Here is a 72,089-nt window from a genome sequence, read left to right as displayed (position 1 = left end):
CCTGTTCTTGCCAAGCCGTGCTCTGCTGTTCCTGCAATCAAGCCTCACCCTTATTCGTGACCTCAGCTGGGATTGCCTTTATCTAGCACCTGGGAACTTTCTGGGTTGCCTTTGCAACAGAGGTCTTCTGTGAGAGGTTGTTGCTGTGCTACCCTTGCTACTTTCTGTTTCTGCTAGACTCTGCTTGTTTCCTGGTTTATTCGACTGTCTGCTGCCTGCCCAAGACTCTGCTTGATTCCTGGTTTGTTCTACTGATTGCTGCCTGCCCAAGACCCTGCTTGATTCCTGGTTTCCTATTGATTGCTGCCAGCCTACAGACTCTGTGTGGATATATTCATATCACCCCTCTCCTCAAATCACTTCACTGGCTTCCGATCAAGTACCGCATACAGTTCAAGCTTCTCCTACTAACCTACAAATGCACTCGATCTGTAGTCCCTCCTTACCTCTCTACCCTCATCTCCCCTTACGTTCCTACCCGAAACCTCCGCTCTCAAGACAAATCCCTCCTTTCAGTACCCTTCTCCACCACCGCCAACTCCAGGCTCCATCCTTTCTGCCTCGCCTCACCCCATGCTTGGAATAAACTCCCTGAGCCCATACGCCAGGCCCCCTCCCTGCCCATCTTCAAATCCTTACTCAAAGCCCACCTCTTCAATGTCGCCTTCAGCATCTAACCACTATACCTCTATTCAAGAAATCTCGACTGCCCCAACTTGACATTTCGTCCTTTAGATTGTAAGCTCCTTTGAGCAGGGACTGTCTTTCTTTGTTAAACTGTACAGTGCTGCGTAACCCTAGTAGCGCTCTAGAAATGTTAAGTAGTAGTAGTAGTGGTTCCTGGTTTCCCTGCTGCTTTGCTGCCTGCCAGTAAGACTCTGCTTATTTCATGGACTATTCTCCTGCTTTCTGCTTATTGCTTCTGCTCCTGTCCAGCTGCTCCAGTCCGGCCTGTGCCTGTCTGTATGTGGTCCGCCTTGCGGCCTGTTTGGGTGGTTCTCCTGCCGCTGCCGGTTTTCGGTAGTGGCCCAAGGGCTCACGTATCCTGACCAGTGTGACATATAACCACCATCACCCCACATCCTTTCCCATTCCCACCCTCCATCATCATAGAGCGCAACTCATGAGACTAAGTCTGCAGTGATCAGAAATTTATCTATTCAACAAGCGGCTCCTGGCTGTGGGGGTCAAAGTGTTCCAGAACGGGCTCTAGCACTGGTAAAATTTTTCACCTTTAGCAAAGGCAAAGTCCGTAACCCTGCAACACAACAAAACCAAAACTCGTATTGGACATAACTTAACTCTTCCTCCTTATGATTCCCCAATGTGTCTGTCACACATGACCTTTACTTTACCATAACCTCACTCAGTATTTGTTCATACCAGTATTGGCGATCGCCTCTACGGTACTATGTAAGCCACATTGAGCCTGCAAATAGGTGGGAAAATGTGGGATACAAATGTTTGGGTGGTTTTCTTGCTGCTGCCGGTTATCAGTAGTGGCCCAAGGGCTCACGTATCCTGACCAGTGTGACATATAACCACCACCACCCCACATCCTTTCCCATTCCCACCCTCCATCATCATAGAGAGCAACTCATGAGACTAAGTCTGCAGTGATCAGAAATTTATCTATTCAACAAGCGGCTCCTGGCTCTTCCTCCTTATGATTCCCCAATGTGTCTGTCACACATGACCTTTACTTTACCATAACCTCACTCTGTATTTGTTCATACCAGTATTGGCGATCGCCTCTACGGTACTATGTAAGCCACATTGAGCCTGCAAATAGGTGGGAAAATGTGGGATACAAATGTAACAAATAACTAAAATTAATTAATTAATTCCCATCTGTCAGTAGCTGACACCATCCTTTCCAGGCGTAACAAAACAATCATGCATGAATCGTAGGGTAATTACTAGATAACCATTCCACCAAGATTATCTGCTTAGCTACTATAGTAGCTTTAGACACAAATGTTACAAATCCACCAGGAGATGGAGAGCCCAAAACAGGATGACCAAACAAGAGTGCTGGATCATAGTGCCATCCTATGCTCCACATTCTGGAAACTTGTAATAATATGAGGTGTATTTTCAAAGCACTTAGACTTACAAAGTTACGTAGTACCCTATGGAAGTTTGTAAGTCTAAGTGCTTTGAAATGAGCCCCTATGTCTTTCCAAAAACAAGTGGTCCCACGACAGGTCCAAAACATATGTCCCAACGTTACTCTGTCAGATCTATATTTGGGACAAGACCCAAAAGGAGATAATCCCATATGAAAGGCTCTGCGTGGGGATATATATAAATTTAGAGTGAATGTATACTGACGTTCCCAATGTGCTGTAAAGGGGGAAAGTCGATGAATAGCAAGGATATTCGCTTTTAATTGTGACACAGTCAATGGAACTTGCAGACAAGAGTAATCCAGTTCAGATGTAGTGTCTCTTATATGCCGGTGGTGAAAGGAAAAAGGCACCTGTTGTTGTTGTGCCTCCAAGAAAAAGGCTGCATAGAGTTCCTCCTGCGTATCCTCAGCCAAATCCTCCCATGGCAAAGTGTTGACAATGTTTCAACTGAATACAATAAAGACATCTGTAGGAGAAATAGAATATTCAGTCTGAAGATCTTGAAAGGATTTATGTTTCGACATTTTATTCATGAGATAGCTGATTCAGCCAGCAAATTACAACATATGTCAACAAAACAGCTTGGCAAGACAACAATAATCATATCATCCAACATTTTAACAATGGTTCATCCGTCCCTACTCGGGGTAGGGATGGGTGGTAGAGTTAAGTAGGGTTGAATCTGTTTGGGTTGAATAATGCGTTTGGTGGCAGGGTGGGGTATTAGTTTGGGGGGGAGGGGTGGGAAGAGTTTAAGCTTACGGATGATAAATACTATTTTGTTCATACTTAGTTTATTACATTGGGAATGTTCTTTCTACCTGTTTCACGGGTGGGAAGACTGCTTGTTCAGTTGCTCCTCAATTGTTTTGCTATCACCACATAACAGGTTTAGCTGAAGGCGAGAGGCGGTAAGAACAAGCCTTTGGTTGGGGGTTTTCAGCTGGATGGTTAACAGTTTCTCCCCGTTTGCATATTAGGTACGTTTATATAGAAGTATGACTTCATGTTATCAGAATATATTTGACCTGGTGCAAATGCTGGGTTACTACAGATTGATAAGTAAGGCATCACCGTAGAAGAAACATGATGTGGCGACAAATCCACCTCCAGACTGCTTTGGCTGAGATCATAATGGAGGAGAGTTTCAACACCTGTGGAATTCTGTCCCTGGACATATGCAAAAGGTTGCTAAAGTGAATGTTTGAAGTCAATTGGAGCTCCTGGGTTGTATTAGAATAGTCCTGTGTCGAACGAAACCAGTCATTAACGTGTCTCATGCTACTTTCTATTGTGATATGACATATACTTATTAAGCCCAGACCTCCATATTCTACGGGGACATGCAACGTCAACGTTGGAAGACGGGCTCTTTCACCCTTCCAGAGAAAGCGCCTCAGTAGTTTATTCAATTTCTTTTCATCTGACATTTTCAAATACAACAGCAATAATTGAAATACATACAACTGGGAGTTGCGTTCCAAGACGTATGAAGAGAGACTTGCTGACCTGAACATGTATACTCTGGAGGAAAGGAGGAACAGGGGTGATATGATACAGATGTTCAAATATTTGAAAGGTATTAATCCGCAAACAAATCTTTTCCGGAGATGGGAAGACGGTAGAACGAGAGGACATGAAATGAGATTGAAGGGGGGCAGACTCAGGAAAGATGTCAGGAAGTATTTCTTCACAGAGAGGGTGGTGAACGCTTGGAATGCCCTCCCGCGGGAGGTGGTGGAGATGAAAACGGTAACGGAATTCAAACATGCGTGGGATAAGCATAAAGGAATCCTGTGCAGAAGGAATGGATCCACAGAAGCTTAGCTGAAATTGGGTGGCGGGGGGAAGAGGGGTTGGTGGTTGAGAGGCTAGGATAGGGGAGGGCAGACTTATACGGGGTCTGTGCCAGAGTCGGTGATGGGAGGCGGGACTGGTGGTTGGGAGGCGGGAAATACTGCTGGACAGACTTATACAGTCTGTGCCCTGAAAAAGACAGGTACAAATCAAGGTAAGGTATACACATATGAGTTTATCGTGGGCAGACTAGATGGACCATGCAGGTCTTTTTCTGCCGTCATCTACTATGTTACTATGTACCCCGACATGAGCCGGAGGAGAGGTCGAGGCATTGATTTATATCCTAACCCGAGGGAGACTTTTATGGGACCTCATGGACACAAGTTGCCACAGTTAAGACCAGGGGCGTAGCCAGACAGCAGATTTGGGGTGGGCCTAGGCAAGAAGTGGGTGGGCACCAAATGTTCTCTCCCCCACCCCCACACCAAAAAAATATCTCAGCTGATGGGAAAATGCTTCTCTCCAGTCTCCACCTTGGTAGTCTGCAGCAGGCATGCGCTGAAAACTGAGCATGCGAAGGTGCCAGTATTGTGGAGAGCAGCATTTTCATTATCATGTGCTACTGTTGGATGAGCCTGAGCCCTAAGTGGGTGGGCCCCGGCCCACCGAGGCCCACCTGTGGCTACGCCACTGGTTAAGACAGGTTTGACTAGATTGTACATAGACTTAACAGTTGCGGTTAAAGTTTGTTTATGTTAACTAGTAAACAAGGATTCTGAGTAGCTGGAGAGACTCACACGTACAAGACATAAGTCACAGGAACAGACCTTGGTAAAGCTGGATAAACCCAGGGATTCAGCTACGGACAGCTTGGTGGCGGAACATCCAAGAATGGAGGCAGGGACTGAACAGCTCATAACTATAGGGAGCCCCTCCAAACCAGAGTCAGGTTAACTGTAAAAGCTCATACTGTGTAATACCATATGAGGGGGGGCATGGCTAGAGGGGTAGAAGGGGTAAGTATGAGTATGAGTGGAATATAATGTCTGTTGGGGAATGATTGTCAAGGGGAATCAGTGATTGAAGTGGATGGAGCTCAAAGGCAAGGTTTGTGTTATACGAAGGGGAGGGAGGGCGGGAGGCGGTAAACGTGATCCATTCCCAATTTGGGGAACGCAGTACAGGGGAGAAGGGGTAAGAAGGAAGGGGAGGGAAAGGAGAGAGAGGGGGGGACAGGAAGGAGAGGGGACAGAGGCTCGGGGGGAAGGGACAAAGGGGAACAAGACCAACCACTGCGCTGGGGCGGGGAAAAATCACTGAGTCAGAATCGGAACAAAAGTCGATGGTGGGCTTGGGGGGGCATAGGCTGGGATGCCTCCCTGAGAAGAAAACATGGCTTAAGAGAAACATCACAGAGAATTAAAAGACTGTTAGACTATGGTTAGGCTTGTCACCTGGAATGTGGGGGGTATACACTCACCAGTAAAGAGAACAAAAATCTTGCAACATTTACAGAGAAATAACATAGACATTGCACTACTGCAAGAAACACATCTTAGCCAAGAGGAACACGCAAAACTTAGGACATGGTGGGTGGAGGAATGCGTCTCAGCGGGAGCACAAGGGAAAAAAGGAGGGGTAGCAGTATTAATTCGTAAGGGGCTGACAACAGCGGTGCGTCCCCTCGCGACAGACACTAGAGGCCGCTATGTCCTAGTGGAATTGGAGATCTTGGGACAAAAGCTGTTAATAGGCAATCTCTATGCTCCCAACCAGTTTGACAAGCAATTTTACAACCAAATACTACAACACCTACTCTTATATCAAGGGGAACATGTGTTAGTGGGGGGACATTTCAACACAGTATGGGATGCCTCGGTAGACAGCTCACAGGGTAAGAGGAGTGACTCGGCGGCATCTAATAAAGGCCTGAAAAGATTAGGACAGACGCTAAATCTAATAGATGTGTGGAGGGTGTTGCACCCCACTGAAAGAGATTATACCCATCACGCGCGGGCACATGCTTCCCAAGCAAGAATAGATTACATAGTCATTTCAGAAAACATGCTAGGAAAAGTAAAGGATACGCATATAGGGCCCTACACGATCTCGGATCATGCTTGGGTATGTCTTGATTGGGATTGGGGAGAGCGGAGACACAAAGGTGGCTCTTGGCAGTTCCCGTTGGACCTAGCTGGAGACGAGACATTTAAAGCCAAAATAAAGGAACGCTGGGAGGACTACGCAGCACTGAATCAACAACACATAGAGAACCCACTTTTATTTTGGGAGGCAGCGAAGGCAGTGCTACGGGGTGAAATAATCAGCTACCATCACCATCTCAGGTCGGCCCGAAACAGGGAAATCTTACGGTTAAGTAAATTAATATGTAAGGCTTGGCAGGCCTATGGCCGGACACACGCAGAGTCTCATCATACTACCCTCCTAGAAACCCAGGTCGCACTAAACACGCTGCTGCAGCAGCGAGCTTCGAAGTCTCAAACCTACTATAAATTCCAATTACACAGATTTGGGAATAAAGCAAGGGCGCCTATTAGCAAGATTGGCCAACCCGAAAGGGAGCAAGAGACAGGTCTTGCAAGTGAGAGGGGAACGCGGGAGAAAGCGAATGCTACATACCTGTAGAAGGTGTTCTCCGAGGACAGCAGGCTGATTGTTCTCACTGATGGGTTGACGTCCTCGGCAGCCCCCTCCATCGGAAAGTTTACTAGCAAAGGCCTTTGCTAGTCCTCGCGCGCCCATGCGCACCGCGCATGCGCGGCCGTCTTCCCGCCCGAAACCGGCTCGAGCCGGCCAGTCCAGTATGTAGCAAGACAATACACTTCAAGGGAAGACTCAACTCCAAAGGGGAGGCGGGCGGGTTTGTGAGAACAATCAGCCTGCTGTCCTCGGAGAATACCTTCTACAGGTATGTAGCATTCGCTTTCTCCGAGGACAAGCAGGCTGCTTGTTCTCACTGATGGGGTATCCCTAGCCCCCAGGCTCACTCAAAACAACAACCATGGTCAATTGGGCCTCGCAACGGCGAGGACATTAATGAGATTGACCTAAAAAATTTACCAACTAACTGAGAGTGCAGCCTGGAACAGAACAAACAGGGCCCTCGGGGGGTGGAGTTGGATCCTAAAGCCCAAACAGGTTCTGAAGAACTGACTGCCCGAACCGACTGTCGCGTCGGGTGTCCTGCTGCAGGCAGTAATGAGATGTGAATGTGTGGACAGATGACCACGTCGCAGCTTTGCAAATTTCTTCAATGGAGGCTGACTTCAAGTGGGCTACCGACGCAGCCATGGCTCTAACATTATGAGCCGTGACATGACCCTCAAGAGCCAGCCCCGCCTGGGCGTAAGTGAAGGAAATGCAATCTGCTAGCCAATTGGATATGGTGCGTTTCCCTACAGCCACTCCCCTCCTATTGGGATCAAAAGAAACAAACAATTGGGCGGACTGTCTGTGGGGCTGTGTCCGCTCCAGGTAGAAGGCCAATGCTCTCTTGCAGTCCAATGTGTGCAGCTTACGTTCAGCAGGGCAGGAATGAGGACGGGGAAAGAATGTTGGCAAGACAATTGACTGGTTCAGATGGAACTCCGACACAACCTTTGGCAAGAACTTAGGGTGAGTACGGAGGACTACTCTGTTATGATGAAATTTGGTGTAAGGGGCCTGGGCTACCAGGGCCTGAAGCTCACTGACTCTACGAGCTGAAGTAACTGCCACCAAGAAAATGACCTTCCAAGTCAAGTACTTCAGATGGCAGGAATTCAGTGGTTCGAAAGGAGGTTTCATCAGCTGGGTGAGAACGACATTGAGATCCCATGACACTGTAGGAGGCTTGACAGGGGGCTTTGACAAAAGCAAACCTCTCATGAAGCGAACAACTAAAGGCTGTCCTGAGATCGGCTTACCTTCCACATGGTAATGGTATGCACTGATTGCGCTAAGGTGAACTCTTACAGAGTTGGTCTTGAGACCAGACTCAGACAAGTGCAGAAGGTATTCAAGCAGGGTCTGTGTAGGACAAGAGCGAGGATCTAGGGCCTTGCTGTCACACCAGACGGCAAACCTCCTCCAATGGAAGAAGTAACTTCTCTTAGTGGAATCTTTCCTGGAAGCAAGCAAGATGCGGGAGACACCCTCTGACAGACCCAAAGAGGCAAAGTCTACGCCTTCAACATCCAGGCCGTAAGAGCCAGCGACTGGAGGCTGGGATGCAGAAGTGCCCCTTCGTCCTGTGTGATGAGGGTCGGAAAACACTCCAATCTCTACGGTTCTTCGGAGGACAACTCCAGAAGAAGAGGGAACCAGATCTGACGCGGCCAAAAAGGAGCAATCAGAATCATGGTGCCTCGGTCTTGCTTGAGTTTCAACAAAGTCTTCCCCACCAGAGGTATGGGAGGATAAGCATACAGCAGACCCTCCCCCCAGTCCAGGAGGAAGGCATCCGATGCCAGTCTGCCGTGGGCCTGAAGCCTGGAACAGAACTGAGGGACTTTGTGGTTCACTCGAGATGCGAAGAGATCTACCAAGGGGGTGCCCCACACCTGGAAGATCTGTCGTACCACACGGGAATTGAGCGACCACTCGTGAGGTTGCATAATCCTGCTCAACCTGTCGGCCAGACTGTTGTTTACGCCTGCCAGATATGTGGCTTGGAGCCCCATGCCGTGACGGCGAGCCCAGAGCCACATGCTGACGGCTTCCTGACACAGGGGGCGAGATCCGGTGCCCCCCTGCTTGTTGACATAGTACATGGCAACCTGGTTGTCTGTCTGAATTTGGATAATTTGGTGGGACAGCCGATCTCTGAAAGCCTTCAGAGCGTTCCAGATCGCTCGTAACTCCAGAAGATTGATCTGCAGATCGCGTTCCTGGAGGGACCAGCTTCCTTGGGTGTGAAGCCCATCGACATGAGCTCCCCATCCCAGGAGGGATGCATCCGTGGTCAGCACCTTTTGTGGCTGAGGAATTTGGAAGGGACGTCCCAGAGTCAAATTGGAGCAAATCGTCCACCAAAATAGGGATTTGAGAAAACTCGTGGACAGGTGGATCACGTCCTCTAGACCCCCGGCGGCCTGATACCACTGGGAGGCTAGGGTCCATTGAGCAGATCTCATGTGAAGGCGGGCCATGGGAGTCACATGAACTGTGGAGGCCATGTGGCCCAGCAATCTCAACATCTGCCGAGCTGTGGTCTGCTGGGACGCTCGCACCCGCGAGACGAGGGACAACAAGTTGTTGGCCCTCGTCTCTGGGAGATAGGCGCGAGCCGTCCGAGAATCCAGCAGAGCTCCTATGAATTCGAGTTTCTGCACTGGGAGAAGATGGGACTTTGGATAATTTATCACAAACCCCAGTAGCTCCAGGAGGCAAATAGTCATCTGCATGGACTGCAGGGCTCCTGCCTCGGATGTGTTCTTCACCAGCCAATCGTCGAGATATGGGAACACGTGCACCCCCAGCCTGCGAAGTGCCGCTGCTACCACAGCTAGACACTTTGTGAACACCCTGGGCGCAGAGGCGAGCCCAAAGGGTAGCACACAGTACTGGAAGTGGCGTGTGCCCAGCTGAAATCGCAGATACTGTCTGTGAGCTGGCAGTATCGGGATGTGAGTGTAGGCATCCTTCAAGTCCAGAGAGCATAGCCAATCGTTTTGCTGAATCATGGGAAGGAGGGTGCCCAGGGAAAGCATCCTGAACTTTTCTTTTACGAGATATTTGTTCAGGGCCCTTAGGTCTAGGATGGGACGCATCCCCCCTGTTTTCTTTTCCACAAGGAAGTACCTGGAATAGAATCCCAGCCCTTCCTGCCCGGATGGCACGGGCTCGACCGCATTGGCGCTGAGAAGGGCGGAGAGTTCCTCTGCAAGTACCTGCTTGTGCTGGAAGCTGTAAGACTGAGCTCCCGGTGGACAATTTGGAGGTTTGGAGGCCAAATTGAGGGTGTATCCTTGCCGGACTATTTGCAGAACCCACTGATCGGAGGTTACGAGAGGCCACCTTTGGTGAAAAGCTTTCAACCTCCCTCCGACTGGCAGGTCGCCCGGCACTGACACTTGGATGTCGGCTATGCTCTGCTGGAGCCAGTCAAAAGCTCGCCCCTTGCTTTTGCTGGGGAGCCGCGGGGCCTTGCTGAGGCGCACGCTGCTGACGAGAGCGAGCGCGCTGGGGCTTAGCCTGGGCCGCAGGCTGTCGGGAAGGAGGATTGTACCTACTCTTACCAGAAGCATAGGGACCAGTCTTCCTTCCCCCGAAAAATCTTCTACCTGTAGAGGTAGATGCTGAAGGCTGCCGGCGGGAGAACTTGTCGAATGCGGTGTCCCGCTGGTGGAGAGACTCTACCACCTGCTCGACTTTTTCCCCAAAAATGTTGTCCGCACGGCAAGGCGAGTCCGCAATCCGCTGCTGGATTCTATTCTCCAGGTCGGCGGCACGCAGCCATGAGAGCCTGCGCATCACCACACCTTGAGCAGCGGCCCTGGACGCAACATCAAAAGTGTCATAAACTCCTCTGGCCAGGAATTTTCTGCACCCCTTCAGCTGCCTGACCACCTCCTGAAAAGGCTTGGCTTGCTCAGGGGGAAGAGCATCAACCAAGCCCGCCAACTGCCGCACATTGTTCCGCATGTGTATGCTCGTGTAGAGCTGGTAAGACTGGATCTTGGCCACGAGCATAGAAGAATGGTAGGCCTTCCTCCCAAAGGAGTCTAAGGTTCTAGGGTCTTTGCCCGGGGGCGCCGAAGCATGCTCCCTAGAACTCTTAACCTTCTTTAGGGCCAAATCCACAACTCCAGAGTCGTGAGGCAACTGAGTGCGCATCAGCTCTGGGTCCCCATGGATCCGGTACTGGGACTCTATCTTCTTGGGAATGTGGGGATTACTTAATGGCTTGGTCCAGTTCGCAAGCAATGTCTTTTTCAGGACATGATGCAAGGGAACAGTGGACACTTCCTTAGGTGGAGAAGGATAGTCCAGGAGCTCAAACATTTCAGCCCTGGGCTCGTCCTCCACAACCACCGGGAAGGGGATGGCCGTAGACATCTCCCGGACAAAGGAAGCGAAAGACAGACTCTCAGGAGGAGAAAGCTGTCTTTCAGGAGAGGGAGTGGGATCAGAAGGAAGACCCTCAGACTCCTCGTCAGAGAAATATCTGGGGTCTTCTTCGTCCTCCCACGAGGCCTCACCCTCGGTGTCAGACACAAGTTCACGGACCTGTGTCTGCAACCTCGCCCGGCTCGACTCCGTGGAGCCGCGTCCATGATGGGGGCGTCGAGAGGTAGACTCCCTCGCCCGCATCGGCGAAGCTCCCTCCGCCGACGTAGTCGGGGAGCCTTCCTGGGAGGTGGCCGCGGTCGGCACCGCACGCGGTACCGACGTCGGGGACCTCAACCTGGGCGATGGACCAGCCGGCGCCACGCTCGACGGTACCGGAGGCGCAAGCACCGCCGGTACCGGAGGGGTAGGGCGCAACAGCTCTCCCAGAATCTCTGGGAGAACGGCCCGGAGGCTCTCGTTCAGAGTGGCTGCAGAAAAAGGCTGAGAGGTCGATGCAGGCGTCGACGTCAGAACCTGTTCCGGGCGAGGAGGCTGTTCCGGGCTGTCCAGAGTGGAGCGCATCGACACCTCCTGAACAGAGGGTGAGCGGTCCTCTCGGTGCCGATGCCTGCTGGGTGCCGAATCCCTCGGCGACCCAGAGCTCTCGGTGCCGACACGGGGAGGAGACCGGTGTCGATGCTTCTTCGACTTCTTCCGAAGCATGTCACCGGAGCTCCCCGGCACCGACGAGGAGGACGTAGAATCCATCCGTCGCTTCCTCGGGGCCGAGACCGAAGAAGGTCGATCCCGGGGGGGCTGTACCGCAGGAGCCCTCAGGGTAGGGGGAGACCCACCCGAAGGCTCACCGCCACCAGCAGGGGAATGGACAGCCCTCACCTGCACTCCTGACGATGCACCTCCGTCCGACGACATCAGCAGACGAAGTCTCGGTACCACCGACGTCGATGCAGTCGCCCGATGCCTCGGCGCCGATGCAGAGGTCCGATGCCTCGATGCAGTCGATGGAGCGGCAGCCAAGGAAGATGGTCCGGACGCTGACGACGTCGATGCACTCGATGCCTCCGGTGCCGATGTCGACGAAGAGCCCGAGAACAAAACGTTCCACTGGGCTAATCTCGCTACCTGAGTCCGCCTTTGTAACAGGGAACACAGACTGCAGTTCTGAGGGCGGTGCTGGGCCCCTAGACACTGAAGACACGCAGAGTGCCTATCAGTGAGCGAGATTACCCGGGCGCACTGGGTGCACTTCTTGAAGCCGCTGGAAGGCTTCGATGTCATGGGCGGAAAAATCACGCCGGCGAAATCAAAGGCCGAAATGGCGAAAATTGAAGCACCAAAATTTAAAGGGAGAAAAATCTCGACCGAGGCCAAACTAGGCCTACCCCGACAACGAAAGAAAACTTACGGGGCAAAAGCTGAAAATTACGGGAAGGGCAGAAAACCCGAAAGGGTCTTCCGGAACACTTCCGGAGCGCTTCCCGAACTTTTTAAAGAAAAATAAGGACAAAACACGTCGAAAAGGACGCGCGAGGTCGACTCTCTGGGGCACGAACGGCGTAACACGACCGTACCGAGCGCGGACGAAAGAAGACTGGCCGGCTCGAGCCGGTTTCGGGCGGGAAGACGGCCGCGCATGCGCGGTGCGCATGGGCGCGCGAGGACTAGCAAAGGCCTTTGCTAGTAAACTTTCCGATGGAGGGGGCTGCCGAGGACGTCAACCCATCAGTGAGAACAAGCAGCCTGCTTGTCCTCGGAGAATGGAACAAACAGCAGAAAAGATATGTGAAGCCTTTGCCAAATTTTATGGTAAACTATACGCGGCACCAGGGGAACAGGGACTGTCGGAGTCTTTATATTTAGATAACTTGGATCTACCGTCACTTAACCAACGGGATAAAGATAAATTAAACAAACCAATTACGGAGGAAGAGGTATTACTGGGAATAAAACAAGGGCAGTTACTTAAGGCACCTGGCCCAGATGGGTTACGAATAGAATTCTATAAACTATTAGGTGAACACATTGCTCCGATGCTAACTAAATATTTCAATAAGATAGTAGACACAGAACAACCCCCGGAAGGTCTGTCCTTAGCACACATAGTGGTGCTGCCAAAACCAGGCAGGGACCCGCAACACGTGGAGTCCTATCGCCCAATCTCCTTATTGAATGTGGAAATTAAACTGCTAGCAAAAATACTGGCCAACCGCATGAAAAAGGTCTTGCCGAAACTAATCCATGAAGTCCAAACCGGATTCGTGGAAGGTAGGGTAATAGCTAAGAACTTACGGAGAATTATAGGGGCCCTGGAGAGAAGGAAGCATAAAGGTATACCATCCCTCTTAATTAGTTTTGACGCCGAAAAGGTGTTCGACAAAGTGCATTGGGCATTCTTGTTCACCACACTAAACAAGTACGGGTTTGATGGGCGGTTTATGTCAGCTATCCGGGCCCTTTATCACACACCTGAAGCGAAGATATGGGTCAACAGGCAGGAATCAGAGGAGTTTCAGATACACAGAGGAACCCGACAAGGCAGCCCGTTATCCCTGTTATTATTCATCTTATCACTGGACCCGTTGATACGGGATATCGTGGCTAGTCCGACGATACAAGGCATACATATGGGTCAAAATAGCAGCCTTTGCGGATGACCTCCTAGTGCTGATCACAGAACCCCAGACATCGTTCCTGGCACTAATGGAGACCCTGAAAGAATACGGAGACTATGCAGGATTAAGCCTGAATCTGACTAAGAGGCAGTGAGAGCCCTATGGGACCAGGGTTTTCCTTTGAGCTGGGCAGAGGGATCATTTAAATACTTGGAGATCCAATTGACCATGGAGTTAGAGAAGATACACGACCTAAACATAAGTATCCTGTTAGAGGGGACAAGGCGCCGGATGAATAGATGGGAGGGCCTTCTGTTATCTTTGAATGGAAGGATAAATTTAATACGAATGGAGATATTCCCAAAATGGCTGTACCTCCTGCAAACGCTCCCTCTCTGCCTGAAACATAAAGACTTAATGAACATCAATAGGGCCTTTAGTAGGTTCTGCTGGGCGAAAAAGAAACTCCAAATACAGGCTAATATGATGAAGGGAGGATGGAAAAGAGGGGGATTGGGAATGCCAGATTTAGCCTTATATAATAAAGCCTGCCTACTCAGACATATAGGAGACTGGGTGGGCCAATCAACTGTTTTTACACCATTGGAAATGGAACGGGAATACTTTGCCCCATATGATGTTATCACATTACTGCACCTAGGACAGGGACAACTCCCGGCCCCATTCAAAAATTGCCACCTGCTGCAACCCATGCGCAAGGCATGGAAGACGATGGTTAGGACTCTGGGGGGAACGCCAGAAACATTAGAACTCTTAACATTCAGAGGAAACCCGAGTTTCGAACCCGGACAGACTAATCAGGCCTTCCTCAGATGGGAGGCACAGGGAATCACAAAGGTGGAACATCTGTTAGGAAGGGAAGGAGACATCATAAAATTTGAGGACCCGCAAAATAAGATAGGGAATTCATGGGGGGACTATTTTGCGTATGTACAAGCTAAACACTACATTTTACGCCTTAATCAACTGGCATTACGATCGAAACTTGGAGGTCAGATACAAACTTTCTTTCAGGCCCTGGAGGCAGTAGGCATGACAGTGTCGACCATAAGCCGAGCACTAGTGAAAAACGCCCCTACCAAAAACTTAGAGTATGTTAAACACAAATGGGAACAAGAATCGGGGGGGGGGGGGGACTTTGGAGAGGTGGGATGTAGGGGCCACACTGAGACGCATTCCAACACTCACCATAGAGCTTGGAGAAGAGACGGCTGAGGGGAGATATGATAGAAGTGTATAAAATAATGAGTGGAATGGATCGGGTGGATGTGAAGCGACTGTTCACGCTATCCAAAAATACTAGGACTAGAGGGCATGAGTTGAAGCTACAGTGTGGTAAATTTAAAACGAATCGGAGAAAATTTTTCTTCACCCAACGTGTAATTAGACTCTGGAATTCGTTGCCGGAGAACGTGGTACGGGCGGTTAGCTTGACGGAGTTTAAAAAGGGGTTAGATAGATTCCTAAAGGACAAGTCCATAGACCACTATTAAATGGACTTGGAAAAATTCCGCATTTTTAGGTATAACTTGTCTGGAATGTTTTTACGTTTGGGGAGCGTGCCAGGTGCCCTTGACCTGGATTGGCCACTGTCGGTGACAGGATGCTGGGCTAGATGGACCTTTGGTCTTTCCCAGTATGGCACTACTTATGTACTTATGTACTTATGGCTTAGAGAGAGTGGATACAGAGTGGCAATGCGGGCATAATATGTCGGGAAGACAATGGGGGCACATGAATACCGCAAGGAATGCGAAATGTGTCAAATGTGATCATGAAGCCCACACATTATTTCATGCCTTCTGGGAATGTCCGGGAGTCCGTAACTTTTGGAGGCAAATTCAACGGTTTCTGACTAAAATGACACAGGCACCGGTAGGGGGGGCATGGGAACATTACGTGCTGGACACGCAATCTGCGTATAATACACAGGCGAAAGGGCCCAGGCTTTGGTGCCATAAGGTCTGTCTGATAGCACGTAAGACCATATTGCAAAAATGGATATCCCTAGACCCACCCACATATTGGCATTGGCAAAACCAAATACATGAGATGGCCACCTGGGAAGCTAGAGAAGCGAAAGGTAACCCGAAATATGGAGTCATTATCTACACAGGCTCAGCCCACGGGGAAGAAGTTTATTGCTAAATATGTTGTGACTTGAATCTGGACATTTAAGCAATAAGTATGTCCTTTCCCTAGCGCGGGTTGGCAAGGGGGGGAGGGAGAGTTTCTATGGTACTAAGGATCATACGGGAAGAGGGAGGGGGAGAGGGTTAATAATGGGAGGGGGCAATGGAAGGGCTGGGGAAGGGGGAGGGAGGGGAGAAAGGGGGAGGGAGGGAGAGAATAAGGAACGGTGAGAATGTGCATGATTGAGGATGGGGAACCAATTATTGCTCATGCTGACTAATATACTGTAACACTGACATTACAGACCTGGTGGGTATACGGACAATTACTAACAGCAATGATTGAATCGTGGTGAAGGAGCCACAAGAGCAAGGGCTGCTTCCCGGGGTAGTAATTGTCCACCAGTCATTAGTGACTCTGTACAGAGGCGGGCCACGTCCAAGATAAAGGTCAAGAGAATTGATAAATAATACGAGAAACGTGCTGGCCCTTGCAAAACAAGGTTTACCCGTCCAACTCATGACCAGATTATAGGGGGGGAGGGGAAGGGGGGAAGATAGGGGGGAAAGGGGGAGGGAGAAAAATGAAAAATATGTTGATGGCAAACCTTACTGATTTTGTACTAATGTATGACAAATGTACTACACTGTTGAATTTGAAATTATTTGGTTATGTATATTAGATTGACTCATCAATAAAAAAGTTGAAACATAAAAACTGCTCCAGGGACTTGCATACTGCTGTCAAGGAGCTGGGTATGACATTTGAGGCTGGCATACAGGCTGGTAAAAAAAGTTTGTTTTTAAAATTTATTTAGTATGGGAGGGGGTTGGTGACCACTGGGGGACTACGTGGAGGTCATCCCCCATTCCCTCTGGTGGTCATCTGGTCAGTTGGGGCACCTTTTTGAGGCTTGGTCGTGAAAATAAAAGGACCAAGTAAACCCGGCGAAATACTGATGAACGCCGCTTTTTTTTTCCCATTATCCACGAAAGCCGGCCATCTGGTAGCCACACCCATGCCCGCCCATGTCCCGCCTTCGCTATGCCGCCAACACGCCCCCTTGAACTTTCGCCGGTGTGACAGCGGTGATGCTGTCAAAAAAGCCGCTTTCGATTATACTGATTTCGCTGCTTTTGAGAGATCGCCGGCCATCTCCTGATTTATGTCGGAAGATGGCCGGCGATCACTTTCGAAAATAAGCCTGTTGACCGACTTGGTCCTTTTTTTTTTTTTTTTACGACCAAGCCACAAAAATGTGCCCTAAATGACCATATAACCACCGGAGGGAATCGGGGATGACCTGCTTCTACCCCCCAGTGGTCAATAACCCCCTCCCACCCTAAAAAAAATTTTTTTTAAATATTTTTTCCAGCTTCTATGCCAGCCTCAGATACAATACCCAGCTCCATGGCAGCAGTATGCAGGTCCCTGGAGCAGTTTTAGTGGGTACTGCAGTGCACTTCAGGCAGGCGGACCCAGGCCCATCCCCCCCGACCTGTTAAACTTGTAGTGGTAAAATGTGAGCCCTCTGAAACCCACCAGAAACCCACTGTACCCACATGTAGGTGCCCCCCTTCATCCCTAAGGGCTATGGTACAGTTGTGGGGAGTGGGTTTTGGGGGGGGGGAGTTGGGGGGTCAGCACACAAGGTAAGGGAGCTATACACCTTGGAGCTTTTTCTGAAGTCCACTACAGTGCCCCCTAGGTTACCCGGTTGGTGTCCTGGCATGTGAGGGGGACCAGTGCACTATGAATGCTGGCTCCTCCCACAAACAAAGGGCTTGGATTTGGTGGTTTCTCTCGTCGGCTCCTGTACCAGCAACTCTATAAAGAAGTCCTTAATTTCATCAAGGAATTTTACCTTCCTAGTGTGCCCCGATGTTACATTTACCAAGTCAATATTTAGGTAATTGAAATCACCCATTATTATTGTGTTGCCCAGTTTGTTTGTGTCTCTAATTTCCTTTAACATTTCTGCATCCTGGCCAGGTGGACGGTAGTACACTCCTATCACTGTCCTTTTCCCCTTTACACATGGAATTTCAATCCACAGGGATTCCAAGATGTGTTTTGTTTCCTGCAGAATTTTCAATCTATTTGATTCAAGGCTCTCGTTAATATACAATGCTACCCCTTCACCAATTCAATCCACCCTATCACTACGATATAATTTGTACCGCGGTATGACAGTGTCCCACTGGTTATCCTTCTTCCACCAGGTCTCAGAGATGCCTATTAATTTTTCATTTAGTGCAATATATTCTAACTCTCCCATCTTATTTCTTAGGCTCCTGGCATTCGCATATAGACATTTTAAACTATGTTTGTTGTTCCTATTTACATCATGCTCAGTACTTGACAGTATTAATTTGCAATCTTTTGTCTGATTTTGATTTTTATTTAAGGACACTTGATCTACTACAGTCTCTTTTGCAGCCTCACTATCAGGATACCCTATCTTCCCTCCTTCTCGAGGACTGATTTTTGGTTAGGTGATACTTATATACCTCATTGGGTTCGTAGACATCAAATAATATCATGCACTTGGTAGGATCATGTTCAAATTTTGTTACAGCTACATTTTTCTTGGGTGGCACGAGCCCCACCACCTTGGCGGATGGATGATTCGTTACTATCTGATCTGTCCAATATTTCACAAATTGAAAGACAGATAAAATACTATATTCAATTAAACGATAATGGGGAGGTCTCACTGGGTATTTTTTGGGAAGGCCTTAAAGCAGTTATCCGTGGCCACCTTAACTCATTGAAGGCCCATGTGAGGAGGGAGCATTTTACTGCAGAAGACACACAGGCTTATTTTCGAAAGAAAAGGGCACCCGTCTTTCGACACAAATCGGGAGATGGGCGTCCTTCTCCCAGGGTCGCCCAAATCTGCATAATCGAAAGCTGATTTTGGGCATCCTCAACTGCTTTCCGTCGCGGGGCTGACCAAAGTTCCCGGGGGCGTGTCGTAAATGTAGCGAAGGCGGGACTGAGGCATGCCTAACACATGGGCGTCCTCGACCGATAATGGAAAAAAGAAGGTCGTCCCTGACGAGCACTTGGGCGACTTTACTTGGTTCATTTTTTTTTTACGACCAAGCCTCAAAAAGGTGCCCGAACTGACCAGATGACCACCGGAGGGAATCGGGGATGACCTCCCCTTACTCCCCCAGTGGTCACCAACCCTTTCCCACCCTAAAAAAAAACTTTTTTAAATATTTTTTGCCAGCCTCAAATGTCATACCCAGCTCCATCACAGCAGTATGCAGGTCCCTGGAGCAGTTTTAGTGGGTGCAGTGCACTTCAGAAAGGCTGATCCAGGCCTATCCCCCTTCCTACCTGTTACACTTGTGGTGGTAAATGTGAGCCCTTCAAAACCCACCAGAAACCCATTGTACCCACATGTAGGTGCCCCCCTTCACCCCTTAGGGCTATGGTAGTGGTGTACAGTTGTGGGGAGTGGGTTTGGGGGGGGGGTTTGGGGGGGCTCAACACACAAGGTAAGGGAGCTATGCACCTAGGAGCAATTTGTGAAGTCCACTGCAGTGCCCCCTAGGGTGCCCGGTTGGTGTCCTGGCATGTGAGGGGGACCAGTGCACTACGAATGCTGGCTCCTCCCACGACCAAATAGCTTGGGTTTGGTCGTTTCTGAGATGGGTGTCATTGGTTTCCATTATTGCCGAAAATCGGGGACGTCCATCTATAAAGTCGACCTACTACTACTACTATTTAGCATTTCTATAGCGCTACAAGGCATACGCAGCGCTGTACAAACATAGAAGAAAGACAGTCCCTGCTCAAAGAGCTTACAATCTAATAGACAAAAAATAAATAAAGTAAGCAAATCAAATCAATTAATGTGAACGGGAAGGAAGAGAGGAGGGTAGGTGGAGGCGAGTGGTTACAAGTGGTTACGAGTCAAAAGCAATGTTAAAGAGGTGGGTTTTCAGTCTAGATTTAAAGGTGGCCAAGGATGGGGCAAGACGTAGGGGCTCAGGAAGTTTATTCCAGGCGTAGGGTGCAGCGAGATAGAAGGCGCGAAGTCTGGAGTTGGCAGTAGTGGAGAAGGGAACAGATAAGAAGGATTTATCCATGGAGCGGAGTGCACGGGAAGGGGTGTAGGGAAGGACGAGTGTGGAGAGATACTGGGGAGCAGCAGAGTGAATACATTTATAGGTTAGTAGAAGAAGTTTGAACAGGATGCGAAAACGGATAGGGAGCCAGTGAAGGGTCTTGAGGAGAGGGGTAGTATGAGTAAAGCGACCCTGGCGGAAGATGAGACGGGCAGCAGAGTTTTGAACCGACTGGAGAGGGGAGAGGTGACTAAGTGGGAGGCCAGCAAGAAGCAGATTGCAGTAGTCTAAACGAGAGGTGACAAGGGTGTGGATGAGGGTTTTGGTAGAGTGCTCGGAAAGAAAGGGGCGGATTTTACGGATGTTGTAAAGAAAGAAACGACAGGTCTTGGCGGTCTGCTGGATATGAGCAGAGAAGGAGAGAGAAGAGTCAAAGATGACCCCAAGGTTTCGAGCTGAGGAGACAGGGAGAATGAGAGAGCCATCAACAGAAATAGAAAACGGGGGGAGCGGGGAGGTGGGTTTGGGGGGGAAAATGAGAAGCTCGGTTTTGGTCATATTTAATTTCAGGTGGCGTTGAGACATCCAGGCAGCAATGTCAGACAAGCACGCTGAAACTTTGGTTTGGATGCAAGGTGAGATATCAGGGGTAGAAAGGTAGATTTGGGAGTCATCAGCATAGAGGTGGTAGGAAAAGCCATGGGATGAGATTAATGAACCAAGGGAAGAAGTGTAGATAGAAAAGAGGAGGGGACCAAGAACAGAACCCTGAGGTACACCGACAGGCAGAGGGATAGAAGTAGAAGAGGATCCACCAGAGTGAACACTAAAGGTGCGGAGGGAGAGGTAGGAAGAGAACCAGGAAAGGACAGAGCCCTGGAATCCAAGTGAGGACAGGGTATCGAGAAGTATGCTGTGATCGACAGTGTCAAAAGCAGCGGAAAGATCAAGAAGAATGAGGATGGAATATTGACCTCTGGATTTAGCCAGTAATAGGTCATTGGAGACTTTAGTAAGCGCAGTTTCAGTTGAGTGGAGAGGGCGAAAACCAGATTGTAATGGGTCAAGAATAGCATGTGAGGAGAGAAAATCAAGGCAGCGGCGGTGAACAGCACGCTCAAGTAATTTGGAGAGAAAAGGAAGGAGGGAGATGGGTCGGTAATTAGAGGGACAAGTAGGGTCAAGTGAAGGCTTCTTAAGGAGAGGTGTGACCACAGCATGTTTAAAGGAAGCAGGGACAGTCGCAGTGGAAAGTGAGAGGTTGAGAATGTGACAGATAAAAGGAATAAGAGTAGGAGAGATGGCATTAAGAAGGTGGGTGGGAATGGGATCAGAGGAACAGGTGGTACATTTTGAGGAAGAAAGGAGAAGTGTAGTTTCCTCAATAGTAACTTCAGGAAAGGAGGAAAGGGAATGAGGGGAAGGAGAGAGAGGGGAACGGACTAGTGGAGGGAGAGCTGGTGAGGTAGAGAAAGCAAGGTTTATCTTTTGAACCTTGTTGTGAAAGAATTCAGCAAGGGTCTGAGGAGATAATGAAGGGGGAGTTGGGGGAGGGGGCACCTTGAGGAGAGAGTTCAATGTGGTGAAGAGAAGTCGAGGATTAGAGCCAAGAGAGTTGGTCAGTTGGATATAATAATCCTGTTTGGCACGTAAAAGAGCAGATTGGAAGGAGGTCAGCATGAACTTAAAGTGTAAGAAATCAGCAAGGGCCCGAGATTTCCGCCAGAGGCGTTCGGCGGAGCGGGTACAGGAACGTAGATAGCGGATATTAGAAGTCAGCCAAGGTTGGGGTTTTGTACGCCTTACAGGGCGGGTCATCAAAGGTGCAAGAGTGTCTAAGGCAGAGGATAGAGTATTGTTGTAAGAAGAAACAGCCTCGTTGACAGACGTGGATGGTGCCACAGTAGAGAGGAGGTTTGAAACATGGGAGGATAGAGATGAAGGGTCAATGTCGTGAAGATTCCTAGATAAATTAGATAGGATAGGACGGGACTGGGAGGGAGGAGATTTAAGTGTGAAAGTTATAAGATGGTGATCAGAGAGGGGAAGATCGGAGGCAAGGAAACTAGAGGGTGAACAGTTGGAAGAGAAGATGAGATCAAGACAGTGACCATTTTGATGAGTGGGGGAGGTGGAGCATAGTTGGAGATTAAAGGACGACGTTAAAGCGAGTAACTTGGAAATATAAGAGTTGGAAGGATCATTAGCAGGAATATTAAAGTCACCAAGGATGAGAGAGGGGGAGGAAGGATCATGGAAGAAGGCAAGCCAGGCATCAAAGTCACTGAGAAAGGATGAAAGGGACTTATCAGGGGGACGATAAATTTCCAGATTTCGGCGTCCCCAACCGTATTATCAAAACGAAAGATGGACGCCCATCTTGTTTCGATAATACGGGTTTCCCCACCCCTTCGCCAGGACATCCTGCGAGGACATCCTCAGGAAAACTTGGGCGCCCCTTTCAATTATGCCCTCTTAAGAAACAGCTGGCACAAGTAGAGGGTTTGCTTCGTCAACACACCTCTCAACCGCCACTACATCTCCTAGATCAGGCACATAAAATTTGTACGGAACTACAACTAACCGACATTTCAGAGCAATTACAGCAAGTTCGTCAAGCTCACTTTGAATTTGGTAATAAGGCTAGCAGACGTTTGGCCCATAAACTTATTTATTTATTTATTGCATTTGTATCCCACATTTTCCCACCGTATGGCAGGTTCAATGTGGCTTGCATGTTGCTAAAAAGGTGGTTACAAAATTTAGATTTGTAGAAGTCTAGTACATAATACAGAAGTACAATAAACGCTTAGGTTGATATATTAGCATATTGTGAGAGAGGTTAATATTATTGTTTTCCATTTCTGAACTGTTCGTGATGTGTGGTGGTGTGGGATTAGGCAGATCCAGGGGGGAAAGACTTCTTGAAAAGATGTGTTTTCAGTTTTTTTTCTGAATTGTAGGTAGTTTTCTGTGATTTTCAGGTCTTTGGGTAGTGAGTTCCAAAGTTGTGTGCCTAAAAAGGTGAGGCTGGTGGCATGTGAAGATTTCTATTTATACCTTTGCAATTGGGTTAGGTAGGCTCTTGCTGTTCTCGTCACGTTTCTTAATGGTAGATTGATAAGTTCCGTCATGTAATCTGATGCAAGTCTGTAGATGATTCTGTGGACTATTGTGCATATTTTGAATGTTATGCGAGCGTTAATAGGAAGCCAATGTAAGCTTCTTAGGAGAGGTTTCGCAATTTCGAAGCATGTTTTTCCGAAGATGAGTCTTAAGCAGCAGATTACTAGAACCCATATTGTTAATCTTAAAGATGATGAGGGCTCGATACATACAGATCCCAGTCGGTTGCAAGATATGTTTCACCAATACTATGAGCTTCTTTACACTCCAGACGTTTGCCCATCGGAAGAGGCAATTAGTATGTATCTTAATAAAGTGGACTTGCCCAAGCTGACAGAGGGAGCTAGGCACGCATTGTCTCAGCCTATAATTCTTGATGAGATTTACGAGGCGATTCGTGGACTCGTGAATAATAAAGTTCCAGGACCCGACGGATTTACTAATAAATTCTACAAAACGTTTGGTAGAGTGCTAGCCCCTCTGCTCCAGAGGGTGTTTAACTCTTTTGATGAGGGACAGCTCTTGCCAAAGACCTGGAATCTTCTTCTATAACAGTTATACCCAGACCTGGCAAGGATCCTCAGCTGTGCAGTTCTTATAGACCCAGCTCTCTTTTGGGAGTTGATTATAAGATTTTTACTAAGATCTTGTCCTCCCGATTACAACGTTATCTTCCATCTTTGGTACATGCAGGATTCATACATGGTTGGCAAACCTTTGATAATATACGGAGGGCCCTGCACTTACATAGTAACATAGTAGATGACGGCAGAAAAGGACCTGCACGGTCCATCCAGTCTGCCCAACAAGATAAACTCACATGTGCTACTTTTTGTGTATACCTTACCTTGATTTGTACCTGTCCTTTTCTCAAGCTCAAATGACAAACTCCCCTCTATGTTTTTTTATCTCTGGATGCAGAGAAAGCATTTGACAGAGTGCACTGGCCATTTTTATTTGCTGTTTTAGATAGAATTGGTATTTCTGGTCAATTTTCAGATTGGCTCAGACTGAGCTATGATATGCCATGTGCAGCTGTCCAAGTCAACGGTCAGTGCTCTCACCCCTTTTCACTGTATCGAGGTACTCGTCAAGGCTGTGCTTTGTCTCCTTTACTTTTTGCATTAGTAGTTGATCCTTTGGCCATACATATACACGGACATCCGGATATTAGGGGCCCCCGAGTGGGGATAGCGAATCACGAATCATTCTCTTTGCTGATGATATACTCCTCACCCTGGTGGATCCGACTGCCTCTTTTTCAGTTGTCTCGGCCATGCTGCAGGAATATGGTGCAATTTCGGGATTCAAGATTAACCTTAGTAAGTCAGAAGCCCTCGATATAAGTATCTTGGCCCAACAGGTCACTCTGTTACAGGTGCAGTTTCCCTTTCACTGGGCATTGCGATAGATACGATACCTGGGGATACACCTCCCCCGGGGTTTAGATGATCTTTCTAAAGCCAACTTCTCTGCCAAGACACGTGAGCTGTTTCTGGAAAAGGACCGATGGGAAATCTTAACGATCTCATGGTTGGGGCGTATTGCCACGGTAAAAATGATCCTATTTCCTAAAATGTTATATTTGTTTATGGCACTATCTACTTCCTTGCCAGATTCATTCATGCGGGGTTTGCAGCATAGGGTGTTCCCTTTCATTTGGAAAAAAAGGCCACCAAGGGTACGTAGAGACGTGATGTGTCAATTACGTACACGGGAGGAACGGGAGTCCCCGCCTTTCTTTTATATCACAAAGCGGCTCACCTTAGAATCTTAGCAGACTGGCTCCAGGATGCTGGCAAGATATGGAAAAAGCTTGAACAGACATGGTTGAACCCTTATCCGTTGAAAGCAATACCCTGGCTTCCTGGTCATCTTCTTAAAGAGATCATCAAGGGGGTGCCACCACTACTTCAATGGCCCCTTATCACTTGGAGTAAGATACAAGGCAGGTTCTTCCCAGGCCGTGCCTATTTTACACATATGTTTATTCGCTTTGCCCCACAGTTTGCCCCAGGAGCTCTGGATCCTTGCTATCGTACCTGGGAGGGTCTTGGCCTCCGCGAGCTGGGACAGGTTTCGGAGGAAGGGGTACTACTTCCGTTTGAAGAACTATTTGAGGAATATGGGCTCCCTTACCTCCTTGTAACTCTGGGCAAGTCACTTAACCCTCCATTGCCCCAGGTACAAATAAATAGCCTGTATATAATATGTAAACCACTTTCAATATAGTTGCAAAAACCACAGAAAGGCGGTACATTAAGTCCCATTCCTTTCCCTAATGCCTTCAAGATTTTATAACTTGTAGGGCAAGGGGGTACCTGAGCTTGTCTGAAACTTGTCTTGAGCAAGCACTGGAGAGTGGGGGAAGGAGAGGAGGGATTTCTAGGATTTACAGGGCTCTCCTCGCATATCTCAGGCCTATTGTATACTATCTGTCAAAATGGGAAAAAGCCTTGGGGGTGTCTTATGACTGTGTACAGTGGGAACAGGTCTTCCGGTCATTGCTCCAGGTGTCCACCTCCAACGCCCTGGTGGAAACTGGCTGTAAAACACTTTACTGTTGGTACTGCACCCCTCAACGTTTTGCTAAGATGTTTCGTCAGGGGTCAGCTTTGTGCTGGCGCCAATGTGGGTTGGATGGAGACATGTTCCATATATGGTGGTCATGCTCCCATGCCCAGACATTCTGGACCAGGGTCTTGAAGTTTCTTTTCAGTGTAACGAAAGTTAATTATGAACTGAAAATGGACTATTGTTTTCTCCATTTTAAACCCAGAGGGGCGAAGAAGCCTATTCACCGCCTCGCTTCATAAGTGTTCGTGGCTAGTAAGTTGGTCCTGGCAGCGGCATGGAGGAGCCCCTGCCTCCCTGGTCTTCAAGTGATTTTACATAACATAGTAACATAGTAGATGATGGCAGAAAAAGACCTGCACGGTCCATCCAGTCTGCCCAACAAGATAACTCATATTTGCTGCTTTTTGTGTATACCCTACTTTGATTTGTACCTATGCTCTTCAGGGCACAGACCGTATAAGTCTGCCCCGCACTATCCCCGCCTCCCAACCACCAACCCCACCTCCCAACCACCAGCTCTGGCACAGGCACAGACCGTATAAGTCTGCCCAGCACTATCCTCACCTCCCCAGCCCTGCCTCCCAACCCCGGCTCTGGCACAGACCGTACAAGTCTGTCCAGCACTATCCCCGCCTCCCAACCACCAGTCCCGCTTCCCACCACCGGCTCTGGCACAGACCGTATAAGTCTGCCTAGCCCTATCCCCGCCTCCCAACCTCCAGCCCCGCCTCCCGATCTTGACTAAGCTCCTGAGGATCCATTCCTTCGGCACAGGATTCCTTTATGCTTATCCCACGCATGTTTGAATTCCGTTACCGTTTTTATTTCCACCACCTCCCGCGGGAGGGCATTCCAAGCATCCACTACTCTCTCCGTGAAAAAATACTTCCTGACATTTTTCTTGAGTCTGCCCCCCTTCAATCTCATTTCATGTCCTCTCGTTCTACCACCTTCCCATCTCCGGAAAAGATTCGTTTGCGGATTAATACCTTTCAAATATTTGAACGTCTGTATCATATCACCCCTGTTTCTCCTTTCCTCCAGAGTATACATGTTTAGTTCAGCAAGTCTCTCCTCATACGTCTTGTAACGCAAATCCCATACCATTCTCGTAGCTTTTCTTTGCACCGCTTCAATTCTTTTTACATCCTTAACAAGATATGGCCTCCAAAACTGAACACAATACTCCAGGTGGGGTCTCACCAACGACTTATACAGGGGCATCAACACCTCCTTTCTTCTGCTGGTCACACCTCTCTTTATACAGCCTAACAACCTTCTAGCTACTGCCACCGCCTTGTCACACTGTTTCGTCGCCTTCAAATCCTCAGATACTATCACCCCAAGATCCCTCTCTCCGCCCGTACCTATCAGACTCTCCCCACCTAACACATACGTCTCCCGTGGATAAGTTTGACTATATTCATCTGATGTCTAAATTGACAGCTCTGCATACAGGACAGCTATTGAGATAACATAAGACTTGGGACCCATAGGTTCAGTGGACCGCGAATCCAGATCCTTCGTTGAACATCCAATAATAAGGGGAGGGAGTTTCTTCGGGGGGGTTGAGATGTATTAGGGAACAATGCTGAAGAGTTGTGCTTGTATTGAGACCTTGTTTGTTGAAAGGTAATTAAAGCTTCAGTTAGAAGGCAAACCTCTGAAAGCACCGAAGAATCCACACAGGAAGGCATATATAAGTATCTAGTGGTGCTGGAAGGAACAACTATAAAGCAGAAATTACCGAGAGAAAAATAAAGCAGAAATTGCTGAGAGATAAATTCAGTAATGACTACTATAGGAAATTTCCAGTACTATCAAATAACTTTGTTATTGTATACTGGCTTCGTAAACATCTTCAAAAACTAGATTTGTGAACAAGAAAACTCCTCCATGCCCACAAGGTCTTCTGTAAGAATTTGTGCATCTGAGTTTGTAAATTCCTAGATCTAAAAGAGGGTATGGTATTATAGAACTCTGTTACACTGAGTTGGGAAGGTCACTCAGGTAGTCTTTCTTTTTTATTATGAGCTTGCCGATTTCTGTTCCCAGAAATTTCTTTGTGAAATTAAGTTCAAGCATTGTATGTTATGTCTGGTATAACAAAAGGTCCCTTGTCAAATCCCATCTACTTTTTACACCCAAGCAGCTCGGCGGTTTGGGCCTACCAAATCTGCCATGGTATTCTTGGTCTGCCTGTTTAAAAGCACTTCATTGTTGGATAAATCCCTTTGCTCAGTCGCATTGGGTCAGATTGGAGGAGTCTCTAACCTCCTCTTATATATACCCTTTTAGCTTATCTTTTTGCCAACACACATAATTGGTCTCCATTGTTATTTATTTATTTATTGTATTTGTATCCCACGTTTTCCCACCTCTTTGCAGGCTCAATGTGGCTTACAATATATCATGGATAATGGAAATAGCAAAAGATATACATTTGGTTTTACAGAAAGATTTTGGGTTACATGGTCATGAAGTACAAGATAGTGGCATTACAGAAGACATTGACAGACATTAGGAATACGAGATTAGTAGTATTACAGAAGACATTATCAGACATTAGGAATAGAATATACTGGTGTAGTAGAGACATTGTAAAACAATGGACATGTTACGACGTTTGTAGGTGTATTTGGAGATATTACATATTTTATTCTTTGTAGTATATCTTTTCAAAGAGATGAGTCTTTAGAAGTTTACAGAAGTTAGTCAGTTCATAGGTTGCCTTCAAATAGCGTGGTAGCGCGTTCCAGAGTTGCATGCTCATGTATGAGAAGGTGGAGGCGTGTGTTAATTTACTACTGCTACTACTACTACTACTTAACATTTCTAGAGCGCTACTAGGGTTACGCAGCGCTGTACAAAATAAACAAAGAAGGACGGTCCCTGCTCAAATGAGCTTACAATCTAAAGAACGAAATGTCAAGTTGTGCAGTCTAGATTTCCTGGGTAGAGGTGTAGAGGTTAGGTGCCGAAGGCGACATTGAAGAGGTGGGCTTTAAGCAGAGATTTGAAGATGGGGAGGGAGGGAGCCTGACGTATGGGCTTGGGGAGTTTGTTCCACGCGTGGGGTGAGGTGAGGCAGAAAGGGCGGAGCCTGGAGTTGGCGGTGGTGGAGATGGGTACTGAAAGGAGGGATTTGTCTTGAGAGCGGAGGTTACGGGTAGGAACGTAAGGGGAGATGAGGGTTGAGAGGTAAGGAGGGGCTGCAGATCGAGTACATTTGTAGGTTAGTAGCAGAAGCTTGAATTGAATGCGGTACCTGATCGGAAGCCAATGAAGTGACTTGAGGAGAGGGGTGATGTGAGTGTATCGGTTCAGGCGGAAGATAAGACGTGCAGCAGAGTTCTGAACGGACTGAAGGGGGGGATAGGTGGCTAAGTGGGAGACCAGTGAGGAGTAGGTTGCAGTAGTCAAGGCGAGAGGTAACGAGAGAGTGGATGAGAGTTCGGGTGGTGTGCTCAGAAAGGAAAGGGTGGATTTTGCTAATGTTATAGAGGAAGAAGCGACAGGTCTTGGCTAACTGCTGGATGTGCGCAAAGAAGGAGAGGGAGGAGTCGAAGATGACACTGAGGTTGCAGGCAGATGAGACGGGGACAATGAGGGTGTTATCAACTGAGATAGAGAGTGGAGGTAGAGGAGAAGTGGGTTTGGGTGGGAAGACAAGAAGTTCGGTCTTGGCCATGTTCAGTTTCAGGTGGCGGTTGGACATCCAGGCAGCAATGTCGGATAAGCAGGCCGATACTTTGGCCTGGGTTTCCACAGTGATGTCAGGTGTGGAGAGATAAAGCTGGTTGTCGTCTGCATAAAGATGATACTGGAAGCCATGAGACGAGATCAGGGAGCCCAGGGAAGAGGTGTAGATACAGAAAAGAAGGGGTCCAAGGACAGAACCCTGAGGGACTCCAACAGAGAGCGGGATAGGGGTGGAGGAAGAGCCATGAGAGTGTACTCTGAAGGTACGATGGGAGAGATAAGAGGAGAACCAGGAGAGGACAGAGCCCTGGAACCCAAACGAGGACAGTGTGTAAAGAAGTAAGTTGTGATTGACAGTGTCAAAAGCGGCGGATAGGTCGAGGAGAATGAGGATGGAGTAATGACCTTTGGATTTGGCGAGGAACAGGTCATTACAGACTTTGGATAATGCCGTTTCTGTCGAGTGAAGTGGGCGAAAGCCAGATTGAAGCGGATCAAGGATGGTATGAGAGGCGAGAAAATCAATGCAACGGCTGTGAACGGCGCGTTCAAGTATTTTGGAGAGGAAGGGTAGGAGGGAGATGGGGCGGTAGTTGGAGGGACAGGTAGGGTCAAGTGAAGGTTTTTTGAGGAGAGGTGTGACAACAGCATGCTTGAAGGTGTCAGGGACAGTCGCGGTGGAGAGAGAGAGGTTGAGGATATGACAGATGGGGGGGTGATAGTAGGAGAGGTGGTGATAAGTAAGTTGGTGGGGATGGGGTCTGAGGAACAGGTGGTGGATTTCGAGGAGGAGAGAAGATGGGCGGTTTCCTCTTCAGTGATATTAGGAAAGGAGGAGAAGGAGGCCTGGGTTGATTGGTTGAGGGAGTGGGTGATAGGATGAAGAGGAGGAGAAGGTTTAGTGGTGAATTCGAGGTTGATCTTCTGGACCTTGTCGCGGAAGTAGTCAGCCAGTGATTGAGGAGAGAGTGAGGGGGGGGGTGGGAGCGGAGGGCACTTTGAGGAGGGAGTTGAGGGTGGTGAAGAGACGACGAGGGTTAGAGCTGAGGGAGATAGTCAAGTGAGTGTAGTAGTCCTGTTTGGCGAGGAATAGGGAGGACTGGAAGGAGGATAGCATGAATTTGTAGTGAATGAAGTCAGTATGGGTGCGAGATTTCCTCCATAGGCGTTCAGCCGATCGGGAGCAGGAGCGAAGGTAACGGGTGCAAGGGTTAAGCCAGGGCTGGGGATTAGTGCGCCTTGTGGGACGGGAAACAGATGGTGCAAGGGTGTCTAGGGCGGAGGAGAGAGTGGCATTGTACTTGGAAACAGCCTTGTCGATGGACTTGGAGGACGTGATGGACGGGAGATCGGCGATACTAGCGGATAAGGTGGGGGGTCAACAGCCTGGAGATTCCTGGAGGTAGTGGTTAGTGTTGGGCGGGACTGATGGGGAGGGTGATGAAGTGTGAATGTGATCAGGTGATGGTCAGAAATGGGAAGAGCAGAGACGCAGAGATTAGAGGGCGAGCAGGTAGAGGAGAGGACGAGATCAAGACAGTGTCCAGATTTGTGAGTAGGGGTGGTGAAGCTCAGTTGGAGGTTGAAGGAGGAAGTTAGGGTGAGGAATTGAGAAGCTTATGAGTCGGATGGATTATCAGTGTGTATGTTGAAGTCACCAAGAATGAGGGATGGGGATGAGGGCTCAAGAAAAACGGAGAGCCAGGCATCGAAATCAGTAAGGAAGGAAGGGAGGGACTTATCAGGGGGCAGTAGATGACTGCAACTCGGAGAGGCAGCGGGTAGAATAGACGGATGGAATGGACTTCAAAGGATGAGAAGCAGTGAGACTGTGGTAGGAAGAGGGGTTGAAAACTGCAGGAGGGCGAAAGTAGTAGGCCAACGCCGCCACTGCGGCTAGCTGTGCGGGGCGAATGGGAGAAAAGGTAGCCTCCGTGGCAAAGGGCTGCGACTGAGGCAGAGTCGTCGGGGGTGAGCCAGGTTTCGGTTAGGGCGAGCAGATGGAGGGAATGGGAGATGAAGAGATCATGGGTGAAATGCAGTTGGGGAAATGAAGATTAAGGAATGTTCGAGAGGATTTTTTTGCATTCCTGGGTGGCAGATCTATTAGGTCTGACATGTAGGCTGGAGCATCTCCATGGATAATTTTATGAACGAGGGTGCATATTTTGAACATGATTCGTTCTTTGAGTGGGAGCCAGTGCAGTTTCTCTCGTAGGGGCTTTGCACTTTCATACTTTGGTTTTCCGAATATTAGTCTGGCCGCTGTGTTCTGGGCTGTTTGGAGTTTTTTCAGTATATGTTCTTTACAGCCGGCATAGAGTGAGTTACAATAATCCAGATGACTGAGTACCAATGATTGTACCAGATTGCGGAAGACGATCCTTGGAAAAAATGGTCTTATTCTTTTTAGTTTCCACATTGAGTGAAACATCTTTTTGGTTGTGTTATGCCATCACCCCTTTATTTCTTCTGTTCGTCTTAGCTGGAGGAAGGTTTGCTCTCTGAAATCTGTTTCACCTGCCTTGACTCCCCTTATGCCTCTCCTGGCTAACTCTCATATAAGAGCAGATCGATAAGAGAGAAATATCAATTTATTAAATCACAAAAATATTCAGAATCAGCCCGACACAGGCCGTATTTCGCCCAGCAGGGCTGCGTCAGGGGCTATATAATATTCTTTTACTGTTGAGGAAGTGTGGGTGCAGGACGCAAGGTCCGTCCTGCACCCACACAACTCTGAAATGTGTGGGTGCAGGACCTTGCGTCGCTCCCTTTTATGACTTATCCGGTATGCTGTTTTTTTTGCACAACCCTTTGAAGATATATGCCTCCACACCTTCTAGACATTTTATACAGCGATATTAATCTTCCTCGACAGTAAAAGAATATTATATAGCCCCTGACGCAGCCCTGCTGGGCGAAACACGGCCTGTGTCGGGCTGATTCTGAATATTTTTGTGATTTAATAAATTGATATTTCTCTCATCGATCTGCTCTTTTGTGTTTCCATTTTGAAGTTTGCAGACCGGTTGCCCTGTTGTTTTCTTTAACTCTCATATAAGGACTTTTCGCTTACCTAGTGATCTAGCTAATTTTCCTTTGGCCAAGTTATTCCTGCATATCGACTATATCTGATATTTTCTGCACATTTCAAGTGATGCTTTCGCTCTTTCAGTATGTCCAAATTCGCCATTTCATTTCCACTACTGTTCCTATTGAATGCATTACTCGTTCATTGTTATTTTTTGAAGAGGTTCTCTTTCAACGTCTTTCTCTACAAAACTTTATATCACACTTTTTTAAAAACACCTTTCTGACTTTCACCCTGCCGTTTTCACTACATGGATCTTTGGGAACAGCTGGTAGGAAAACAGTCTATCGAGACTCCGGTATGGTCTTATTCTTTCCACTCTTCTGTCTCACTGACACTAATACTCAACTTAGAATTCTCTATTTGTCTCACTCTACATGGCATACATAAGTGGCAGATGCAGTCCTCTCCCTTATGCTTTAGGGGATGCCCCACCCAGGAAGATATGGCACAAATGTGGTGGGCATGTTCACATGTTCAATCTTTTCGGAAAATGACAGTTACTTACATTTCCAATTTACTTCAGATTTACAACATCCCACTGGACCCAGCTTTCATTCTCCTTGAAATGCCTCCACTCCATTTAGCTTTTCATAAACATTTAGATTTAACCAGACAGTTGTTGCTTATTGCCAAAGTTTGCACAGAAATGGAAAGATTCAGCATTGCCCTCCAAACGTTTCTGATTAGATAAAGTTTGGAGAATTGCCAGATTGGAAAGACTAGTCTACAGAAACGTAAACCCTGGAGGTACTCTTTTCTTTGAACCCCTTTCTTTCGGGCTCCTACACTCGGTTGTCTTAGCCCATTGATGGCGTCAACTGATAGGATTTGAGTATATAAAGGTTCTTTTACTACATGCTATATGTTTTAAAACATATACCTGTACTGTTTTGTGGCTTTTGCTTCACTTCCTGGACTATATTTCTTCTATCTGCTCTTTCTTTTCTGTCTGTTTCTATTGGTTCCTATATATACGGAATTGGTTATTGATTATATTTTGCAGCCTTTCTGAAAATGCTTATAATGTTCATTATTTGATGTATTTTTGATCTGCTGCATCATTATTATTCTGGCTATTCTGATTATAAATTATGTGAAAATAAAAACAGAAATCTGTGACACTGGTCAATCTACTGTCATAGGTCCCCAGGCTTATTTAATGGCAGCATCAGATCCCAATAAACAAAAGGTATTGAAATATGTATGAAGACTTCTAGAATCCTTCTGATGAGTAGAAGGAATGGGTGAAAATCTTATCGATACCAAAAAGAAGAAGCAACAGAATTTCTGAAGCAAGAAAAAAACATTTTCAAGCAATTAGATCAGCAGGGGAGAAACAACAAGTGTCAAATGCATAAGTACAGCGGAAAATAAAAAGTGTTACTCCAGGAACTATTTGTGGATCAAAATCGGACACATGAATGGTTAAAGAGAGATGAGCTGAAACCTAAGGATGAGCAATTGATAGTTGCAGCTCAGGACAGTGGATTATAGACAAGATGGTTCACAGCAAGCATTGGAAAAAACTGATGCACCAGACGTTTGTAGATTCTGTAAGAAAGCTTAAGTAACAGTTTCCAGCTCTAAGTGCCATAATATAATTTAAGGAATAATGCACCAAATGTCTGACCTGAAATAGTCTAGTGCTGGTATTTTGAGGAAAAACATTTTTGAGTAAAAAGTTACTATAAAAACTCGAAAAATGAAAAAGAACACAAAAAGAAACAACAGAAGAGAAAATTAGAACATCTGCGAGAGGATTAAAGGAGGCTATGACCAATGATACCAGTCCACGATGAGCTGACATTAAGCTTGTTTGTTTGCCACCAGCTAAGGACATTTGAGGTCTTTTCCTCCCAGCAATAAAATAAGATAAAATAATATTATTTGACAGATTATCGCAGGGGGATTGTCAATATTATTATTTGTTACATTTGTATTCCACATTTTCCCACCTTTTTGCAGGCTCAATGTGGCTTACATATAACCGTTAATGGCGTTAACCAATTCCGGTCTGAACAAATACATAGTATGAATGAGTACAAAGTGATATTGTGGTAGAATGAGGTACATGTATGGTAGGTACAATTGGGGAAACTTAGGGAGGGAAAGGGGGAAGAAGAGTCAGGTAATGTCCGTTATGGTCTTTGGTTACATTGTGTCGCAAGTGTCTAGGTATTTTTATGTTGGGTCGGTGGGGTATGCTCTTCTGAACGGGTCTGTCTTTAGTGCTTTCCGAAAATTTAGGTGATTGAGCGTAGTTTTTACTGCTTTTGGTAATGCGTTCCATAATTGTGCGCTTAGGTAGGAAAAGCTGGATGCATAGGTGGATTTGTATTTGAGTCCTTTGCTGGTTGGGTAGTGGAGGTTTAAGTATGATCGTGCAGATTTTGTTGTGTTTCTGGTTGGCAGGTCGATAAGGTCTGTCATGTATCCCGGTGCCTCGCCTTAGATAATTTTATGGACAATAGTGTTTTCTGCTTGTTATAGAGTCTTAGGTAGCGATATCGCTGAAGTGAGTCTATGATATTAATAAAATACTTCCTGACATTACTCCTGAGTCTGCTCCCCATTCAACCTCAATTCATGTCCTCTAGTTCTACCACTGTCCCATCTCCGGAAAAGGTTTGTTTGCGAATTAATTCCTTTGAAATATTTGAACGTCTGTATCATGTCACCCTGTTTCTCCTTTCCTCCAAGGTAGGTCGGCAACTCTCTCGTCATACGGTTTGCAATGCAAATCCCATACCATTTTTGTAGCTTTTTTTGCACCGCTTCCAGTCTTTTTATATCTTTAGCAAGATACGGCCTCCAAAACTGAACACAATACTCCAAGTGGGGCCTGAATGGTTTGAATATGTGGAAATCCACAGATATTTAAAGGTAGCTATAAGTGGTTTTGCAGGAAATCACTCTGAAAGCAAAAAAAAAAAAAAAAAAAACTAACAAAATATTAGATTTTTTCAATTCCTACCACAAAAATGAAACACATAAACATATTGGTCTGTTTGAGTTTTTCTGTATTCCAAGAACGCCAACTCTTTAGCCTTTATTTTCTCAGCAACTTGCTTGGACAACCATATCGGTTTCCCTTTTCTCTTGTTTTTATTTACTCTGCTTACATAAAGGTTTATAACTTCTTTCAGCCTGGACTACTGCCTTTCCACTTCTCGTATATCCTCCCAGCCCATCAGCTCTTTCTTCAGGAATTCCCCCATTTTACTAAAGTCAGCATGTTTGAAATCCAGGACTTTAAGTCTCAGTGAGTCAGCCAAATCCTCTGTCAAAAAAGTTCTCTGGGAGGGGCTAGCAATGACACAGTTTGATAAAAACAATTAAATTCAGGTAGAAACTAACTTTTCTCCTAAGTATTCCCAAGAATTATAGCAGTTTCATCGATGGACACTGTTAGACAGAGATATAGGGATATCCGATAAGGACAGGGAATGGTTTTTCTCATACCTATCTGATCGTATATGTCCAGTCTCATGGCAGGGAGATATTTCAATTCGGTGTACCTCACATGCGATGTATCTGAAGGCTCTCTTTGAGCTCTGACAGTTTTTAACATATTCCTAGCCCCATTACCAAGTCTCATACAAACGTTGGAGTTAACTGAACTCTGGAAACCAAGATGGCACTGAATGTACCCCTGCTAAAGCCCCTCATGAGCTTGGAATGGACTGCGGAAATACTCTCTGAAGTAAAAGCAGTTGTAGAGGTTGCTATTGATAACAAAAATGACAACAGTTCTTCAACAAAATTGATAATGCTCATGAGCGCTGAGATAGTTTGGGCCTGGAACGTGAGGCGGACTCTCTGCATCTGATGGAGGTGGACTCTCTGCATCGGGTGGAGACTAGGCAAGACTCCATGGAAAAACAAGGCCCTGGTAGACAAAATCGAAGATCTGGAAAACCGGGCTAGACGTAATAACCTGCACCTGGTAGGCATTCCGGAGAGTTTCCAAGAGGGAGATTTGTTGCACTATCTGGAGACTTGGTTATCGCAGAGTCTGCATTTAAGTGCATACCACGGACCATTCCGGATTGTGCAAGCTCATCATCTGGGTGCCCATATGGTGATCTTAAGGGTCCTGAACTTTGCCCACCAGGTGGAAATATTACGGGCGCTATGGGCTGGCAAAACTTTGCAAGTGGACAATCGTATCATTTTGTGCTTTCAAGACTATTCAGTGGCAGTTGCATTCAGCCGTCGTAAATTCAGTGTAATTTTATTTATTTATTTATTTATTTGTTGAATTTGTATCCCACATTATCCCACCTCTTTGCAGGCTCAATGTGGCTTACAATACATCATGAATAGCGGATACAAGAAAAGAGTAGACATTTGGTATTACAGAGGGTTTTAGGTTATATGATAATGATGAAGCATATTAGTAATAAAACAAGAAAACATAAGACAGTTTTGGATACATGTGGAGGATTTCACATGTGTTGATCTTTGTGATATGTCTTGTTGAAGAGATGGGTCTTCAGTAGTTTGCGGAAGCTGGTTAGTTCATGGATCGTTTTTAGGTTGCGCAGCAGCACGTTCCAGAATTGTGTGCTCATATAGGAAAAGGTTGATGCGTGCATTAGTTTGTATTTTAGACCTTTACAGTTGGGGAAATGAAGATTAAGAAATGTACAAGATGATTTTTTAGCGTTCCTGGGTGGTAGGTCTATCAGGTCTGACATGTAGGCTGGGGCATCGCCATGAATGATTTTGTGAACTAGGGTACACCTTGAACGCGATGTGTTCTTTGAGTGGGAGCCAGTGTAGCTTCTCACTTAGGGGTTTAGCATCATATTTTGATTTTCCGAATATGAGTCTGGCTGCTGTGTTCTGGGCTGTCTGGAGTTTATTGAGTATTTGCTCTTTGCAGCCAGCGTAGAGTGCATTACAGTAGTCTAGATGACTGAGTACAAATGATTGTACCAGATTATGGAAGACGGTCCTTGGGAAGAATGGTCTTACTCTTTTTAATTTCCACATTGAGTGGAACATCTTGTCACGTTTCCTGGCTGTTCTGAGCATGGGCACTGGTGGCCATCTTGGATTCAGGCTTATTCCAGGGTTTGGCGGCCATCTTGGAGAGGGCTGTTAGGCCAGGGCAGCCATCTTGGAGGTGGCATCTGCAGGAAGAAAGCCCTTATTTGGTCACAGGGTGTTCCCGATGGGGGCTGCCATCTTGTTTTCAGCTGTGCCTGGTTGAGCCTGATTCCTTCCTATTTAAGGCTCTGCCCTCAGTCTATCAGTGCTTCGGCCTCTACTCGGTTCGCTGACTAGTAGCAGTGCTTTGGATCTACTTCTGACGGATACCTGGTTCTGACCTCTGCCTGTTCCTGGACCTGCTTTTGACCACTGCCTGTTCCTGGACCTGCTTTTGACTGCTGCCTGGTACTGACCCCTGCCTGTTCCTGGACCTGCTTCTGACTGCTGCCTGGTACTGACCACTGCCTGTTCCTGGACCTTCTAGTGACCGCTGCCTGGTGTTGACCTGTTGCCTAGCCCTGGTTTGCTGTGACCTGCTGCTTGGTCTAACCCTGTGGACTCTGTGCTGGACTTTGTTCTCTCTGTTGCTGGCCGCCCGAACTCAGGGGCTCAACTCCTGGGGAATGGCGGGAGGCACAGAGAGAACTCAGGGTTTGGGCCGACAACCCGGTGAGGGTTTCCTTCACCGTGTTCAAGGGCTCACCTCTCCTTGGAGATACATTACACATCTTTTTGGATGTGTTTTTCGCGTGACTTTCAAGTGTTAGGTGTCGATCAATGGTAACTCCAAGAATTTTTAGGGTGTCCGAAATTGGTAGGTTCAGTTTTGGTGTGTTGATGGTGGTATATTTGTTTGTGTTGTGTTGAGAGGTGAGTATTAGGCATTGGGTTTTTTCTGCATTAAGTTTCAGCTGGAATGCATCTGCCCATGAATGCATGATATGTAGACTTTGGTTGATGTCGTTGGAAATTTCCTTTAAGTCTTGTTTAAATGGGATGTAGATCGTTACGTCATCAGCGTATATGTATGCGTTGAGGTTTTGGTTTGATAGTAGTTTGGCCAAGGGTATCATCATTAGGTTGAATAAGGTCGGTGAAAGGGGGGATCCCTGTGGAACTCCGCATTCAAGTGTCCATGTGGTTGATGTAATCGAATTTGATGTCACTTGATATGAGCGTGTGGATAGGAACCCCTTGAACCAATTGAGAACGTTGCCTCCGATACCGAAGTATTCGAGGATGTATAGTAGAATTCCGTGATCAACCATGTCAAAGGCGCTAGACATGTCGAATTGTAGAAGTAGTATGTTCTTGCCAGTTGTAATCATTTGTTTGAATTTAGTTGTGAGCGTAACTAGTACTGTTTCATTACTGTGGTTAGACCGAAATCCTGACTGGGAGTCGTGTAATATTGAGAACTTGTTTAAATAGTTTGTGAGTTGTTTGGTCACCATCCCTTCTGTTATTTTGGTTATTTAGGGAATGGATGCTACTGGCCTATAGTTGGTTAGTTCACTAGCATTTTTCTTTGCATCTTTGGGTATAGGGGTGAGTAGAATGTTTCCTTTCTCCTTCGGGAAGAGTCCATTTTGTAGCATAAAGTTCACGTGTTTTGTTAGGTCTATTATAAATTGTTGAGGGGCCAATGTCATAAGGTTGTTTGGGCATATGTCTACTTTGCAATGAGATTTGGCGAATCTTTTAAGCGTTTGGGAGATGAGATCCTCCAATAGTATCTCGAATTCGGTCCAAGTTCTATCTGCTGGATATACTCCAGGGTCTGGGTCCAGACAGTCTAGGAATACAGCATATTCAATGGGGCTGGCAGGTATTTTGAGTCGCAGTTGTACGATTTTCTTCTTGAAATACTTTGCGAGGCTATTGGCTCCTGGTGTGTCTTTGCTGTTGTTTGTGACTGGTGTGGTGTCTATTAGTTTATCCACGAGTTGGAAAAGTTTATGTGTGTCCTTGTAGTTTGGTCTGATTTCATTTTTGTAATATAGTCTTTTGGTTTGTCTTATGGTATATTTGTATTTTCTTCAAAGTTGTTTCCAGGCATTGTGTGGGTTCATTTTTCTTTTTATTCCACGCTCGTTCTAACCTTCTAACTTGAGTTTTAAGATTTTTCAGTTCTTCATTGAACCATGGTATTGAGTTCTTTCTGTATGTATGCACAGTATTGAATAAGTGTCAGATCTGCTTCACACTTCTTTATCCAGTCCACCTTCGGGTGATCCACGAGGGCCATACAGTTTTCCATGACACCCCTGCAGAGACACGGGCCTTTTTGGATTTGATCTACATCGGAATCGGGAGCCTGATTTTATAGCTCGGATTAATTCACTTTCTCTCTAGTCTCTATCAGAGGCTTGTTGCATGTGGTCTAGCTATTTCAGCGTCCTTTAGAGTGTGGACACTATCTGAGAAACTTAATGAGGGAATAATTTTGTTGGCTTGGGATCTGTAGTTTTGTGATCTCCAGTCTTGCTTTGGGTTTGACTGCTGAGTTGAGCATCCCCCAAACATACCAACCCCAAACCTAGTGAAGAGCTAGGTTTGGGGGAGGGTATGTTTGGGGGACGATTTGTGTGTATGAGCTTGGATTAGAGGGGGGGGGGGAGGTTGGTTCACAGGGGAATCTTTCTCTGGATACGTGTAAGACTGGGTTAAGGGTTTTGTTAGGAGGTTGGGTGGGAAGGTTGTTTTGGGGGTTGGAAGTTGTACTGCAGGTTTGCTTGTGTGGATGGCTGCGAGTATGGTGTGTTTTGTTAATGGTCTGTGTTATGATGAGGGGGAACCTGGGCACTGGGAGTCCCTGGGAAAATCTGTTCTTTTTGTTCTGGGTGAGTCTTGAGGGTTTGTTCTTGGAATGTGGCAGGTATTAATTTGCCCATTAAGAGGACAAAGATCTTACAGGAGAGAAAGGAAAAGCCTGTCTTCAGGAAACCCACCTAAATGATGAGGAACAATAAAAATTGAAGCGTAGTTGCGTGGGGTCAGTACATTATTCATCTGGTACTAACCATAGTGCAGGGGTGATAGTACTCATGATCAGTATATCAATACCATAGCAGATTCATAAGGTGCTGGTGGAACGGGAGGTGCATTGGACTGTTCAGAGCTCATTCTTAATCTTTGTGTCCCTAATATTTTCGCTCTCTCCTTCTTTCAGACACTCATTAAAGTTGTGGCACCATATCTACATTTCCCTCTTTTAGTTATGAGGGGCTTTAATATTGCAATGGATCCTTCTGTGGATAGGAAGGGTGGAGGGGGGCCTTGTTGATCTTAGAACTAGTCGGGACCTTCAATAGTTATGAGTGATCAGCTGCGTTTGCTCATCAAACACCTGAAGCGTCCTACACGTTACATTTCCCTCAATCGGGCCTTTCTGGCTCAAATGGTGGCAACAGCAGAATGTCCAAGTTGTACAGCTTAGCCGGCTACATTAGTGCATCTGTTCTGTACCTGCTCCTTAATAAGACCTTTCTGGATGCGGGTGCAGATGCATCTTTCAGTAATACTGGGTAGACGCCTGCCTCTCTGGGTGGACATTCAGTTCTTGAAATTTTGTTTCCTTGGGTCTGTGATCGGGCCCTAATTGTCTGCTGCATAAGGCTTATTTTTTAATCCAGAAAGAATATTTTGATGTGTTGGAGACAGGCTGATTGGAGGAATGAACTTGTCGATCTAATGAAGACTGTACACTAGTCAGTGGCTTCCTGGAGCCTGGAAGTCTTTTCAACAAATTTGATCCTCAGGGTGTGATCGCTTGCCACATCATGCTCGTAGCTACTTGCTGAACCTATAACTTGGACTTTAGGAAGGGGTGGAGGGTGGTAAGGTTTTGCTCTATTATTTGCGGATCAGACTGCCGTGAAGAAACAACATGTGCGTTCGGTCTGATCTCTTGCAGTGAATGCGTGTGGGGGGATGAAACTTGAAAAATTACCATGCTATACCTCTTCTTACAGATATTGTTCTTATCATTGTGTGATTCTAATAAAGATATTACAAAAAAGAAAATATCAACTTGATTGTGAGGGGGGGGGGGGCAGATTTACGAAGGGTTTTTGTATTACTAAACTGTTCTCCTACAATAATCTGCAATGCTCTTATATATATATATTTATTTATTTATAGAAAAAGATGATTCCAGAAGCAGTAATACAAAGTCACATGACTGGAAGCTCAGTGAGAAACCTAAAAGGGAAAAGATGTTATCAGAAAGAGAGAAAGCGGAGACTCCTTCCTGTTCTGACTGGGGAAAAAATGTAAATAAACAAAAGCATTCAACAGAAGGCTCAGCTCCATGTGAACACAGTACCAGTAATATCATACAGATGAGAGATCAAAGATGTTTATGTGATGTATGTGAGATATTCCTCTGCGATCATTTAACTCTGAAATCACATCCTAGATCCGATACTGAAGAGAGACCATCTACATGTACGAACTATGGGAAAAACGTCTGTCAAAAGACAGAACTACACGGGCAACAGAAAACATGCATAAAAGAAACATATTCTATATCTTCTGAGTCTGGAAAAGGTTTTAGTAGGAAGAAAGAGCTAGTGCAACCTGAAATTATTCATGAAACTAGAGTATATAAAAGTACAGAATATGGGAAAAGCTTTCCCAATAGAGAAAATATTACAAAATACCAGAAAACCAACACTAATGAGAGACTAGCTTCATATCCTGGTTGTGACCAAAACTTCAATCAAGAAGAAAACTTCATTGGAAATGCAAAATTCTACCTAGGAGAGACACTAGTTTCCAGTACTGCATATATAAAAAATTTCAGTCATGAAGATGCTTTCACAGATTATAATAAAATGCAAACTGGTGAGAAATTGATCGCTTCTACTAAAGGTGAAAATGTCTTTTGTAGGAAGACAAACTTCTTGAAAGACCAGAAAAACAAGAGCTTGTATACTTGTGCGGATAGTGATACAAACGCTTGTTGGAAAACAAACCTCACAATGCACAACAGAATCCACACAGGAGTGAAACCATTTAACTGTACTGAGTGTAACAGCTTTGGTCAGATGCCAGTCCTCACGACACACCAGAGAATCCAAATCGGAGAGAAGCCATTTATATGTTCTGAGTGTAATAAAACCTTTAGTCAGAAGGCATACCTCAGAAAACACCAGAGAATCCACAGGGGAGTGAAACCATTTACCTGTGCCAATTGTGGTAAAAGCTTTACTGAGAAGGAAACACTCCGAAGGCACTGGCAAATCCACACAGGTCTGAAACCCTTTCACTGCACTGAGTGTAATAAAAGCTTCAAGCGGAAGGCAGCCCTCATAATACACAAGAGAATCCACTTGGGAGTGAAGCCATTCAAATGTGCTGACTGTGGTAAAAGTTTCACTGAGAAGGGAAACCTCAATATACACCAGAGAATCCACACAGGAATGAAGCCCTTTCACTGCACTGAGTGTAATAAATGCTTCAGTCAGAAGTCAACCCTCATACAACACCAGACTGTCCACACAGGAATGAAGCCCTTTAACTGTACTGAGTGTAATAAAAGCTTCAATCGGAAGTCAAAGTTAACAATACACCAGAGAATCCACTTGGGTGTGAAGCCATTCATATGTGCTGACTGTGGTAAAAGTTTCACTGAGAAGGGAAACCTCAGTATACACCAGAGAATCCACACAGGAATGAAACCCTTTCACTGCATTGAGTGTAATAAAAGATTCAGCCACAAGGCATACCTCTCAAGACACCAGAGACTCCACACAGGAATGAAACCCTTTCACTGCACTGAGTGTAATAAAGGCTTCAGTCAGAAGTCAACCCTCATACTACACCAGAGTGTCCACACAGGAATGAAGCCCTTTAACTGTTCTGAGTGTAATAAAAGCTTCAATCGGAAGTCAAAGTTAACAGTACACCAGAGAATCCACTTGGGTGTGAAGCCATTCATATGTGCTGATTGTGGTAAAAGTTTCACTGAAAAGGGAAACCTCAATATACACCAGAGAATCCACACAGGATTGAAACCCTTTCACTGCACTGAATGTAATAAAAGCTTTAGTCAGAAGTCAACCCTCACAAAACACCAGAGAGTCCACACAGGAATGAAACCCTTTCACTGCACAGAGTGTAATAAAAGATTCAGTCAGAAGGCATACCTCACAAGACACCAGATAAGACACACAGGAATGAAACCCTTTCACTGCACTGAGTGTAATAAATGCTTCAGTCAGAAGTCAACCCTCATACTACACCAGAGTGTCCACACTGGAATGAAGCCCTTTAACTGTACTGAGTGTAATAAAAGCTTCAATCGGAAGTCAAACTTAACAATACACCAGAGCATTCACTTGGGTGTGAAGCCATTCATATGTGCTGACTGTGGTAAAAGTTTCACTGAGAAGGGAAACCTCAATATACACCAGAGAATCCACACAGGACTAAAACCTTTTCACTGCACTGAGTGTAATAAAAGATTCAGTCAGAAGGCATACCTCACAATACACCAGAGAATCCACACAGGAGTGAAACCCTTTCACTGCACTGAGTGTAATAAAAGATTCAGCCAGAAGGCATACCTCACAAGACACCAGAAAAGACACACAGGAATGAAACCCTTTCACTGCACTGAGTGTAATAAATGCTTCAGTCAGAAATCAACCCTCATACAACACCAGAGTGTCCACACAGGAACAAAGCCCTTTAACTGTACTGAGTGTAATAAAAGCTTCAATCGGAAGTCAAAATTAACAATACATCAGCGAATCCACTTGGGTGTGAAGCCATTCATATGTGCTGACTGTGGTAAAAGTTTCACTGAGAAGGGAAACCTCAGTATACACCAGAGAATCCACACAGGATGGAAACCCTTTCACTGCGCTGAGTGTAATAAAACATTCAAGAGGAAGGCAGCCCTCATAATACACCAGAGAACCCACACAGGATTGAAACCCTTTCACTGCACTGAGTGTAATAAATGCTTCAATCAGAAGTCAACCCTCATACTACACCAGAGTGTCCACACAGGAATGAAGCCCTTTAACTGTACTGAGTGTAATAAAAGCTTCAATCGGAAGTCAAAGTTAACAATACACCAGAGAATACACTTGGGTGTGAAGCCATTCATATGTGCTGACTGTGGTAAAAGTTTCACTGAAAAGGGAAACCTTAATATACACCAGAGAATCCACACGGGATTGAAACCCTTTCACTGCACTGAGTGTAATAAAAGCTTTAGTCAGAAGTCAACCCTCACAAAACACCAGAGAGTCCACACGGGAATGAAACCCTTTCACTGCGCTGAGTGTAATAAAAGATTCAGTCAGAAGGCATACCTCACAAGACACCAGATAAGACACACAGGAATGAAACCCTTTCACTGCACTGAGTGTAATAAATGCTTCAGTCAGAAGTCATCCCTCTTACTGCACCAGAGTGTCCACACAGGAATGAAGCCCTTTAACTGTACTGAGTGTAATAAAAGCTTCAATCGGAAGTCAAACTTAACAATACACCAGAGAATTCACTTGGGTGTGAAGCCATTCATATGTGCTGACTGTGGTAAAAGTTTCACTGAGAAGGGAAACCTCAATATACACCAGAGAATCCACACAGGACTGAAACCCTTTCACTGCACTGAGTGTAATAAAAGATTCAGTCAGAAGGCATACCTCACAATACACCAGAGAATCCACACAGGACTGAAACCCTTTCACTGCACTGAGTGTAATAAAAGATTCAGTCAGAAGGCATACCTCACAAAACACCAGAGAAGACACACAGGAATGAAACCCTTTCACTGCACTGAGTGTAATAAATGCTTCAGTCAGAAGTCAACCCTCATACGACACCAGAGTGTCCACACAGGAATGAAGCCCTTTAACTGTACTGAGTGTAATAAAAGCTTCAATCGGAAGTCAAAGTTAACAATACACCAGCGAATCCACTTGGGTGTGAAGCCATTCATATGTGCTGATTGTGGTAAATGTTTCACTGAAAAGGGAAATCTCAATATACACCAGAGAATCCACACAGGATTGAAACCCTTTCACTGCACTGAGTGTAATAAAAGCTTCAGTCAGAAGTCAACCCTCACAAAACACCAGAGACTCCACACAGGAATGAAACCCTTTCACTGCACTGAGTGTAATAAAAGATTCAGTCTGAAGGCATACCTCACAAAACACCAGAGAAGACACACAGGAATGAAACCCTTTCACTGCACTGAGTGTAATAAATGCTTCAGTCAGATGTCAACCCTCATACGACATCAGAGTGTCCACACAGGAATGAAGCCCTTTAACTGTACTGAGTGTAATAAAAGCTTCAATCGTAAGTCAAAGTTTACAATACACCAGAGAATCCACATGGGTGTGAAGCCATTCATATGTGCTGACTGTGGTAAAAGTTTCACAGAAAAGAGAAACCTCATTATACATCAGAGAATTCACACAGGATTGAAACCCTTTCACTGCACTGAGTGTAATAAAAGCTTCAGTCAGAAGTCAACCCTCACAAAACACCACAGAGTCCACACAGGAATGAAACCCTTTCACTGCACTGAGTGTAATAAAAGATTCAGTCAGAAGGCATACCTCACAAGACACCAGAAAAGACACACAGGAATGAAACCCTTTCACTGCACTGAGTGTAATAAATGCTTCAGTCAGAAGTCAACCCTCATACAACACCAAAGTGTCCACACAGGAATAAAACCCTTTAACTGTACTGAGTGTAATAAAAGCTTCAATCGGCAGTCAAAATTAACAATACACCAGAGAATCCACTTGGGTGTGAAGCCATTCATATGTGCGGACTGTGGTAAAGGTTTCACTGAGAAGGGAAACCTCAATATACACCAGAGAATCCACACAGGACTGAAACCCTTTCACTGCACTGAGTGTAATAAAAGCTTCAAGCGGAAGGCAGCCCTCAAAATACACCAAAGAATCCACTTGGGTGTGAAGCCATTCATTTGTGCTGACTGTGGTAAAAATTTCACTGAGAAGGGAAACCTCACAAGACACCAGAGAAGACACACAGGAATGAAACCCTTTCACTGCACTGAGTGTAATAAATGCTTCAGTCAGAAGTCAACCCTCATACAACACCAGAGTGTCCACACAGGAATGAAGCCCTTTAACTGTACTGAGTGTAATAAAAGCTTCAATCGGAAGTCAAAGTTAACAATACACCAGAGAATCCACATGGGTGTGAAGCCATTCATATGTGCTGACTGTGGTAAAAGTTTCACTGAAAAGGGAAACCTCAATATACACCAGAGAATCCACACAGGAATGAAACCCTTTCACTGTACTGAGTGTAATAAAAGTTTCAGTCAGAAATCAAAGTTAACAATACACCAGAGAATCCACACAGGAATGAAACCCTTTCACTGCACTGAGTGTAATAAAAGCTTCAGTCAGAAGTCAAAGCTCACAATACACCAGAGAATCCACACAGGAATGAAACCCTTCACTGTACTGAGTGTAATAAAGGATTCAGTGAGTAGGCAATCCTCACAAAACACCAGAGAAGACACACAGGAATGAAACCCTTTCACTGCACTAAGTGTAATAAAAGCTTCCGTCAGAAGGTACACCTCATAAAACACGAGAGAATTCACATGAGTGTGAAGCAATTCATATGTACTGAGTGTGGTAAACGTTTCACTGAGATGAGAAATCTCATAATACACCATAGAATCCACACAGGAATGAAACCCTTTCACTACTGAGTGTAATAAAAGCTTCAGTCAGAAGGCATACCTCAGAAAACACCAGAGAGTCCACACAAGGGTGAAGCCATTTACATGTTCCAAGTGTGGTAAAAGCTTCACTGAGAATGGGACACTGGGAAGACATTGGAGAATCCACACAGGAATGAATCCCTTTATTTGTTGTAAGTGTAATAAAAGCTTCAGTCAGAAGACAAGCCTCAAAAAACACCAGAGAATCCACAAAGGAGAGTAGCCATTTACATCTTACATTTCCAATTTACTTCAGATTGACATCCCACTGGACCCAGCTTTCATTCTCCTTGAAATGCCTCCACTCCATTTAGCTTTTCATAAACATTTAGATTTATTCAGACAGTTGTTGCTTATTGCCAATGTTTGCACAGAAATGGAAAGATTCAGCATTGTCCTCCAAACATTTCTGATTAGATAAAGTTTGGAGAATTGCCAGATTGGAAAGACTAGTCTACAGAAATGTAAACCCTGGAGGTACTCTTTTCTTTGAACCCCTCTCTTTTGGGCTCCTACACTCCCTTAACTTAGCCCATTGATGGCATCAACTGATAGGATTTGCATATATAAATGTTTCTTTTACTACATGCTATATGTTTTAAAACATATACCTGTACTGTTTTGTGTCTTATGCTTCCCTTCCTGACCTTCTTGGACTATATTTCTTCTATCTGCTCTCTCTTTTCTGTCTGTTACTATTGTTCCTAAATATACAGAATTGGTTCCCACATATACGGAATTGGTTATTGATTATATTTTGCAGCTTTTCTGAAAATGCCTGTATAATTTATAATGTTCATTATTTGATGTATTTTTGATCTGCTGCATTGTTATTGTTATGGTTTTTATTATGATAATAAATAAAGTTATTTGAAAATAAAAAAAGAAATCTGTTACACTGATCAAACTACTGTCATAGGCCTCCAGGCTTATTTAATGGCAGCATCAGATCCCAATAAACAAAAGGTATTGAAATATTAATAAAGACTTCTAGAATCTTTCCGATGAGTAGATGTTATGGGTGAAAATCTCTCTGTCTGCCTATCCAGCTAAGTCAGTGGGTGGCGGTAAGGTCTGAGACCCAAAATGGATGCGCACCAATTTTCATTTTGCTGCCTGTCCATTTTTGGTCAAAATAAAAAAAAGGCATTGTTACGGGTGCGCTGAGAAATGATTCTGCACGCATCCAATACATTTGGCTACATTACCACAGGCCATTTTTCAGCACACCTTGGTAAAAGGACCCCAAAAGGAATTGTGGAAAACCCAAGAGATTCTGTATAAATGTGTGGTATGGTTACTCTTCACCTGTGCCACACGGCAGTGAACACAGAATGATGGATGTATCTGGTTCTAGATTGTAAGCTCTTTGAGCAGGGACTGTCTTTTTGTGTATGGTGTACAGCGCTGCATATGCCTTGTAGCGCTATAGAAATGATAACCTGGGGCATCCTCATCCCGATGGATGATAAGCTGGATGCAAGGAAACTGGACATATTGGTAAAAGAGAAAAACAGAAGAAGGGGGGTCCAATGCTTCCACAAACAAATCAGAAGGATCAAAAAAAACACACAAGGGTGGAAGAACGCCAACAAGTCCAAAAATGACCACTTCTGAAACCACGGTAGTAAGAGCACCAAATGAAAACTTATTGGGACCCTAAACGGTCCGTGTTTTGGCTAGACAGCCTTCATCAGGGGTCTAAAAACATAAAACTAATTAATTTAAAACATCAAAACACAGTATGTAAAATATATATTGTGAGACGAGACAAATATAAAGCTTTAAAATTAGAAAATATGAATATGAATTATAATAAAATGATACCATGCATAAAAATCTTAAGACTTAATCGCACAGTGTTCATATATTGCACAGAAAAAAACATTGTAATGTTTTGTAAGTAGAGCAATTAAATATATACATCTATATAAATAAAATCCTCCCTCAAACACGAAGCACTAACGAACTCCGTGTCTCCTCAGACGCGGAAAAAGAAAAACTGAGGGGCGTGTCCGCACATGCGCAGTGCGATCGCTCGCGCGACGGAACGCCGTAGAAGAGATTTCTAGATTTTGCTTTAAAATCCTCCGGGGCCGACGTGGCGTCACCCATGTTGTGAAGTGTGGGAGTCACGTGATGTGCTAGAGGGAGCAGGACGTGCGCTTTGCTCTCTCTGAGGGAACCAGGCCCATAACTGCAACTTGACCCGAAAATCTATTCCAGAGTAACCTCTTTATTTGTCGGGGCACGAGGAGACTGTATGGACAAATTTGTTGAATCCTCCCCGAGACCCATGGCGAGCAGAAGCGCTAAATGGGAGAAAGAAAAACCACAAGCGGGCGATGAGCCGCCAGAGCGCAAAGGGCCGCTAAGCGGGAACGGAGGGTTCACAAAAGAGCAACTCGAGCAGCTCACCGCCGCAGTGGAAGCAGCCCTGGAACCGCGACTTGCCAAACTCTCCAGTCAGTTCTCTAGCTTTGAAGCAGCGCAACAAGATCTTGAACGCCGGACCGGAGAGCTCGAGCAACGGGTCTCAGACCTGGAAGATGCAGCGGCATCCACCCCCCAGGGAATTGAGCAGCTCCAGCAAACAGTAGCTTCTTTATCGGCGAAAATGGATGACCTGGAAAACAGGTCACGGCGTTCCAACTTACACCTAATTGGGATCCCGGAGACGGTGGGGGACAGAGTGCTCTCGGCCGAACTGGAAACTTGGCTAAAAACTGAATTCGCGCTCTCAGACCACGCGGGGCCATTAAGCCTGGAGCGGGCACACAGAATCGGGAGGCCCCAAGATGGCCGTGCAGGGTCGCGCACGGTGATCATTAAAATCCATAACTACCTCCACAAGTTGGAAATCCTCAATGGCTATCGGATGAAACGTGAAGCCACTAAATTTAAGGGCAGCGCAGTGCGCATCTTCCAAGATTACTCGGCAGCACTACAAGAAAAACGGAAGGCATTTTCAGCCACGTGCAGCCACCTCCATGATCTGAACATACAATTCATGCTGATCTACCCCGCTACTTTAAAGATAAAGAGGAACGGCGGTTGGCAATCTTTCACTTCAGCCCCTGCTGCAAGAGAATTTGTGGCTGGGCTCGAGCGCCAAGGATCCAACATTCAAGAGGAGCCTCCTGTGAGATGAACTGCTTGGTCTCTGCCTTTAAGTGCTAGGATTCTGGTATTTGGACATGATAAGTAGTAGTAGTAGTAACATCTATAGAGGGCATGTTAAATGTACAAAAATGTTTGTTTCATATATTAGGGTATAATGTTATTGCTTGATAGGGCATGGTTTTCCCCATAACATCTAAGTGATTCCACAGTTGTGTGCTATGTGGGGGTGGGGGTTGGGGGGGGGAAGGGAAGGGAAGGGAGAGGTGTGGGAGGAGGGCAGGTTGGGGCACGGGGGGGGGGGGGAGTGAGGAGCGCACGGGGTTACTAGAGGGAAGGGATAAGGGGAGAGTCATCAACCAATGTTGCGGTGGGAGTGTGTGAGTGCATGGGTGAAAGGTGGATGTTATCATTTGTAGAATTTGGATCCTTGAGAGCAATCCCTGCTCTGCATAGAGGTTGGATCCCCCGGGGGGAGGGGCTGGCAGACGTGACATTACCGCTATCACAGCCAATGATACTCCAGTGACTGGCTGATCACTCCCAGATTAAAATAGTATCCTGGAACGTTTCAGGGATCACGTCCCCGGTGAAACGTTATAAAGTTTTGACACAGTTGAGGCGTAAGGGCGCCACAATAGCATCTCTCCAGAAGACCAAGCTCACAGACATAGAACATCAAAAACTGAAGCAGCTATGGGTAGGCGAGTGCTTTTACTCCTCCTCAGGGGGTAAGAAAAGTGGGGTTGCCATCCTAATCAAAAAAGGACTCCCTGTCAGCCCAAACTGGTTTATAAAGATACTGAGAGTTGAATAGTACTGCTACAGATGAATCACCAGGGCCTGAAATTCTATTTATGCGCAGTGTATGGCCCCAATGACTACAGCCCAACCTTCTTTCAAACACATCATTGGGGCTTCAACATGCAGACGCCCCTTGGATATGGGCAGGGGACTTCAACCAAGTATTGAACCCAGCCCTAGATAGGTCCTCTCCCAGGGCGATCCCAGGGTTGGGGAGTGGGATGGGCATCTCAGCACTTTGTCACCAACTTCACTTAGTAGACCCTTGGCGGGTGCATAATCCCACTACTCGAGACTATACACATCAGTCCAAAGTTCACCAAACCTGGTCGAGAATTGATTATATCCTGGTTTCCCAAACATGGTTTTTCAAGGTCAGGAAAGCAGAGCTGGGCCCGATGGCGGTTTCCGACCATGCAATGATCTAGTTGGTACTGGATCTGGCTGTGGGTCCACCTGGGGTAAGGTCATGGAGATTCCCATCATATCTACACCAAGACAAGCAATTTCTAGAACATCTGCAGACAAAGTGGCAATTTTATATTGACACAAATGCTGATTCGTGTGATTCGTCCATTACATTTTGGGAGGCCTCTAAGGCTGTCATGAGAGGGGAGGTGATTGCGTACCTAAGTGCAAGGGCCAAGAGACTAGCTTCAGGGGTACTCCGCTTAGAAGGGGAGTATAAGCTAGCAAAAAAAAGTATATTGCGCTCCTCGCGCAAATAAAGAAAAGATGGATGCTTCCCTGGTGGCACTCAACTCCCTCCTCCATGAACAAGCCCAGAAACATCTATTGGCAGGCCGGCTAAACTTTCAGTGTTTTGGTAACAAGTCGGGTAGACTGCTGGCAAGAGTAGCACGGTCGCACACCCCGCGTCAGTTTATCCCCACGATCATCAATCAGAGGGGGACCCGGGTCTCTACCCCGCAAGCCATTTTGGATGGGTTTCGAGCCTTTTTTGAGGACATGTATGCCACGGGTGACCGCGAACTCGGGCCCTCGCCATGGGACTATCTTGAGGATGCGGGAATGCCCAAGTTGAGGGCAGAGGCACAACAGGCGCTATCTGCTCCAATTCAAGGGGTAGAGGTACAAAAAGTTATTAAGACATTGAAGTTGGGCTCTGCCCCTGGGCCGACGGATTCTCCAACGAATACTTCAAAATTTTGGCACCCCAGCTCTGTGGCCCCATGGTGGCTTATTATGAAGAGGTGATAGAGCGGGGGTTCTTCTCTAGGGGAGAAAATGAAGCTCTCATTACATTGATACCTAAACCTGGCAAGCCGTTAGACCAGATGGAATCCTATCGACCTATATCCCTGCTTAACGTGGATTTAAAAATCTTGGCCAGAGTCCTGGCGGATAGGCTAGCAATCCACATTCCATCTCTAGTGGGGGAGCACCAGGTGGGGTTTGTAAGGGGCCGGCACGCGGTCACTCATGTGCGAAAGGTGCTGTTAGCTACGGCCTACGGCCAGGTTACTGGAGACCCACTGCTATTGGTGAGTCTCGATGCAGCCAAGGCCTTTGATAAAGTGAACTGGGATTACTTATTCCATGTCTTAGAGTATATCGGAGTGGGAGGGCTGTTCTTGGCTACCATAAAGACTCTCTACCGCAACGCTGCGGCACGGGTGCTGGTCAATGGGCTCCGCTCGACCCCCTTCTCGGTGGCGAGGGGTACTAGACAGGGGTGTCCCCTTTCCCCACTGTTGCGTACTATACTAAAGGAGCCCCTCTTGCGTACTATACTAAAGGATCCAGATATTAGGGGAGTGACATGCCGTGGGAGGGAGACGCGGGTGCTTGCCTTCGTTGACGATCTCTTCGTGACCCTTACACAGCCTACCATCTCAGTCCCCCACGTACTTGAGGTCATAAGGGAGTTCGGGGTTTTTTCTGGACTCACCCTCAATCTACAAAAATCAGTGGCTCTTCCGGTCCAATCTGCGATAAAGGAAGAATGGGTGGGGGATTTCCCATTCCAATGGGCTGAAGGGATGGTCCGCTATTTGGGTGTGTGGATTCCATCCGACCTCACCCGGTTGTCCGCCATAAATCTAGCACCATTGAGGGATAACCTTCTGAATATGCTGCGGGGATGGAGGGGGCTCCCACTCTCGTTACAGGGCCGCATCGCTTTATACAACATGATCCTATTCCCTAAATGGACGTACATCCTACAGATGCTACCGCTTGTCTTGGGCCACAAAGAAGACTTGTGGCTCCAAAAGCAGCTTAATGGGTTTCTATGGCAGGGGAAAAGAGCAAGAATTGGGATCAAGACACTAATGCGACCCCGGGGGAGGAGAGGACTGGAGCTTCTAGACCTGAGACTTTTCTCCATAGCCAGCTGTCTACGCCATTTATCGGATTGGTTTAGATCCACTGAATTCTTCTCATGCACGGGGATCGAGACTACCTTGATGGAGCCTCTCCACTTTGCATATTGGCTGCAGGCCCCCTCAGATCAACTACCCCCCTTGGGCCCCTACAAAGTCATTTTGATCCCCTTACGTAAAACATGGCAATGGCTCAGCAAAACTTTTAAATGGGACAAATTAGTGTCGCCCTTACTGCCAATCCGGGGTAATCTGGCATTCCCAGAGGGAGGGTCCTCAGTTTTATGGAAGAGGTGGTCTACTCGGGGGATCCATTTTCTATTCCAGGTGGTCATGGAGCAGGGATGCATAAAATCGTTCCAGTCCATATGTGAGGAATTTGGTTTGGATAGGGGTGACGCATTTGCATATTTACAGCTGAAACATTATGTTCGGTCACTGCCGGCTAATTTCTTGACTAGAGGGGTGTGGGAGCGCCAGGACGAGTTACTGGGGCTAGAGGCGCAACTGAGAACTCCTCTGAAATACTATCATGGTTGCTTACAAGACTCTGTACCACCACTTGACATCACTTCTGTAGGCACTCGGTGGAGTCAGGAGCTGAAATGGCATCTGGAACCTCAACAGTTGGAGCTTTGTCTGAAATTGTTGTGCAAAGTGACAGAGAATACGGCGTGGTGGGAGTTGAACTACAAGTTTTTACTGTGCTTACACATCTCACCCCATAGGGCCTTTAGAGCAACCTTGAGAGAGTCAGATGATTGCCCTAAGTGTGCAGGAGGGGGCGCCACCCTGGGCCATATGTTCTGGTCTTGTCCGGTGGTGCACACATTTTGGTTGGCCATGGGCAAGCAGGTATCAGGACTGTGGAAAGTGCGTTGGAAGCCCGCCCCTGGCCAGCTGTTTGATGTGTTTTTGGTGCAAGGGCCCATGCCTGAGGGAATGAGAGACTTCTTGAAGAGATCTGTGTTGATGGGGAAAAGAACCATCTTGCAGCAGTGGCTCACCAGGGAGGCCCCCTGTATGGCGCATTGGCGATGCGCCATGACGCAGTGTTGCTCAGTGGAGAAGCAGAGGGTCCGTGACCTCGCCTCTAAGCGGGGAGACCACTTTTGCAGGACCTGGTCTCCGTATTGGGACTTGCTCACTCCCACGGCAAAAAGTAGAATCTTAAATTGTTGGGGGGGGGGGGGTGGGGAAGGGGGGAGAGGGGGGTTTGGTTGGGAGGGTTTATGCGGGGGGTAGGGGGGCATAAGTGGTAAATGGAAAATTTTTGTGATGGCACCTTTCATATACAGGCCCTATCCTGTTCTTATTACTTAGTGAAATGTTTTGTGGTTTTGGCATTCTGTAACATATTGTGTTGTGCCAATAAACAATAATAAATAAATAAATAAATAAAAAACATTCTGAAGTGTCTGAAGCTCACTCCGTGGCAGTGAAGTACTGAACTCCTGTACTTTGTGTAGGCTAGGCTATGTGGACCACTCACCCTCACTCATAGACCCGCCCTCAGCCACGCCCCATCTGCACATAAAAAGCAACCTCAACGTTCTAAACTTTGTGGCTTCAGGGTTCGTAAGTTCAAAGCTCTGTAACCACTTTTACAAACCATCTAACTCTGCCCCGCCCTCACGTCAAAACGTTATGACGTCGGGGGCGGGTCATAATGACCACAACTACACTAAGCTAGGAAGCCCATTGCTGCATCTGTCTTTTCACTCCCCAACGCAGCCGTCATTCCCATACACTCTAAACCAAGCACGCGTCGCCCCCCCCAAAATCCAAACCCCCCTCTCTCACAGATGCCCGTGGACATCACCCCCCCCTCCAAAAATGCCAAACCACTCCCATGCCTCCACCCGCCCAACGCCCCTCCGCTCCCCAATATACGCTCCGCCCATCCCCAGTACATGCACGTCGGCACCCCCTCCAAAATCGGCAACCCCCCTCTACTACCCTCCCCTCCTCTTACTGGAGTCCCAGCCACGGAACTGAAGGGCAACGTACTTCGGAGATTCTGCTGCCTTCCGTTCTGTTCGCTATGAGCTCTGTGCCCTGATTGGTGGGTCCCGCCCTCATTTCTTGTTTCTGCAAAGGCGAGACCCGCCAATCAGGGCACAGAGCTCACAGCGAACAGAACGGATTAAGGCACCAGAATCTCCGAACTACCTTGCCCTTCACTTCTGTGGCTGGGACTCCGGTAAGAGGAGGGGAGGGTAGTACAGGGGGGTTGCCGATTTTGGAGGGGGGGGGCCAACGTGCACGTACCGGGGATGGGCGGGGCCTATGTCGGGGGGGGGGGGGAAGCAGAGGACCTTTAGCGCCAGTTTCATTTGTGCCAGAAACGGGCCTTCATTACTAGTATATATATATATATATATACTTTCATATGTATAGTTTGTATGAATATGGATTATAATAAGATAATGGCATACATAAAAATTATAAAAATCAAGCACAGAGCAATAATATGTTGCACAAGATTTATATGGTGATGTTTTGTAAATAAAACAATTAGATACACGTGAACATATGTCTATATGTCTATATATATATGTTAGTTTATATTTTAGTCCTTCGCAGCTGGGGTAGTGGAGATTCAGGAATGTATGTGATGATCATACATAGTAACATAGTAGATGACGGCAGAAAAAGACCTGCACGGTCCATCCAGTCTGCCCAACAAGATAAACTCATATGTGCTAGTTTTTTGTGTATACCTTACCTTGATTTGTACCTGTCTTTTTCAGGGCACAGACCGTATAAGTCTGCCCAGCACTATCCCCGCCTCCCAACCACCAGCCCCGCCTCCCACCACCGGCTCTGGCACAGACCGTATAAGTCTACCCAGCACTATCCCCGCCTCCCAACCACCAGCCCTGGCACAGACCGTATAAGTCTGCCCAGCACTAGCCCCGCCTCCCAACCGTCTCTGCCACCCATTCAAGGCTAAGCTCCTGAGGATCCCTTCCTTCTGAACAGGATCCCTTTATGTTTATCCCACGCATGTTTGAATTCCGTTACCGTTTTCCTCTCCACCACCTCCCGCGGGAGTGCATTCCAAGCGTCCACCACCCTCTCCGTGAAAAAATACTTCCTGACATCTTTCCTGAGTCTGCCCCCCTTCAATCTCATTTCATGTCCTCTCGTTCTACCGCCTTCCCATCTCCGGAAAAGGTTCGTTTGCGGATTAATACCTTTCAAATATTTGAACGTCTGTATCATATCACCCCTGTTTCTCCTTTCCGGGTTGGTAAGTCTATGAGGTCTGAAATGTAGACTGGGGCTTCACCGTGTATGATTTTATGAACTAGATTTTGAACCTAATATGTTCTTTAAGTGGGAGCCAGTGTAGTTTTTCTCTTAGGGGTTTGGCGCTTTCGTATTTCGTTTTTCCAAATATGAGTCTGGCTGCTGTGTTTTGGGCAGTTTGGGGTTTCTTAATGATTTGTTCTTTGGATCCGGCATAGATTGCATTGTCTCAAAACTGTGACTTTTGTTTTGAGACTTTTGATTGGTCCAAAAGGGGCAGATGATGTCACAGAATTCCTGTTGTTCTGGCTACAGCTTGGGTGAAAGCAGTGTTGCCAGGTGGGCGGTTTTACCGCCCAATTGGCCGGTTTTCCGTGACCCACCGCGGGAAATTTTTTGCCCGTGGCGGGTTGCGGTATTTTTATGCTGCTTTTTGGTCTTTTGGGCGTTTTTTTGGGCGTTTTTTCGGCCGCGGGGGGCGGGGTTAGTGACATTTTGGGCGGGGTTAGTGATGGGGGAGGCGGGGCTGATGACGGGGGAGGCGGGGCCGATGGCGGGGGAGGCGGGGCCGATGACGGCGGAGCGGGGGTGATGACGCGGGGTGGGGGTGTCAGGGGCGGGGTTTGAGTTTGGGCGGGTTTTGGGCTGGATTTAGGCTGGTTTGGGTGGGAAAAAATTTTTCCACCTGGCAACCCTGGGTGAAAGAGAAAAGTTGGTTACGAAGCTGAACTGGTAAGGGGAGGGTGCTGTCTGTTTGTGCTCTCCAGAGAAATTAAATAACAGGGCCTGGAGAACTTTGGGAAAGGCCAGCTTTGATTAGGAGTAAAGTTATTGAGATTGGGAAACCTGAAAAAGTCAGGACGGGCATTTAAGGGTGTATAATATGAAAGGCTAATTTTAATCCTAATCTGAAGAGGTAGTAAGGCCTCTAATCTTAAAGAGGGGTCAGAGAGGACTCATACCAGATTTTCTGAGTTTGGCACTCAGGAGAAGAGGTGGTTTTGGGAGGATCAGAGCTTAAAGGCTCAGACCCTGAGACTAATACAGAGGGAAACCTTTGTTGTAGTGCAGGAGCTAATTAAAGATAGTATCCTGATAAAATATTAGAGTGCATATGTATGGGAGTCAAATTTCTTCTTGATTGGTGAGTCAGATACCGGTGCCAGTATTACAGTACCAATGCTACAGTACCAATACCTCAGTGCAGGGTCTATCTTTGGCCGAGGCGGCCGCATAGGGCCTCGCGCTTAAGGGGGCCCCGCGCGGCGCGCCTCAACTCTACTACTACTACTTAACTAAAGCGCTACTAGGGTTACGCAGCGCTGTACAATTTAACATGGAAGGACAGTCCCTGCTCAAGGAGCTTACAATCTAAATGACAAGTGTACAATCTAGAGACAAGTGTACAATCTAATAGACAAGTGTAGAGTCCGTCTGATAGGGCATACTATATTTCACGAAAGATTAGGTGCCGAACGCAGCATTGAAGAGGTGAGTTTTAAGCAGAGATTTGAAGATGGGTAGGGAGGGGGCTTGGCGTAGGGGTTGAGGAAGATTGTTCCAGGCATAGGGTGAGGCAAGGCAGAATGAGCGGAGCCTGGAGTTGGCAGTGGTGGAGAAGGGAACTGAAAGGAGGGATTTGTCCTGTGAGCGGAGGTTACGGGCGGGAACATAGAGGGATATGAGGGTAACATAGTAACATAGTAGATGACGGCAGAAAAAGACCTGCACGGTCCATCGTCTGCCCAACAAGATAACTCATATTTGCTGCTTTTTGTGTATACCCTACATTGATTTGTACCTGTGCTCTTCAGGGCACAGACCGTATAAGTCTGCCCAGCACTATCCTTACCTCCCAACCACCGGCTCTGGCACAGACCGTATAAGTCTGCCCAGCACTATCCCCGCCTCCCAACCACCAGCCCCGCCTCCCGATCATGACTAAGCTCCTGAGGATCCAACCTTTTTTTTTTACAATTGAGTGCACATTGTTTTAGTCGTTTTTAGGGCTTTTGGACCATTTTTTATCATTTCCTGACATCCTGGCATTCAGACCTACTCACATTGTTACAGTGCCCGTTTTCACAAAGCTGGAATGCATCGATGATGTCACTGGAACACAGTGACATCATCGAGCCTCTTTTTGATGCCGATTCTACTTTTTAACTTATATATTTGTTTTTTTTTAAGAGTTTTTTTTTATCCCATTTGTTAGCGATTTTGATGGGGACCAGTCTGGCATTACATATCTATACTGGATTATTTCTGGCAGCAGTTCTAGCATTTTTGGTGCGATTTTCACACTGGTTTAAATTACACTAGACAACAACGTTGTCATTTTATTTTGACTAATGCCCTGGATAGTGAGGACTCAAGACCCTTGACATGGAAACATTTAAGGGCTCTCTGTCTCCTATACCACAGAACTGCTGTTTGTGATGCTGCTCAATGTGTGTGCGAAGCCGCCACCGTCAGTAACGAACTGGTGAGGAACTCTCTTTTGACTTACACTGTGGATGAGAATGGGCTTCTCTTTCCTTAAAGTTGTCCTAGTATTCATTTTAAATGGATTCATTTTTAAACGGAGGCTTTGCTCTCTTACAGTTGTGCACCAACGTGGTGAAGTGATTGCGACACCGCTTGGATAGGTGTCCTTACATCCTATATAATAAAACCCACCTCCAATGTTCTGAAGCTGACTGCGTGGACACAAGCCTTGAGGCATTTGTGCTTCTGTTGACGCCTCCCACTTCCGGGTGCGTCAGCAGCGAAAGTGCCCAATCAAAACAAAGCAGCGTTCGGAACGTTGGAGGTGCAGTTTCAGCACTTCGCCACGCCCCCGAGGTCGCCGCCCCTCACCCCTCCACCCCTCCTCCACCCACCCCCGAGGTCGCCGCAGCCACTGCTCCACCCTCCTCCCAGGTCGCCGCCACTCCCCCCCTCCATCCGACATCAGCCCAGCCGCCACTCCCGGCCACCGCCGCCCCACCTGCCGAGCAGCAGCAGCCGGCACAAAAACAAAAACAAAACCAACTTAAACCTGCAAAAATGCTTCTAGTGAGGAGCCGCAGACCGGGTGCATTTGTAGGTAAGGAGGAGAATCTTGAATTGTATGCGGTATCTGATCGGAAGCCAGTGAAGTGACTTGAGGAGAGGGGTGATATGAGTATATCGGTTCTGGCGGAATATAAGACATGCGGCAGCGTTCTGAACGGATTGAAGGGGGGATAGATGGCTAAGTGGGAGGCCGGTGAGGAGTAAGTTGCAGTAGTCAAGGCGAGAGGTAATGAGAGCGTGGACGAGAGTTCGTGTGGTGTGCTCAGATAGGAAAGGGCGAATTTTGCTGATGTTGAAGAGAAAGAAGCGACAGGTCTTGGCAGTCTGTTGGATATGCGCAGAGAAGGAGAGGGAGGAATCGAAGATGACTCCGAGGTTGCGGGCAGATGGGACGGGGTGGATGAGGGTGTTATCAACTGAGATAGAGTGGAGGAAGAGGAGAGGTGGGTTTAGGTGGAAAGACGAGGAGCTCGGTTTTGGACATGTTCAGCTTCAGGTGGTGGTTGGACATCCAGGCAGCAATGTCGGATAAGCAGGCCGATACCTTGGCCTGGGTCTCCGCGGTGATGTCTGGTGTGGAGAGATATAGCTGGGTGTTATCAGCATAAAGATGATACTCTGCCTCCTCTGCTCTATTCCGCTTCCGCACCGGCGCTCACAGTCTGCTGCTAACCATGGGAGTAGATTGGGGGGTGAGGGGGGACATTGCCCCCCCAAACGAACAACTTAGTCTTCTTACCTGAAGTTGCAGCGGCGAACTTGCGGGCGGGGCACCAGTAGTAGAAGCAGCAAGCAGGCAGGCTCGACTCCGTCCTTCGCTTCCCTGCCCTCTCTGCCTTCCGCCTTTCTCTGATGTCATTTCCTTTCGGGCGGGCGGGACACTGAGAGGGCAGGGAAGCGAAGGACAGAGTCGAGCCTGCCTACTTGCTTCTTTTTACTACCACCACCCGTTAGTTCACCGCTGCAACTTCGATGAGAGTGGAGTGGAAGTGAGTCAGGCTATCTAGTCCACTGTAAGGAAGGAAGCCATTTGGTAAATCTCTGTTTCCACTCCCCCGCGCAGTGCAGTTGTCTCCGTTCACTCAAAACACAGCAAGCAAACCTATGAGCTGCTGCATCCACGTTGTCGTTCTTTATTGGAGAGAGAAAGAGAGAGAGAGATGGGAGATGCTGAGAAGGGAGAGAGGGGGGGAGACGCTGGATAGAATGGGGAAGGGGATGGAAAGAAACAGGATGGGCAGGGGAGAGAGGAGAATTGCTGGACAACAGGGATTGATGGAGGGGACAGGGGAAAGAGGAAATTTGCTGGAAATGGATGGAGGAGAAGGCAGGGGAGAATTGAGAGTTGCTGGACATGGATGGATGGAGAGGAGGGCAGGGGAGAGAATAGAAATCGCTGGACATGGAGCGGAGGGCAGGAGAAGGAGGAAAATTGCTGGACATGGATGTATGGAGGGGAAGGGAAGAGAGGAAATTTGCTGGATATGGATGGATGGAGGAGAGGGCAGGGGAGAGAGGAGAATTGCTGAACATGGATGGATGAATGGAGGGGGCAGGGGACAGAGGACATTTGCTGGATATGGGTGGATGGAGGAGAGGGCAGGGGAGAATGGAGAGTTGCTGGACGGATGGATGGAGGGGAGAGAAGTCAGGAAGGAGATGCACATGGATGGAGGGGAGGGAAGAGAGGAGAAATGCTGGACATGGATGGAGTGGAGGGCAGAGAAGAGAGGAGAAATGTTGCACAAGGATGGAGGGAAGAAAAGACAAAGGAAGGAGATGCACATGGATGGAGAGGAAGGGAGATAGGAGAAATGCTGGACATGGATGGAGGGAAGGGAAGACAGGAAGTAGATGCACATGGATGGAGGGGAGTGAGGAGAAATGCTGGATATGGATGGAGGGGAAACTGCTGAGTTTAAGGGCTGGTTTGGAGCACGTTGAGGGCAGATACTGAAACTCGAGGAAGGATAGGGACAGGGCTACAGATGGTAGGACACATAAGGACACAGGAGGATGGTGGACATGGTGAGAGAAAAAATATCAAATGGAAAGAAGACACTGCATAAAACAGAAGACACTGGGACCAAAGCGAATAGAAAAACTAAATGATCAGACAACAAAGGTAGAAAAAAGTGTTTTATTCAGAATTTATTAATTGGAATATGTCAGCTTTTTGAAATGTGCATCTGTGATATTTTGCATTATTTTTGCTTATCAATGGGGTGGAGCTATGGTGGGGGCGGGGGCTAGGGCAGGGATGGGGCTAGGATGGGGCCCCACCAAATTGGTCTGCACAGGGCCCCGCACTTGCAAAGACCGGCCCTGCCTCAGTGCCACAGCAGTGCCTCAGTTCCAGTGTCGGTGCCAAGGTGAAGCGGTTCCAGAGTGAGTGTGAGAGGAAAACCAACGCTAGACAGCGTCTGAAGGAGATCAAGCGTTGCAAGTATAGTTTTTTTTTGTGTGTGTGTGCACACATGTTTTTTTTTTTTGTTAATTATTTTTGGGACATTAGGGTAATTTTAAAAGCACTTTAGTGTTGTGCTATAAACATTTCAAGAGTACACTAAAGAGAACATTACTTACCTGGAGAAGTTCCTGGAGGGTTCTAGACCTGAGAAGGAGAAGAACTGAGACAAATTTCAGCACAAAGGAATATATCCTTTGATAAAATTTCAGCAAAAGTGAAGCTTAAACAAAATTGAATATACTTACCTGATAAAGATTCCACAGTGGGGAAGAGCTGCAAGTAGAAAACTGAGTAGTTTAAAAGAGAGTATATTAAATGCTTATGTTAGTGCTATGATTATTGGGAGCACTGTATTAAAGAAGTATTTCACTCCTCTGCCTCTCTGACTGGCAGTCATTTATCGACCCCCTGATAAGTCTCTTTCATCCTTTCTCACTGACTTATGCTTCCCAATTCCTTGCCTTAACGTCCTCATTCAATCTTCAACTGTGCTTCTCTGCACCCACCCACCAAAACGGTCACTGTCTCGACCTTATCCTCTCCTCTAACTGCTTTCCCTCCAGCTTCTGTTCCTCAGTTCTCCCCCTTTCTGACCATCACGTATTAACCTTCACACTTAAGCACCCTCCTCCCCAGTCCCACCCAATCGCAACCCCCACATCTAGGAATCTTCAAGCTATTGACTCCCTTACTCTGTCCTCTTGTGTCTCTAACCTTTTCTCTTCCAACACTCTATCTAAGTCTGTCAATGAAGCCGTTTCTTCCTATAATACTATCCTCTCCTCTGCTCTGGACACTCTTGCCCCTCCCATGCCCTGTCCTACTAGGCGTACCAAACCCCAGCCTTGGCTGACCTCTAAAATCCGCTACTTTTGTTCCTGTGCCCGCTCTGCTGAACGTTCTTGGCTTAAATCACGCACCCTTGCTGACTTCATTCATTTCAAATTCATGCTAAACTCCTTCCAGTCTGCCCTTTCACGGGCCAAACAGGATTACTTCACCCAATTGACAAATTCTCTTGGTGCTAACCCTTGACTTCTCTTCGCCATGCTGAACTCTCTTCTCAAAGTGCCTCCATCCCCAATTCCCCCTTCTCTTTCTCCTCAGACCCTAGCTGAGCACTTCCACGATAAAATCCATAAGATTAACCTTGAATTTTCATCCAAACCCTCCCCACCTCTCTCTCCCTTAGTCCACACCCCTTACTCTCCTTCCTCTCCTACTACTACTACTATTTAGCATTTCTATAGCGCTACAAGGCATACGCAGCGCTTCTACTGAGGAAACTGCCCTTCTTCTTTCCTCCTCTAAATGTACTACCTGTTCCTCTGATCCCATCCCCACTTATCTACTTAACACTATCTCTCCTACTATCATTCCTGTCATCTGTCACATCCTTAATCTTTCACTCTCCACTGCAACTGTTCCTACGGTCTTCAAACATGCTGTTGTCACTCCACTCCTTAAAAAACCCTCACTTGACCCTACCTGTCCCTCCAACTATCGCCCCATCTCCCTTCTCCCTTTCCTCTCCAAATTACTTGAACGCGTCGTTCACCACCGTTGTCTTGACTTTCTTTCTTCTCAACCTATTCTTGACCCACTCCGATCTGGTTTCCGCCCTCTTCACTCTACTGAAACTGCCCTTACCAAAGTCTCTAATGACTTGCTGCTGGCTAAATCCAGAGGTCTCTATTCTATCCTTGTCCTTCTTGACCTATCTGCTGCTTTCGACACTGTTGACCACACCATACACCTAGATAAGCTATCCTCGATTGGATTCCAGGGTCCTGTTCTTTCCTGGTTCTCCTCCTACCTCTCACTTTGCACTTTCAGTGTTCACTCTGGCGGTTCCTCTTCAACTTCCATCCCACTTTCAGTTGGTGTGCCTCAGGGTTCTGTCCTTGCACCCCTCCTCTTCTCCATCTATATCTCTTCCCTTGGTACCCTGATTTCATCCCATGGCTTTCAAAACCATCTTTACGCAGACGATTCTCAGATCTACATCTCCACCCCTGAAATCTGAACCTTAATCCAGGACAAAATTTCATCCTGCTTGTCTGACATTGCTGCTTGGATGTCTCTACGCCATCTGAAGCTAAACATGACTAAAACTGAACTTCTCATTTTCCCCCTAAACCCACCTCCACTCTTCCCCCATTCTCTATCTCTGTTAATGGCTCTCAGATCTACTACTACTACTACTACTTAACATTTCTAAAGCGCTACTAGGGTTACGCAGCGCTGTACAATTTAACATAGAGGGACGGTCCCTGCTCAAGGAGCTTACAATCTAAGAGACAAGTGAACGGACAGTCCGATAGGGGCGGTCAAATTGGGGCAGTCTGGATTTACTGAACGGTAAGAGTTAGGTGCCGAATGCAGCATAGAAGAGGTGGGTTTTAAGCAAAGACATGAAGATGGGCAGGGAGGGGGCTTGGCATAAGGGCTCAGGAAGGTTGTTCCAAGCATAGGGTGAGGCGAGGCAGAATGAGCGGAGCCTGGAGTTGGCGGTGTTGGAGAAGGGTACAGAGAGGAGGGATTTGTCCTGTGAACGGAGGTTACGGGCGGGAACATAGGGGGAGATGAGGGAGGAGAGGTAGTGAGGGGCAGCAGACTGAATGCATTTGTAGGTAAGAAGGAGAAGCTTGAATTGAATGCGGTATCTGATTGGAAGCCAGTGAAGTGACCTGAGGAGAGGGGTGATATGAGTAAATCGGTTTTGGCGGAATATGAGACGTGTCGCAGAGTTCTGAACAGATTGAAGGGGGGATAGATGGCTAAGTGGGAGGCCAGTGAGGAGTAAGTTGCAGTAGTCAAGGCGAGAGGTGATGAGAGCATGGACGAGAGTTCATGTGGTGTGTTCAGAGAGGAAAGGGCGAATTTTGCTGATGTTAAAGAGGAAGAAGCGGCAGGTCTTGGCAGTCTGCTGGATATGCGCAGCGAAGGAGATGGAGGAGTCAAAGATGACTCCGAGGTTGCGGGCAGATGAGGGTGTTACCAACTGAGATAGAAAGTGGAGGAAGAGGAGACGTGGGTTTTGGTGGAAAGACGATGAGCTCAGTCTTGGACATGTTCAGTTTCAGGTGGCGGTTGGACATCCAGGCAGCAATGTCGGATAGGCAGGCTGATACCTTTGCCTGGGTCTCAGCGGTGATGTCTGGTGTGGACAGATATACAGTGGTGGAAATAAGTATTTGATCCCTTGCTGATTTTGTAAGTTTGCCCACTGACAAAGACATGAGCAGCCCATAATTGAAGGGTAGGTTATTGGTAACAGTGAGAGATAGCACATCACAAATTAAATCCGGAAAATCACATTGTGGAAAGTATATGAATTTATTTGCATTCTGCAGAGGGAAATAAGTATTTGATCCCCCACCAACCAGTAAGAGATCTGGCCCCTACAGACCAGGTAGATGCTCCAAATCAACTCGTTACCTGCATGACAGACAGCTGTCGGCAATGGTCACCTGTATGAAAGACACCTGTCCACAGACTCAGTGAATCAGTCAGACTCTAACCTCTACAAAATGGCCAAGAGCAAGGAGCTGTCTAAGGATGTCAGGGACAAGATCATACACCTGCACAAGGCTGGAATGGGCTACAAAACCATCAGTAAGACGCTGGGCGAGAAGGAGACAACTGTTGGTGCCATAGTAAGAAAATGGAAGAAGTACAAAATGACTGTCAATCGACAAAGATCTGGGGCTCCACGCAAAATCTCACCTCGTGGGGTATCCTTGATCATGAGGAAGGTTAGAAATCAGCCTACAACTACAAGGGGGGAACTTGTCAATGATCTCAAGGCAGCTGGGACCACTGTCACCACGAAAACCATTGGTAACACATTACGACATAACGGATTGCAATCCTGCAGTGCCCGCAAGGTCCCCCTGCTCCGGAAGGCACATGTGACGGCCCGTCTGAAGTTTGCCAGTGAACACCTGGATGATGCCGAGAGTGATTGGGAGAAGGTGCTGTGGTCAGATGAGACAAAAATTGAGCTCTTTGGCATGAACTCAACTCGCCGTGTTTGGAGGAAGAGAAATGCTGCCTATGACCCAAAGAACACCGTCCCCACTGTCAAGCATGGAGGTGGAAATGTTATGTTTTGGGGGTGTTTCTCTGCTAAGGGCACAGGACTACTTCACCGCATCAATGGGAGAATGGATGGGGCCATGTACCGTACAATTCTGAGTGACAACCTCCTTCCCTCCGCCAGGGCCTTAAAAATGGGTCGTGGCTGGGTCTTCCAGCACGACAATGACCCAAAACATACAGCCAAGGCAACAAAGGAGTGGCTCAGGAAGAAGCACATTAGGGTCATGGAGTGGCCTAGCCAGTCACCAGACCTTAATCCCATTGAAAACTTATGGAGGGAGCTGAAGCTGCGAGTTGCCAAGCGACAGCCCAGAACTCTTAATGATTTAGAGATGATCTGCAAAGAGGAGTGGACCAAAATTCCTCCTGACATGTGTGCAAACCTCATCATCAACTACAGAAGACGTCTGACCGCTGTGCTTGCCAACAAGGGTTTTGCCACCAAGTATTAGGTCTTGTTTGCCAGAAGGATTAAATACTTATTTCCCTCTGCAGAATGCAAATAAATTCATATACTTTCCACAATGTGATTTTCCGGATTTAATTTGTGATGTGCTATCTCTCACTGTTACCAATAACCTACCCTTCAATTATGGGCTGCTCATGTCTTTGTCAGTGGGCAAACTTACAAAATCAGCAAGGGATCAAATACTTATTTCCACCACTGTAGCTGGGTATCATCAGCATAGAGATGATACTGGAAACCATGAGATGAGATCAGGGCGCCCAGGGAAGAGGTGTAGATTGAGAAGAGAAGGGGTCCAAGGACCGATCCCTGGGGAACACCAACAGATAGGGGGATAGGGGTGGAGGAAGATCCATGAGAGTGAACTCTGAAGGTGCGGTGGGAGAGATAGGAGGAGAACCAGGAGAGGACAGAGCCCTGGAACCCAAATGAGGACAGTGTGGCAAGAAGTAAGTCATGATTGACAGTGTCAAAAGCGGTGGATAGATCAAGGAGGATGAGGATGGAGTAGTGGCCTCTGGATTTGGCAAGGAGCAGGTCATTACAGACTTTAGAGAGTGCTGTTTCTGTCGAGTGAAGAGGGTGGAAACCGGATTGAAGTGGATCGAGGATGGTATGAGAGGAGAGAAAATCAAGGCAGCGACTGTGAACGGCACGCTCAAGTATTTTGGAGAGGAAGGGTAGGAGGGAGATGGGGTGGTAATTGGAGGGACAGGTAGGGTCAAGTGATGGTTTTTTGAGGAGAGGTGTGACTACGGCGTGCTTGAAGGTGTCAGGGACAGTTGCAGTGTCTCCTCGGCTCGTAATCTTGGTGTCATCTTTGATTCCTCTCTCTCCTTCTCTGCACATATTACTACTACATTAATTACTACATTAATTGATTTGTTTGCTTTATTTTTGTCTATTAGATTGTAAGCTCTTTGAGCAGGGACTGTCTTTCTTCTATGTTTGTGCAGCGCTGCGTACGCTTTGTAGCGTTATATAAGTGCTAAATAGTAGTAGTACTACTACTACTACTATTTAGCACTTATATAGCGCTACAAAGCGTACGCAGCGCTGCACAAACATAGAAGAAAGACAGTCCCTGCTCAAAGAGCTTACAATCTAATAGACAAAAATAAAGCAAACAAATCAATTAATGTGTAGAGGAAAGAGGAGAGGAGAGTAGGTAGAAGTGAGAGGTTACAGGTGGTTACGAGTCAAAAGCAATGTAAAAGCAACAGATCGCCAAAACCTGTCGTTTCGTTATCTACAACATTAGCAAAATTTGCCCCATCCTTTCTGAATACGCTGCCAAAACCATTATCCACACCCTTTGACCTCTTACTTGGATTATTGCAATTTACTTCTCACTGGTCTGCCACTCAGTCATCTCTCTCCTCTCCAGTCTGTCCAAAATTCTGCAGCACGGCTTATTTTCCGCCAAAATCGTTATACTCACACTAGCCCACTCCTCAAATCACTTCACTGGCTCCCTGTCTGCTTCTGTATACAGTTCAAACTTCTCTTACTGACCTTTAAATGCATCCATTCTGCAGCCCCCCATTACCTCTCCACTCTCATCTCTCCCTACATTCCTCCCCGTGACCTCCGCTCACTGGACAAATCTCTCTTGTCGTCCCCCTTGTCCTCCACTGCTAACTCCAGGCTTCGTTCCTTTTCTCTCACGGCACTTTATGCCTGGAATAAGCTTCCTGAGCCTATACGTCTAGCTCCATCTCTACCTGTTTTCAAATCTATGCTGAAAACCCACCTTTTCATTGCTGCTTTTGGCTCCTAGCCACTACTCATTTGCCCCGCCCCCCTTGTTCCTTCTCACCCAGTACTTCCCTCGCCCTTAATTGTCTTGTCTATCTGTGTTATTTTAGATTGTAAGCTCTATTGAGCAGGGACTGTCTCTCTGTGTCAGGTGTTCAGCGCTGTGTGCGTCTGGTAGTGCTATACAAATGCTAATAATAATAATAATAATAATAAAGTATTTGACTTTAAAAGAGAGTATTTGATATAAGGATAAATGTCTTGTTAGTCATTTTTATTATGCGAAACTACTTCACATGATGTTAAAGTTTTATTGAGTGAATTTACCAATATCTTTTAAAGAATTTAGGTGTAATTTATGAAAGTTTTTTTTTTATTTCATGTGTAATAAAGATTTGTTTATTGAAAAAGTCTGAGTGCGAGTTTCTCAGGAGTTATCACACGTTCTCCAATTATTTTTAACACAGTTTTTTAATGAACTTCTGAAGCGGTTTTGGGTGGTTATATCTCTTGACCAGGGGTGTGCTGGTAAACTTTTAACGAAGCAAAGGAAACAGTGGATACAAAAAAATCCTCTCTCAAGTGGTGTCTTCTTAAACAAGTTCTTTATTGGAAAACAGTTAAAACAACGACCCGACACGAATCGTGTTTCGGCCGTAAAGGCCTGCGTCAGGGGTCTATTCACTTCCAATCAAGAAAGAGAATATGTAGATAAAAATAACTGATCAACTTTCTGCAAATTGAAATACTCACGGCAAGCTCCACCTACTGGCTTCAGCTCATACAATGGACTAGATAGGCTCACTCGTCTCCAGTTTATCCACCCTCCTTGGCATCCACCCTCCTTGGTATGAGCTGAAGCCAGTAGGTGGAGCTTGCCGTGAGTATTTCAATTTGCAGAAAGTTGATCAGTTATTTTTATCTACATATTCTCTTTCTTGATTGGAAGTGAATAGACCCCTGACGCAGGCCTTTACGGCCGAAACACGATTCGTGTCGGGTCATTGTTTTAACTGTTTTCCGATAAAGAACTTGTTTAAGAAGACACCACTTGAGAGAGGATTTTTTTGTATCCACTGTTTCCTTTGCTTCGTTGCTCTTCTGTGGAGAGAACACCTTCTGTGTGGGTTGGCGCGTTTGGTAAACTTTTAACAACAGGCTGTTTCTCCGGACGTAGCCAGCTCTGCAGTCAGAAGGGCCAGGAGTTGGGGTGGGGTGGGGGAGCAACACTTGCCTCTCTCTCCTCCCTCCCTTTGTGCGGGCACGCTAGGCATACCTTTGCTGGCAGCCAATAAATGGACTGCCACCACTCCCAACGTCTTGCTCTGAGCAGCATGCTGGAACTTCTCTCACATGCTCGAGAAGTCCCAGCCTGCTGCCCAGAGCTGGAAACAAGGAGCGGGGAGCAGCAGTAGTCTATTTACTTGGCTGGCAGGGCTCAGCATCCTCACCAGCAAAGTAAAAGATAATTCAGCAGGGGGCCCAAGCCCACATTTTGGGAGCCAGTTCTTAAAGTAGACATGGAGGACCCTACTTTAACAACCGGCTCCCAAAATTCTTAAAAACTTAACAACCGGCTCTTGCGAGCCTGTGAGAGCCTGCTCCAGCACACCACTGCTCTTGACCCAGGGGAGCCCTTTTGCCACCAACCATTGTGACACCAATAGCTTTGCTACGTCTTTGGTACAAGGCAACACAGAAACCTAGGGGGCGCTACACATGCGGTGTACCTCAAGTCTCTCTTTGATCTCTGACTCTTTTTAATATATTCCTAGCCCCATTAGTAACTCTTATACAAACATTGGAGATAACTCCTTTGTGTGGATGATAACTACCGCCCTGTCGCCTCCATCCCCTTACTAATTAAACTCATGGAAAACAGGGTAACCTCTCAAATCAATGACTACATAAATAAATTCTCCATTCTACATGAGTCACAATCAGGATTTCGTCCTGCCCATAGCACAGAAACTGTGCTACTCACTTTAACATCTATATTCAAAAAAGAAATTTCAATCGGAAACAACATTCTTCTTCTACAATTCGACTTGTCCAGTGCATTTGACATGGTAAATCATCATGTCCTTACAAAACTACTGGATAAAATAGGAATTGACGGAAACATCATCAAATCGATAAAGGGCTTTATCACAACAAGATCCTACTAAGTTAAATCAACTTCAACAATCTCTTCTCCTTGGTCATCAATTTCTGGTGTACCCCAGGGATCTCCTCTATCTCCGATCCTCTTCAATCTTATGATGATCCCCTTAGCTAAATCCCTGTCCAGACACGGTCTCAACCCTTTCATCTACGCTGATGACATCACCATATTCATCCCTTTCAAATCCAATCTATCAGAAATCTCCGACAAAATAACTACTGGCATGAACATCTTAACCTCTTGAGCCAACGCCTTCATAATGAAACTGAACAAAGAGAAAACACAATGCCTAATCCTCTCATCCCAACACTCTTCACTCCTCCCAACTACTCTTAGTACCCCTGACGTCACAATTCCTACATCCAACAACCTGAAAATTCTTGGAGTGACACTAGATAAGCATCTTTCACTTGATACGCAAAAGCCACTACGAAGAAAATGTTCAACATGATGTGGATACTGAAACGCACTAAACCTTATCTCCCCCTGAATACATTTCACAACTTGGTACAATCCACCGTACTTACCCATGTGGACTACTGCAACAGTATTTTTATAGGCTGTAAGGCCCAAATCTTGAAAAATTTCCAGACTGCCCAAAACAGTGCAGCCAGACTCATTTTTGGTAAATCACGATTTGAGAGTGCATCACCCCTTCGTGAAAAGCTTCATTGGCTCCCTATTAAAGAATGAATAAACTTCAAGGTTCATACTCTGATTCACAAGATCATTCATGGAGACTTTCCGAGTTACATGACCAACTTGATCGACCTACCCACCAGAAACACTTCTGAATCCTCTCGGAATTACCTTAACCTACACTACCCTAGCTACAAAGGGCTCAAATATAAATCTTTGTATGATTCTAAGTTCTCCTTCAAAGGCAGTCAACTCTGGAATGCCCTACCCAGACCCATTCGCACTATTAAAAATCACCTATCCTTCAGAAAATCGCTGAAAGCTCATCTATTCGAGAAAGCATATCCAAACGCCATAACCTAACCCTACGAATCCACCTATTCATCACCTGATCCTACGACAACAGCAATGATTCAGACTACACCTCCTCCAATTTTTTTCCCTATGTTCACCCTGACCTTATCCCTTGATTATCTCAATCTAACCTAAAACCAGCACCTCTACCTCCTCTACTCCCTCTCCTTTATTATATTACCTATCCACACTTCCCATTACTATGCTAAGCTTAGCCTGTTTTCTCTGCACTATACTTTGTATTCCTATTACTATGTAAGCCGCATTGAACCTGCTATGAGTGGGAAAGTGCGGGGTACAAGTGTAGCAAATCTCTCTATATAAAGCACACCTCCAACATTCTAATGAAGCCTCACTTTCCCAACGTTCTAAAAGTGAAGTGGCTGAGATCGCTTTTCCTCCATGTGTATGCCCCGCCCTCACGTCACAACGTGATGACGTCGAGGGCGGAGCACAC

The 72,089-nt window shown here is 46.6% G+C and overlaps 1 protein-coding gene and 1 pseudogene across 1 annotated transcript; both read left to right on the top strand.

Annotated features, from left to right (window-relative positions):
* Positions 1 to 41,504: 41,504 nt before the first annotated feature.
* LOC115468684 lies at positions 41,505 to 45,459 on the top strand (annotated as a pseudogene).
* Positions 45,460 to 45,534: 75 nt separating this feature from the next.
* Positions 45,535 to 47,926, top strand: LOC115463061 (gastrula zinc finger protein XlCGF57.1-like). The gene has a single exon (XM_030193257.1). The coding sequence runs from the start codon at positions 45,553 to 45,555 to the stop codon at positions 46,897 to 46,899; it is 1,347 nt and encodes a 448-aa protein (XP_030049117.1). The 5' UTR covers positions 45,535 to 45,552; the 3' UTR covers positions 46,900 to 47,926.
* The last annotated feature ends 24,163 nt before the right edge of the window (positions 47,927 to 72,089 follow it).

This window comes from Microcaecilia unicolor, chromosome 1 (assembly GCF_901765095.1).
Source record: "Microcaecilia unicolor chromosome 1, aMicUni1.1, whole genome shotgun sequence".
Taxonomy (NCBI): Eukaryota; Metazoa; Chordata; class Amphibia; order Gymnophiona; family Siphonopidae; genus Microcaecilia; species Microcaecilia unicolor.
Note: the sequence above shows the minus strand (reverse complement) of the source record. Positions and strands in the feature narration are given on the sequence as shown.

Bases quoted from the DNA above. Each gene is read 5' to 3' on its own strand.
- LOC115463061 (XM_030193257.1), top strand. From the start codon at position 45,553: ATGAAACCCTTTCACTGCACTGAGTGTAATAAATGCTTCAGTCAGATG.